We start from the raw sequence: 72,089 nt of genomic DNA, 5'->3' as shown, positions 1-72,089 counted from the left end.
TAGGTTATTTTAGGTCATGAGGAAAAATTGCTCAGCTAAAATATATATTGCAAATAAAATTTATAAAAATTCTAAGGATGTCAGTTCATTTGTGGGCATCAGCTAATGAAATGGCTGAAGCAAGACAACTGGATTTTTTAAATGATGTTTTGAGGAGGATGGCTTATTTGATTGCTGGAAATTAAATTTGTTAATAAAAGATAATGCCTGGCTTGAGACATGTATGCTGTTCTCTGTATAATTTTTTAAAAGATTTTAGTTGAGTTTTACATACTAATAGGGATTTTAAATAAAAATTAAATGTTCAACAATTGCATAGGAAGAGTTTTCTATTCAGTGTTGTTGCCTCTCATAGTCATTATCGTCCCTCCAGGACATTTATATCTGTGCAAGTTACAGTCCCAAGACAGGAGAGAAACTACAAGAGAAGACGGCCTTTCCTTCCACTTTGGTGGAGTTAAAAGTTGTTTATATAATGTGGTATGAGAGAAAATCTAGTCCCCAATATTTCACCTGCCCATTGGCTCCAATGCACCCAGATAGAAAATTGCTTGATAGAATTAGGCCTTGCCCTTCTAGGTATTTAGAAGCTTTAAAAATGCAATTCATGGGACTTCTCTGGTGGTGCAGTGGTTAAGAATACGCCTGCCAATGCAGGGGACTAGGGGTTTGATCCCTGGCCCAGGAAGATCCCACATGCCGCGAAGCAACCAAGCCCATGTGCCACAACTACTGAAGCCCGTGCGCCTAGAGCCCATGCTCCGCAACAAGGGAAGCCACCACAGTGAGAAGCCTGCACACTGCAACAAACAGTAGCCCCCGCTGACCACAACTAGAGAAAGCCCGCACGCAGCAACGAAGACCCAAAGCAGCCAAAAAAAAAAAAGATGCAGTTCACTAGGTGGGCAATGGAAATTGGCCAAATTATTTAAGAACAAGTACTATAGTGAGTATTGATTTAAGGGAACACTTTCCTTTTGACAAGTAGGGCTGGACAAGCATTGTGGATGAGAAGCCAACCCCAAAGGGGGAGAAAATAAAGAGCAACTGTATTTTGATCATGCACCCTGAATGAAGTTAAGACACGTATGTATTCCATTTCTGACTTTGACACTTCCTAGTTGTGTAAATGGCCTGGGGGAACTTAATTGAACAAACTAAGCTTCCTATTTTTCCATATGAAAAATGAAAATTTCAGTTTTTGTTGTGAGCATCATTAAATAAATTATTAGCAATCATCATTATTAAATAAATAAGCTACTAATAACATGGCTGACTTTGCAAGAAGTACTATAGACTATAATAGGTTGACAGTATGTAGGGCATGGATATAAATACATTGATAATGTGAACATAATGGAAAGGGCGTATAAATTCAAATTTCATAGCAGTAGTCAAATAATATCTATCATAGGAAGAAGTATAAGCAGTCCCCATCCAGACCTGTAGTTTTCTAGACTGACTTCATGCTGCTTAATGGTCTTGATTGGCTATATCTTGGCCCTGGTTAATGTGTGCTCAGCTTCCCCAGGCTATGTTGTAGCTTCACAAGATGCAGAGGACATGTGTGCTCGCATTAGTACCTAATTTTATATTTCTCCTAGAAATTTTTCTGAATTGATAATTTGGTGTCCAACAATTAAAAGGCAATTGGATTTCTTTCTCTTTATGTATTTGTTTCTGGTGAGGCCATGAATAAGCACATTTTAAGGCTTTTAAATATATATTTAAAAAGCAAAGAAAAAATTGTAGAAAGAGATTAAAAGTCTACTTTAATTTTCTTCTAATCTTCTTGCCTTTTGCTAGTCCTCTTCCTACTATTCCCCTCCCCTCTTCAGTTAACAAATCACTTATCAATTTACTTCTCAATATCTTGAACATTTTAAATGAACAAACATATTCTCTGAGTCACAGTACTTGGATAATCAAATGCCCTTTTTATAGTCACATTAGCCATAGCTTTGGATTTAATTGTACCAGAAAATTCCATCCCATTGAATTAAATACCACACTTCAATATCAACCCTGCACTGAAAGCTCTGACATTGAATTGGTGTAATTTTAACCTTCCAAGAGAACTGGTTGGAGTGGAGTTTCTAACCAGCCAGTACATGCTTTGACTTTAAGAAACCTTTAAAGAGCGTCTGATTACTTTCAGGGGTCAGGTCTGTCCTTTTGTCCTGACAAAGCTCACTTTTCCATTCTTGCTGCCCAAATTTTTTGCCATTGTGGGATTTTCCAAACTATTGCTTGGAATTTAAATTCAAGGTCTTAGGCAATTTCAGCTTTACAATGCCATGTAACAGACAGAATGGAGGCTGAGACTGAATTCTACCAGTGAGCAAGTTAGGTCAGATCCACACAGCCATGGGTGAATATGGATAAAACTAAAACCTTTGGGTTTTTTACTATTACTTTCTAAGTCTGCACAAAAAGCAGCATCTATCTTCCTATTGCTGGAAGAAAAAATATTCTAGAATTTTTTAATAGATTCACAGATCCTCAGAGTTTTTAGGAAACACAGTGCAAGTTTAATTAATTTGTGAGTCTAAAACTTGAATCACATTATTTCCTTCTTTATACGCTGAGTGGAAGTCATTCTCCTACAGGGCCCATTGAAACTTCCTTTATAATTCTTGTGTCCTCAGTGTCTCGTCTCAAAATGTCTTTTTACAATTCTTTTCTCCTGACTCAAAGGCTGAGTTGACTGATGACTAGGACAAGGTGGAAATAAGATTATGGATGGTTTAATTATTTTCCTCCTGCCCTGTCCCCACTCCCCACAGCCCTGTGTACCTACTCATGAAGAGAATTGCTAGAGTTCAACCTCTGAATTCTGAAAAGCTACAGAAGGACTAAGAGACCAGAATAGAGGAAAATTACAAGTCAGAGATCCCTACGAATGAAGAGAGGGAGGGGTAGAGCAAGGAAAGGGAGGCTCCGGAAAACCTAATAACTTGCAAAGAGGAGAGCGTTTTCTTCAAACAACTTCCAGACTGAGAGAATGAAACCTGCCTACCAGTTCAGTACAGATTTTCCTGGTCCCTCTTCCTACCCTCCAATCCTCCCTGCCCCAAACCTGGGAGGGCAGAGGTAGTAGCTACTGAGAAAGGAGGAGGGAGAGGGAGAAGGGAAGAGGCTGATCATTTCCCTTACCTTAGCTGATGACAGAGGAGAAAGAATATCTTCGAATGAAGATCAAACTGTTGATTATTTCATGGAACTAAACATTCTGACATTCTATTTTGTTAAAAATTTAGTTTGTTTTTTATGTTTTAAAAGTCACCATCGGACACTGTATTACCTAAGAATGTTCAGAAAATAATGGGACCGCTTTTTTTTTTTCTTTTTCTTAATCCAAAAGTAGGATAAAGTAGAGTTCTGGAAAACTTAATGAAAATAATAATTCAAATAAGTTTGCTTTGTGATAAGCATCTCACACATCAGGTTTGTTCACTGAACAAGTTACAGAGGACATCATGGAATTTGGAAACACCAAGAATCCTAGAAATCTAGTCTTTCCATGAAATACTGGAAAAGTATAGAAAATCTTTGGAATAGTTTGGAATTATTTGGAATAGTTGGAATAGTTTATGTTCAGGGATAAGTATTTGATCACCTGTAATGCATTGGTTAACAATCAATAACTGATGAGTAAGGCTTGAAAGAGAGTTAGAAAAAGTGCAGCATGCAGACTGAATCTTCACTAGTTTATGGTGTATCTCAAATGGTGTCACCTTTCATCTTTTGTCAGAAACACTTGTAAATCCTGATGGAGATACAAAAGGACTTTGTGGCATCTTGCTGCTGACTCTTGAATATGGTACAGCTTCTCAATGTTGTAGTCACCTGGACATTCAAGATCACTTGATGCACAAGGTAAAAGGTCATATTACAGTTCTTGAGCTTTGCTTTTAAATAACATGCTTCTTCTTACTGAGTCTGTATCTAACATCCTTAAATCAGGAAGAAGTACGTGGGTGATTATTTTCACACGTTAAAGCATCACAAGCCTTCCAGTGTGTGACTACAATTCTTTCCCAAGAAAAGTCCAATTCCAGCACAATTTAGAGAAAAGGTGGTTGTCACCATGCAGGAGGGTCAACAATTATTTCAAGCATGTGTCACATGGGGTATAGGTGCCACTGATCCAAACAGAAAGATAAGGAGTAAAAAGTACACTGACATTTAAGTTCATTTTTAAGTGAAAATAACACAACTTTTGAACTGTAATGTTGATTAGGCAGTTGGAGATATTTGGAGCTTGGAGGCAACAGCTGTGTTTGAAATTAAAATTTAGAATTGGTCAACATAAATATAATTTGAGTTGAAGGGCTAAGATGCTCACTTTGAGGCCAACCACAAGATGCCATTTCCAAAGCTGGAGTCACAGGAGAAAGACAGAAAACCTCAGAGTTAACAAAAGGAAAGAAAACCTTCCTTATTCTGATGACCCAAAATCTTAGGAACCCCCCCAAAAAATTCTTGTGAAAATTCATAGTTACTGAAGAACTTGATTATCATTAGCACAAATATTGGTCTTTATATTACTTCTTTTTAAGTTAAAGCTAAGTAAACATATTTGAAAATGGTGATGGAAGGGTTTCACATTTGGGGAAAATATGGATTAGTTAATTGTTTATAAACTGTAAATATACTTAAACATATTTAATTTAGAGAATACCAAACACCTTTGTAAAATATTAGGACGTTAAAACCAGGAAATATTTCTATTAACTTATCCCTGAGATAAAGTATTTACCATCATAGTCTCAACTTCTTCTAAAAGTAAATTTCATGCAGAGGGTTGAAATAATTTTAAAGATTCACTGCAAAAATCAGAACCTTTTCATGATACCCTTGCCCAGTTACAATTAAACTTATATTTAACTTTTGAAAATGTGTAAAATAATTAATACAAAAATCTAAAAGTGGGTATTCCCTCTCTCCTTTTGCTTCCTTCCCTTCCCCTCTTCCCTCCAACACTCCCTTCAACAAATATGTGTGTATGTATGTTCAGTGTACTAAACTAGGTGCTTTGGCTGATGAAAATGAGACAGAGTAATATAAAACATGTACAAAGATAATTATAATACAAGTGAGAATATTTTCTGGTTAATTAGATATGAATTATTGAAAGGTGGTTATAATTGTTGCATGAACAAATTCTCTGTGCATTTCTGATTGATTATGTTTTGGTAGTAATGAAAGACAAATTAGGATGGAATGATGGAATTTCATCATTCCACCAAATTAGGATGGAATTTCAAAAATCACAATGCTATAATTTAAAAATGGTAAATAGGTATATTATGAAGCAAATAAGCTTGCTGTGCACTTTTGAATTTCATATTGATTTAGCTTCCTGCAGAATATTTGCAGCAATGTAATTAGTTTTGAATGTTCAGATAATGTTATTGTCAGGCCATACAAATTTAATTCATAGCAAACTCTTAGAAGCAAAAAGTACATAAAATCCAAGCTGTTGACTGTTAGTTTCAGTGAGTGCATTAGGGTAATTTTTAACAAGTGCTCTTTAGGTAATTCAGATTTTCAGGCTTGATTATGAACCTTTCTAGAGCATTTCTAGCCAACTAAAATTTAAACACCAACATTTGTAGGCCAGTATGTCAATAAAGTCTAGTTCAGCATGTTAAGGAAAAAATTAAACATTTGTTGAGATTTTAAAAGCTAAAACATTGCTTACGATGCACTAGTCATAACTGAAAAGAATTTTCTAAAGATTATGAATTCACTTAGCAGTGCACACACATCTTAATTGCATAATTACTTGAAGCAACCACTCTAATCCATCTTGTTCGTTTTACACTGTATAAAGGAAACAAACTAATTATGGCTTTTCATTCAAGAAAAATACAAACCAGTACCACATTTACTGGGTTCATTCAGTCTCGTACACTCTGCTGCTTAGACAGGCAGGAAATAGAGAAGAAAAAAAAGAAAAGTGGTCATTAAGCTGCTGGCTATCAGCGTTCTTAAAAGTTGAACCAACCCTCATGGAAGGTGGAAGGCATGCTGGTTTTCTTCCATGTTGGAAACTGACAGCAATATGTTGATCAGGGAGCCACACTCGAGGAGAACAACTTGAAATGGGCTAATTTGAACGGGGTGAAGATTTACGTGCAGTGACAAAAGAATGAAGGAATTGTTAGCACAAGGCACAGGCCAGCCTGATGACAAGTGAAACATTAGTGTGTTAACATTCAGGCATGTGTGTGATATACAAACAAGGAGTACGACAGAGAGGAAGTATTTGAATATCTACTTATGCAGGCTCATTCTAAAGAAAGGCAACTTTGCCTCTACAAAGTCTTTCAATTGAACTGTAATGACCTGGTATATGGTCCCTTAAACATATGCCTGGAAAGGAACAGACAAATCGGGAGCACAGGAGCTAAAGGAAACTATTAGAGTTTGGAGTTTTTAGAGCCTTGAAACCATGGATACAGTCCTGGATAATAGCATGGAGCTCAGGTGGCCCGAAAGGTTCAATCCAGTCTGGCACCCACCAGATGTGGTCTTGGATCAAGTTCATGCCGGATTAGCGACTGGCATATCACTCAAATAATGTACAGCAATTATATGGCGGCTCCTAAAAATGCCTCTCTTGTTTAGGGTCCCTATGTAAGATGCCAACCTAGGGAAGATAAGACCTTGAAGTTATAGGGGAAGGCAGGGCTCAATTTGTGCCTGAAGTGAGAGGTGAGGGCCCTTCATGAGCAGAAGTAAGTTTGGAAGTGAGATCATCGCCTTTTCCACAGTGGTAAGCACAGCTTCTATGTGAGTCATGTGCGTGGTAATGGCATTTTACACACCTGACAAGTTTATAGTAAAAATATTGGAATTACTTCAATCACTTTATTAAGTGATTGATTGAAGGGGAGTGCGTGTCAAATTTTATTTCTAGTTAGCAATAGCATACTTTTAAACTACTACTGATTATAGATTTACATTATAAAATCTGAAGTGAGCTGTCATTTGAGGGCATAAATATATGATGCTTACTTTAGTCAGTTACATATTTTATCTAAAATAAAGCTGGCTTTCTGGGTCACACACAATTAATTTTCATATTTTTTACACATTTGTCACAAAGGCAAACCAATGTCCAATATGTACTACACCATCTTTAAATGGTTGATTTCAGATTGATGAAGCTGCTGCTCTAATTATAAAATTCTTCCCTGACTGTTTTCAATGTGCGTTCCACTCTTGGAATAAGATAGGGAGAAAATGGCCCCTATTTCCTTTTGAAATTTGATTTTCTGAATTTATACATTGACAGTATTTTTTACCATTACATGACAATAGTCAGTTAATATTACATTCAGAAATTCTCAATGAGAACATTTATCATGAAATCTATTGATCATTATTAATTTAATTGGACTTCTATGACTTTTAATATAATCAACCTATATTGACTTAACAAATAAGAATCTGTTGTACACGTCTGTTGAGAGATAATTTTCCATGTGTCTCATTTTTACATGTCTTGTGAGCAGAGGCACTGACTACTATTGTTCTTGTGCTATTTTTCTAAGGATTTTTAAAATATCAAACAGCCTTGGAAGATACAGATAGTGTCTCTAGAGCAAAAGGCAGATTTGCTTAATATAATAATAGTAATAATACTAAAGATACTATATATACCATACTATATTATACCATACCATACCATACTATATTCCTCTAGCACAAATGGGCAGACACGTTTACTGCCCATTATAAAAGACTTGAATTCCCTAAACCCAGTTTTCTTCTCCTCTAATACAACCCACTGCAGGTACAAATGTCACCTGAACCTCTTTGAGTTGCCCTTCGGGAATTAGGCTTGTGGAACTGGAGCAGGAAAATGCTGTTATTCTGGCGACTGTTATTTCTTGAATAACAAAGTCATTTGTCACTGACCTGTGAGTCTCATGACTTTTGACAGAATCCATGGAACTTTGGTGAGCTACCTAATTAGCTTCTAGTTAGGATAAAATCTCAGGCCCTTCATTGTTCTTGACAACATCGTGAAAAAGACAAAGAACAATGGGACTTCTTTAGGAGGGGAAAAAGGAGACAAGGTTTTCGCTCCATGCACACTTTCTGGATTTCCACTTTTGGTATAAATGTGTGTATGTGCCTTAAATTAAATTAGTATGATTTCCTTAGTTTGTCATAGTCCTGTGTGTGTGTGTGTGTGTGCGCGCGTGCGTGCGCGTGTGTGTGTGCACGTGTGTGCGCGTGCGTGTGTGCGTGTGCGTGCGTGTGTGTGTGTGTAAGAGAACAGGCTCCTGACAGTTGTTGCAAGGATTCAGGAGCTTAGCTTTTAGAAGCAGCTGGTTGATATCCCCCCACCCCTACCTTGGCTAAGAGAAATTAGAGAATCTACCAGGTAGAAAAAATATATATCATTTTTAACTTTAGGTCTATAGAATATTGAGGGATATTGAAATCAGATTTGACAGATTTCTGAACTATTCTATAAAATGAACTGCGGGCAGTTCATTTAATGAACCAGGTCAAACTTTCTCTCAAATTCTCTTTGTCTAGAGTGGGCCTGGTGGGTGGAATAGAGATGGTATGACTTCCGAAAAGGGGGGATTAGCCCCAAACACATGGTGGGCTTTCAGGAACTCTGGGAAAAAGTCCTCCTGAAATAACTCTTCCATTTGCTCTCAGATGCCTGAAATTCTTTATCACCAAAAGGAAATCCTTTCATCCAATGTTTGTAGTAAAGGATTAAAATGCACATACACTGGGAAAGGTGACCCCGTGCTTAAAATGACACTATGGCATACATGAGTAATAGATTCCTGAAAGCAGGCTTTATGTCTTAAACTGATAGTAAGGTTTAACTTTATAGAGAAGAGAGAAAAGGGGTCATAATGATTTTATTAAGATAATTATCACTAACCTAATCCAGGCTGGCAAGTAGATTTTATCTTGCCTGCAAACTCTACTTAATTGTCAGTGGCTTCCTAGAGGGCTGTTCATGAAGAATTCTAGGGCACATCCAGGTTTAGTAAAATTCTGTTGTCAGCTAGCCATGCCTGCCAAAAGTATGGAGGGAGAGTTGACACACATGCTAGATATTTGGAATCTCTGACCTACATTCTTAGTTGTAAATGACTTTCTAAGAGTAAATGTGTCCACTTAGGATATAATAACATCTATCGGCCAGGAACTGATGTTAAAAATTTATGAAACTTCTTCATTTCTTCCCTTTTCAGTTCCCCTTTCACAGCACACACGCATTGTTCTTGCTTCTGAGTTTAATATCCATGTTCTAGCCAAACCAGAAGGTCATAGATATCAGGTGGCTGATAAATTGTGGTGCATCAAATAAGCCAGCAAGTATCTACTAGTGACTGCTTAAACTGGCTAACTCTAGTACTGTTAGAAATATTTTGCCACAAGTGACAGAAATTCAACTTTAACCAGCTTCACCCAAAAGAGGAAATTAGGCTCCCATTACCAAGAGGGGCAGGGTGTGGCCTCGGAGAGTGCTAGAACCATTGATTTGAATACCATCAGGATGCCCCTGGTTTCTAACTGCTGCCAGTTTTTGCTTTTCTACTTAATTTCCGTAAACAGACATTCTCTATGACACTGGCACCAATAAAATCAGTGACTTTTGGATTACCTTTTCAGTTTTACCATCAAACAGAAAGGGGATCTCATTTCTTAGTCCCAATTAGAGAAAAAAAAAATGGTGACAAAGGACCAAAGACTTTGTACCGTGTCACGGTTACTATGATTGACTTTACTTGGCTCAAGAATATCCCTGGATATACCTGTGGCCAGGAAGGTTTGTCTGTAAGATTATATCAGCTCCCTCTTGAACCGTAAAGTTAAAAGAAGTCTTTCCCAGAAAGTGGAAGAGTTCTGCTCTTCCTACTTATTCAATTGATGAGCAGTCAAAATCAGTGTCTTATAATAAGTGTATTATTAATTCCTAGATTCCGTAGACAATTTTGATCAGAGACGGAAATCTTATCTAAAAGAGTTGTGTTTTATTTCTCTAAAACAAAAGGAGTATGCTGATTTTCTTAAGAAAAACTTTAATAGCGTTCTGTCAAATACAAAGAAATGTATCTCTTTTTTTTAGCATGGCCTAAAGGGCTTTAACGAGTCCTCTTCTCTACCTGTCTTTTGAGTCTATTTTCTACCATTCTTTATCACTCCAAATACCTTTCCTCCCATAAGTCTATCTATCCTCCCGCTACTCAATCATTCATCAAATAAACTATGGTTTTTCCTATGTTCATGCTTTAGCCTCTCTGTCTAACATGATAAATGTTCTCAACTTAGAGAATTTCTACTAATTCTTCAAGATCTAGCTTAAAAATTTTCTTACTTTTCTTTTTTTTTTTTTTTTTTAAGGTTAAGGACAACTTTTATTGCCACCAGAGGCTTTTATCATCAGTACATGGTTCTGACTGCAGTACCTTCTTCAGGCTGCACAGGGAGCTCAGGACCCAGAAGTCATGAAGAGAAATACAGGTAGGCTGGGGAGGCAAGGGGATTAACTTTTATCAAGAAAATCCTAATAGCTTAACATAAAACTAGGGTACTGAATTCAGTTATTACATGTTACAGACCCAAATCATAGAGCTGCCCCAACATCTAGACAGTCTCTCCTACTGATTATAAACGAGTAAACTGAACAGTTTTTTTAAAATCTAATTTTAGTTGTTACATGTTTCTTTGGTGAGCACCTGGATATATTAACTTTATCACAAATTCTATTTTACAAATGTCAAAAATGCTTCCAACAAATCTTAAGAGTGTCCTAATCACATGCCACTTTTAAGCTTCAATTTAAGATAAAAATGAAAATATTAATTTTGTTTCCAAACTCTAGAAATTGAAAGGAGACAAACAAAAATCAACATGGTAATGGGAGTTCTTCTGTTACCAACTCTGATTCATAGGCAATTCTGAAGTACCTTTTTCAGATTAAGCTGAATTTGAAAATTCAGACAGCCAATTAATTAACAAAAGAACAATAAATAAAAATCAAAGTGCTGTAAGAACTAAACAAGGTAATGTGGAAAAGGGAGTTTGGGGTGTTTCATGAAAGGCGATAGTTAAGAATGGCCATTCTCAGTAGATGGCATCTGAACTGAGCCCTCAAAAATGAGAAGCAAGAAAGCAGGCAAAGATCTTAGAAAATTTCCTTCCAGACAGAGGAAACAGCAAAGTAAAGATTCTGTGCCTGTGATTTACCATCATTTGCATTTACTTAGCTAAGGTTCTTTGCATAAACATTTTACTCATGCTAATAGAGCATAATTGTGTCTGTAATTATTAATTTTACTCAGAGGATTGTGTAGTTTGGAGGAAAGATTAATTGATGATCTTTATGTATATTTATTTGCAAGGATAACATGCTGTGTTTTACTGGTACAAATAGCAGGTAGGGTTGAACTTACCTGAGTTTTCAAACTAGATCCCCTGGAGATTTGTGGTGCTGAGAGTCATCAGATAGAAAGCAGTAGGAGAAAACGGCTTTGGGGGATGAGAAGAGAAACCGGAAGAAATGCCAGGCTCTGGTCTAAAACAAAAACAATAACAAAACTCTGTCATGTTTCAGTTTTTGTTTTGTGAGGAAAATCGAATCAAATCAAAATCACGAGTTTATTTTCTGAACTGTCACCTTTATCATGCTGAATTGTCATGTTGATTTCTGTCCTTAGAGGCATGCAGATGCATGAATGAATCCTTAAAAAATAGAAATTTCTGACTGCTTTTCCAAGGACTTTCAAATTAGCCTTTGTACTTGGTCAAAGTACAATAAACAATGTGCTTATTACATAGCTACCTTTTATAAAGCTACACACACATTATGTGTTATATATATACACTTACACATATACACACATAATACATATATAGATACATATTTATTTATATCAGAATTACTGAAATCATCTAACACCATCGAATAAAACAGAACAAAAGTTAAAGTGATACACCCCAAAGAAGTCAAAGCCAATCAGGTATCCGATTAGCCATACCCAGAAGTTTGAGCATATATACTCGACACAAGCAAACACACAAAACCAGTCTCCCCTCTGAAAAAGGAAGGGCCGGTGAGATCAAAGAGTTTGGCTGAGCTCACACGGAATCATAGTGGTTGGTCTGAGAGCAGAACCTAAGACTTCAGGCAGTCAGTTCAGTTCAGAGCTCCCTCCCAGGGAAAGTGACAGGCCAGCTTGGAAGGTACCTGCGCAGACAATGGCCTTGGGGGATGAATGGCTTTGGGGGATGAGAAGAGAAACCAGAAGAAATGCCAGGCTCTGGTCTAAAACAACAACATCTACTTTTTTTTTTTCCTTTACTCTCCTACTTTGATGATTTTTTCTTGCCATAGTAGTAAGTAGGATATTTTGACAGGCACTGAAAAAGAGCGGTGCCAGCTAAAAATGAGTGAGTCAGTGGGTGATTCTGCTGCGGGACTGATGAGGAAGCAGGTATTGACCACGTTTAGAGGAGGAAAGGGCCATGGCTTTGTGAGTGCCCAGGGCTGCTGATAACCCTGACCTTCTTGTTTCTCTGTTGGAAAAAAACTGTAGGGCTGAATTGCTCTCAACCGTGTTCTAAGGGGGAAAAAAGATAGTGTTTGAAGCATTGTACTTTTTTTTGCTTTATTTTATTTCTAAAATTCTCCTTATTGGTACAGCTTTTTACATCATGGTTGTGAAAATTGTTCCATAATGTCAGGCTTCTCTGTATGTTTTCTTATCTTGAAAAATAGTAACGAATAATGACAACTTTTTCCAGTTTCTTATCACTCTATTACAACCAATTATACCTAATGACAAACCACTCTTTTTAATGCATAATGCTTTTGAATAGTGTTAGTCTTAAACTAGATATCTTGTTCCATAGCTGGAATTGTAGGGACTGTTTTTGAATGTTCTCTGAAACATTTCTTACAATTCAAATAAGGCTAGCCACTACCACTGTTTCATCAAATCTTCCTTATATTGAGATTCCTTTGTCAGCCTCCTGAACTTCAGTATTGCTAGTAACTGGCAAATTCTAAGAGGTATAAAAATATATGTGTGCTCTGTATGAAGGACCTGAGAGGATTATGCATGCATTTTCAAAATTAATACTCTGTAAAGTATTTCTTTGTCATAGGGTTCCTTGCTCTAGGTGATTATTTATTAATCTGGGACAGTGTAAACTCCTGGAGAAAGGGTCTGTGGGTTATGCATCTTTCAATGCCCAATGGATAGCCCAGATTCTGGCTCAAAGGCAGATTCTTAATAAATGTTTATGTGATTCATAATCATACATGTTCTACCATCTTCTTATAGAACAACTTTCATCAACCAAAGTATATATATCTTTGTAAGTGAAGTATCTCATAAAATCAATTATCTGATGCATAGTTTTGCTGTGTATTCCTCTTTTTGTAACTGAATTGTTCCGAGTGATAAGCACTAAGGTCACTGAAATGACATTAGATAATGACTGCCTCATTGCTTCAGTTATATTCAGTCTCCAATACATGCATTTTATTTACAACACCATTCATAGGTCTTATAATAATTGGCAAAAGACCACAAATATGGTTCCCATTACCCTGAATATCTTTCAGAACTCACCTTGTGAGTGACTTCTTAAACCTGGATCCTCCTCTGCCTTTTCCCACCAGCCAGAGCCCTCTCAGTTTCACCCAGACTAATTTTACCACACACACAAAAAAAGACTCAATCAATTGGCAAGTGATTACAAGTCATTAGCTTCTTGCTGGGTTAATTAGAAGTCATTAACTTTAAGGGTTAAGACACACAGAATATCCTTGCCTTGAGTTTCTGAACTCAATTTGAAGCTATACATGGAAGAGAACTTTTAAATATCCTTATGAGAATATATTTAAAAAGTAATACAAGTTTAAATCCTGAAAAGTCCCAGTGGAGTTCCAAAATAAATAAATAAACATACAAAATTAAAAACTCACTTTTGAAAAATGTGACCTCCTATTGAGCTGGATGCTAGCCAAAAAGCCTGTTGGATCAATTCCTGTTAACCAAGGTAGTTTTCCCAGAGGCAACCAGGTACTAAAGTTCCAGCTCCTTTGCCCTAGAAATGTCTTGGCTATGGAGCACTTGTAGAATTACCCAGTATTACCTGCAGAACACACACCCAAACACACACACACACATTCACACTCACACAAATACCCATACACACCTAATTTCTTTACTTGAGAACATGAAAATAAAAGGCAGAATAGAGCTAAAGATGGAAAGACAATCTTTGGAAGGTATTTGCTTTATTCTACATACTTAAGTCTGTACTTAGCATTGGTAACTTATATACTCATTCCTAGTATAGTTAAACTAACTTTGTTAGGCATTCACTGGGCATTTAAATTATTAGATTTAATAGTTCTATAATAGTATTAATGTCTGTATGCTAAGAAATTTATTCATTCAAAGAAGAAGTTTGTATGAAAATTTGATAAAGAGATTTGAAACTGTAATGATTTTAGACATTAAAACCATGTTATGAAAATTTACAATTTTGGTTCAAAGCCTACCTACAATTAGAATTTGAATCTCACTCTCACTCATTGTATGTATCTACCTCAAAAAAAAGTATGTATTGAACACATGCTATGTTTTCATTAACTGAAAATAAAGATATTATAGATTATTGATTAAAATGATAAACTAGGGAATTGGACAATCCTGGTTTTGAAGAATCTCCCAACCAAGCATTGGATTTTCTACATATACAATCCTGACGTGATTTAAGTTTACTTTCTTTCCAATCTTTATAATTTCATTATTTTTCTTGCTTAAGTGAACTGGATAACACCTCTGGTACGATGCTGACTGGTAGTGGTGTTAGTGAACATCTTAGTCTTATTCCCAAATTCATGGAGAAAGTATTCAAATTTTCTCCAATAAAAATGATGTTGCCATAGTTTTTTGTAGATGATCTTTTTCAGATTGAGAAAGATAACTGAAAAGTACCTAGAATAGAAGTTACCAGAGTGTGTTGCTATTGGTGTGGTACTGTTTTGTAAAAGTTCTCTTTCATTTTCTATATATACCTAAGTAAGTATAAACACACACACACAATGTGAGTTTTTGGCTTTAGAAGAGTTTGAAAGCTATTAGCCTAGAAAAACTCAATTCAAAACAATTATCTTTGTAACCTTGCTGTGGTTGCTGTTTCTTGCCAATTCATCATTGTACCTACACCTTCTGTTCTACCAAGCTTCATGTTTCGTAAGATGCTTCTTGTATCAAAGCACAGTATGCTTATATACAAACATACAAACCAGAAAACAGGGCTCAAAGACTGTTCATGTTAAACACTTCTGTAACCTTTATTCGGGTAAAAAAAATTAGAACCTTAGACATTTCCTCTTTGTTCCTTCCCAGTCTCTGATTCTCTTTCCAAATAACCGCTATCCTGACCTCTAACATCACTGATTACTTTTGCCTGTTTCGATCTTCATATAAATTTATATACATAAGTGCTCTTGTATGCCTGATTCTGTCATCTTTTGCTCAATATTAGATTTATGAGATCCATCCATGTTACAGTGAGTAGCATGATTTTGTTCATTTTCATCGTTGGATGGTATTCTTTTGTGTAGCTATCTGTAAGTCTAATTATCTATTATACTATTGATGTGCATTTGGGTTGATTACATTTTGGTTATTATAAATAATGTTACTATAAATATTCTTATACATATCTTTTACCAAATGTAAGTGTACATTTTTCTTAGACATATATTAGAAATGGAATTTCTCAGTTTTAGATGTTTCACTAATATTAGCTTTAATAGACCCTGCCAAATTGTTCCTCAAAGTGGTGTCACTAATTTACTCTCCTATCAAAAAATGTGAGAGTCCTTGTTCCTACATAACCTTGACAACACTTACTACTATAATTTTTTATAATAAATTTAAATAAATTATATTTATTCTGATAGGTGTTTAGTCCTATCTCTATCCTTAACTGTGGCAAAACGAAACCAAAACAAAAACTAAACACAATTTTCACTCTGTAGTTTCACTGTTATTGGTGTTGTTTGATTTATTGGTGTTGAACAGAATATTATAATTTTAATGTAATTTAATTTTAAAATATTTTCCTTTATCTTTAATGCTTTTTGTGTTCAGTTTAAGTAGTCTTTGCCTAGACCAAGATCATTCAAATATCCTCCTGTGTTTACTTCAAAAAACTCTATTATTTTATAATTAACATTTAGATCTATAATTCATCTAAATTGATTCTTGCATATAATGTGAATTAGGTGTACAGATTATATATATATATATATATATATATATATATACATGTATATATATATTTCCAGTTTCAGTTTTTGAAAGGTCTGTACATTTTCCTCTGAGATCAAGTGCTATCTTTGTCATAAATTTAGTTCCATCTACGTGTGTCTATGCTGGACTCTATTATGTTCAATTTGTGTATTTTTTTTTCTCCTTACATGAAGCCATATTGTTTTAATTGCTGTAACTTTGTAATGTCTGGAAGTACAAAGTTAAGCTCTTTAGCTTTGGTTTCCTCCTTAAAGGTTGCTTGACTGACTTATTGTTTCAGCCATGACTGACTAGCTTGTAAGACTCTCTTGCTGACAACAAAGTGAAATCTTGACAAAATATAGAAAACAGCTCTTTGAATACATTGCAGAGCAAGGGCACAGAGAGTACTTGAGAAAAAGAAATCAGAGAATTACCTTGGTTTATTCCCTCAGGGCAATAGCCCAAGCAGATAATAAGAGCTTCACTGTGCTCTGGAGGCAAAGGTAGGTAACCGAAATTATTAAAACCTGAGGGTCAGAGACAGAAAACCACAACAGTGAGCCCCTGAATTTGAAGACAAATTTCTCTTAAATCTTTTCTATTTACCCACATATTTACCATTTCAGGTATTTGCTATCGTTTCAAGTTTTCCTTAGGTGTTATTTATCTTTATTCTGAAGAATTCCTTTACTATTTCTTGTAGTGAAGATTTACTGGCAATGGATTCTCTCAGGTTTTGTTTATTTGAATCTCTATTAACTCATATTTTGAAGGATACTTTTATTAGAAAAAAGAATATTATAACTCTGGTAGTTTTTTTTTTTCTTAAAACCTTTTAAAGATGCCATTCCATTGTCTTCCGGACTTTATTGTTTTTGATGAGAAGTAAGCTCTCAATTAAATCATTGTTCCTCTCTATAAAAATTATCTTTTTCTCTGGCTGCTTTTAAGATATTTTATTTTTGATTTTCAGCAGTTTGATTAAATGTGCCTAGATGTGGCTGTCTTTGCATTAATCTTGTTCTGGGTTTGCTGCAATTCTTGGATCTGTGTTGATGGTTTCTATCAAATATGAAGAAAATTTGAGATATTTTTTTCAAGAATTTTTTTGACTTCTCTCTGGCACAAAACATACATGAATATTATATTGCTTAATGTCATTCCACAAGTAACTGCACTTTAAAAAAAATACTCTATTCTCTGTTCTTCAAATTGGATAATTTCTAATTTTTTGTCTTTAATTACATTGTCCTTTCTTCTCTGATCTTGTCTACTGTAAAGTTCATCTGATGAATTTTTATTTCAGATAGTGTAATTTTCAGTTCTAGACTTTTCCACTTGATTCTTTATAACAGATTTAATTGCTGTGCTGAGATTCCTCATATATTTACTTATTATGCCACCTTTTCCTTTAAATTCTTAAAAATATTTATTATACTTGGTTTAAAATTATTGTCTGCTAATTTCAGTATTTCATATTAAATATTACACACCTTCTGTCTATGAAAGGATAGACTACTATTTACATTTATTTTGTGCATTCATGACATTTTTCTTAATTTTTTCAATATTTCGGGGCCACAAATCTCACCTGAGAGTTTTTTCAAATTGTCAGAAATCTCAAAAAAATTCCAATATATTTATTGAAAAAAGTCTGCATATAAGTGGACCGGCACAGTTCAAACCCATGTTGTTCAAGGATCAACTGTATACTAAAGTAAACATGTTGACTTTTTGGTATGCTTAGAATCCTTGCTTCTCACTGAAAATGTTCATAAAGGCACCCATATCATCAAATGAAAATGGAAAGCAATGTTCTAGAGCTTTGTTAAAAAATTCTAAGTGTCTTCCTCTTCATAAATAATGATAATTTAGAGAGCAGACAGACAATAAATTTCCAAAACAAAAAACTAATTTGGTGTCATAAAAATATAATTGAGCTCTGGATCAGAAGTTTTGAGTTCTACTAAAAATGAACTATAATCCTGTAGGCTTCAGTTTTGTTATCTATAAAGTGAATGGATTAGATTAAACCATTTTGAAGGTCTAATTTAGACTCAAAATACCATGATTCTATAATAATTATGTTTTCATTTTAAAGTTGGGTCCAAAGACAGGTGAAAAATAGGAAGGAATCACCAGAAGCAAGAATGGGGATCTCACAGTGAGTTTCATAAGCCAGAAGAGATCCTGCAACCCACAGATATTTTTTCTTGCCTAAAGGTATAAGACATGTGGATGAATCAGAACAGAGTATCTTAATTCCTAATTTATATTGAATATAGGATCTGTGAATGCAACCATATATACTGTTTTCTGGGTAGTTTCTGTGGTTGCCTCATGATTAGTAGCATGTGTGGATTAGCATAAAGGGATTTTGTTTTTTGAGAGCTTGGAGACATTATCTGATTATTTAACACTTCTCTGATTGATGCTGAAACCAGATAATAGTAACCTGGTATTTGTCACTATTCAAATCTTACTTCAAGTGCTCAGTGTAATCCTCGTAATCTTAGCAAAGAGTTACAATAAAGATCAAGCTAACACCTGACAACGGTTCAACATTTCATTTGTTTTTAAAATACAAAGCAAACATTCCGATTGAATTATTGCCTAATCCACGTGGATCACTCCAGTCACGGGCAAACTAGATGAAAATCAGCAAGACTCAACACTATAGCTCTAAAAAGATTTTGCCACTCTAATGTTTAACAATATAACTTCAGACTGCACACATTTTTTTTTTTTTAATTCACAAGGTTTAAAAAAAGCCACTGCCAACATGTGGACCCTTTAGTCATCCTGTAAAGGTAACTGGGCAGAATGTATCAGACAGAGATTAAGTATTTGTCCTGGAGTCTCTCATTGACTGAAAAGTGAAATTCCCAAGGAGTTATTTTGGCTCCAGGATAGGTTTTTTAGCAATTATCACAGAGCTGGCTGCACTTAGCCCCAAGTAGGCCAATTAATTATCATGACCCAGAAGGGAGCATGGAAATGGAAATATTAGAAAGCAAACCCCTCAATTTTCACATCCTAATCACAGCAGTCTGATCTCTAGAAAGACTTTTATAAAAGCAGTTTTGTATTTCTTCAGATCCTTTCAGGCAAATAACCCCAGGGCTCTGATTTCTGCATCCATTTTCTGTAGCCACTGTGGAATGTACAGTCTTTTAACAAGCCCAAGTAGAGCTGTACTGTTTTTTATGAAACAAACTTTCATTTGTAAAACAAAATATAATCTTAGAAATGGGGAGTTTGCAGGACACCCAGATCACAGCCTTCCAACTCTCCCCACATGGTGGAGATTTTTCCATAGTGGTGTTCAAGCACCTATCTGAAACAAAAAGTAACATTTCATTTTCCCCTGTGACACCAGGTCGTGGAGTTATTCTAACGTGCTCTGAGAATTAAAGGAGAGAAATTAGAGCCTCTTTCTTTTTTCTATCTACTCCTGTGGGCTGGACTCATGGTACAGTGAACTGGGCCTTGAAATACAGTTCAAATAACTTTAGGATCAAAAATATCATGGTATTAAGCACATCTATAAAAATGGCATATGGCAAAAAGGCATATAGGTTGGTTATAAGTGTCTATAAGTGTACTAAGTATTGTAGAAGTCAAATATTTCCAGAGACAATGGCCTAACTTGGTGACTTCCCCATTATTCTCTGGGTTTATCAGAACTGTATAAGCCCATGCTAGTGCATGAGATTATTTGTTGTATAGACGGACATTAATTTTTATTTTTAAAAATTAATTAATTAATTAATTAATTTTTTGGCCGCATTGGGTCTTCGTTGCTGCGCGTGGGCTTTCTCTAGTTGCGGTGAGAGGGGCTACTCTTTGTTGCGGTGCGTGGGCTTCTCATTGCAGTGGCTTCTCTTGTTGTGGAGCACGGGCTCTAGGCACGTGGGCTTCAGTAGTTGTGGCCTGTGGGCTCAGTAGTTGTCGCTCACGGGCTCTAGAGCATAGGCTCAGTAGTTGCGGTGCATGGGCTGAGTTGCTCCGTGGCATGTGGGATCTTCCTGGACCAGGACTCGAACCTGTGTCCCTGCATTGGCAGGCGGATTCTTAATCACTGAGCCACCAGGGAAGTCCCTAGACTGACATTAATTTTAGATACAGAAAAGTCTCTACAGTTATTCCAATCTGGTTAAAACTTTTCAGAGAGATTATTCTTAAGGCTCTATTCCTTTCCTTCTTTTGTTTGCTGGAACATTGCTAGATTTAGTTTTCTCCCAAAATATGGATTTATAATAATTAAAAGTGTATTTTATGTTATGTAGTGACTCACAGTGAATTAATGATTAAATTTATGGCAAGAGAAACAGTAAGTTGATCAGCATAGATTGGCATTTTTAATCAATTAAAGCATGTATATATTAGCCTGGGTTAGTCCACTATATAACAGAATTACTCACAAATTTATGAAGTACAAGGCTGTCAAAATTTACCCTCCCCCAGTAAATCAAGCTGGCCCTGAGCATGTGTTTTTCTTTTAATTATCACTTAATAGTAATTCTGGGCTTTGCTTTTAAAGAATATTGGCAACATAACTTGGCATAGAAGTTGGCTTTGTTTATTGGCAAGTTCCATCTAGCTTCTTTCCTGTATTGTTGTGTTTCTTTAAACAAATCTCTCAATATTCACAGAATTAGATCAATTAGAATTGGAAAAATTTTCATGGATGATTGAGACTTTCCTGTGACTCATGACAGATTACTGTCTACAGATTTTTTTCTTATTGTTTGGCCTGGTTTTACGACAACATTAAGAGTAATGTATGTGACATCACTTTCTTTTTTCAATACTCATGTCTATCCAGGATTCCCTAGTTAAGTAATGACTATTTTTAATATTTCTGTTTTGTTTCTCATTACATATTTTTCCAAATTGGAGTCTGTTAAAATTACATTTAATAACTGTTTCCTTTTTGGTTTCTAGGTTTTCACATTCCACCAAAGAAATTGCATATGGTAGTGTTGCTGGGGAGCCCATCCAACTTATGGGCTTATGAAAAGATCTACAGAATCATTTCATTGTAAATTATTAAGTTGCCAGAATTTCTTTCTAGAGCAAAGTGGAATAGAAGTGCATAAACAGATGAAACTTTTTTACCTCTAAGATGAACCAAAGTTTTAGGACTGATCTTTCCACTCTGCTGTCCTTTCCTTCCTCATGGGTCCTCCTCCCACACCTATACTGATGTCACATTGAAAGTTATGCTGACGGAGGGACCCAGAACTCCTCTCTCAAGCTTCCACGGCTTTGCACATTCCTTTCTCTCTTCCTGAGACGGTCTTCCTGTTATTTTTTAAAAATATTTTACTTATTCATTTTTAACAACTTTATTGAGGTATAATTGGCACACAATAAACTGCACATATTTAATGTATGCAATTTGATGAGTTTTTGTTTTCCAAGTTTATTGATATATAATTGACATATAACATTGTGTAAGTTTAAGATGTACAAACATAATGATTTGATATACGTATTTACTACAAACTGATTAGCACAATAAGGTTAGTTAACACATCCATAACCTCACGTAATTGCCACTGTTTTCTGATGAGGAATTTTGAGATTTACTCTTTACTCTCTCACAATTTTGAAATATACAATACAGTAGTGTTAACTATGGTCACCATGCTGTACATGACATCCCTAAAGTTTATCTAATAACTAGAAGTTGGTGCCCTTTGACCATCTTTACCCATTGTTCCCACCTCCCTCCCTGCCTCTGGTAACCACCAAACTGTTCTTTTTTTCTGTGAGTTTGGCTTTTTTAGATTCCGTATGTTAAGTGAGATCATACAATATTTATCTTTATGTCTGCCTTATTTCACTTAGCACAATGCCCCTTAGTTTCATCTGCGTTGTCTCAAATGGCAGGATTTCCTTTTTTATGGCTGAGTAATATTCCATTATATATATATATATATATATATATATATATATATATATATATATATATATATATCACATTTTCTTTATCAGTTTGTTCATCAGTGAACACAGGTTATTTCCATGTCTTGGCTATTGTAAATAATGTTGCAGTGAACATGGAGGTGCAGATACCTCTTCAAGATGGTGATTTCATTTCCTTCAAATATATACCCAGAAGTGAGATTGCTGGATCATATGTAGTTTTGATCCAGCAATCTCATACTGTTTTCCATAGTGACTGCACCAATTCACATTCCCACCAACAGTATATAAGTATATAAGGGTTCCCTCTTCTCCACATCCTCATCAGTACTTTTTCTCTCATCTTTTTGATCATAACCATTCTAACAGGTATAAAGTGCTATCTCATTGTGACTTTGATTTGCATTTCCCTGATGATTACTGGTATTGAGCATCTTTTCATATAGCTGTTGGTCATTCAGATATCTTCTTTGGAAAAATGTCTATTAAGGTCCTTTGTCCATCTTATTATTTGTGGACTTTTTGTTTTTTGCCACTGAGAAGTATGATTTCCTTATCTATTTTGGATATTAGCCTGTTATTAGATATATAGTCTGCAAATATTGATATTTTCTTCTCTTTTGTAGGTTCACTTAGTTGATTGTTTCTTTTGTTGTGTAACTTTTTCATTTGATGTAATCCCACTTGTTTATTTTTGCTTTTGGTGTCATATCCATTACATCTTCGCAAAGAGTAATGTCAAGGAGATTTCCCGTATGTTTTCTTCTAGGAGTTTTTTGGTTCCGGACCTTGCATTTAAGTCTTTGATCCATTTTGAGTTAATTTCTGTGAGTGGTGTAAGATAAGGGTCTAGTTTCATTCTTTTGCGTGTTAAGATGTAGTTTTCCCAGCATAATTTATTGAAGAGACTATCATTTTCCCATACAGTATTTTTGGCTTCCTTGTCAAATTAATTGACCATATATACATGGGTTTGTCTCTGGGCTCTCAACTCTGTTCTTTTGGTCTATGTGTCTGTTTTTATGCTAGTATTGTACTGTTTTGATTACTATAGCTTTGTAAATAGTTTGAAATGAGGGAGCGTGATACCTCCAGCTTTGTTCTTCTTTCTCAAGATTACTTTGACTACTCAAGATCTTATGTTTATCTCCATATAAATTTTAGGATTGTTTTTGCTTCTGTAAATAATACCATTGGATTCTTGATAGAGATTTTATTGAAACTATAGATAGCCGTGGGTAGTATGGGCATTTTAACAATATTAATTCTTCTAATACATGTACACAGAGTATCTTTCCATTTATTTGTGCCTTCTTCAATTTCTTTCATCAGTGTTTTATAGTTTTTTGTGTACAGATCTTTTATCTCCTTGTTTAAATTTATTCTTAATTATTTTACTGTTTTTGATGCTATTGTAAATGAGATTGTTTTCTTTATTTATTTTTCAGATAGTTGTTAGTGTACAGAAACACAACTGATTTTTGTATGTTGATTTGGTATCCTGCAACTTCACTGAATTCTTGTATTAGTTCTAAAAATTGTTGGTGGATTCTTTAGGTTTTCTATATTTAAGATCATGTCATCTGCAAACAGGGACAATTTCACTTTTTCCTTCTCAATTTGGGTACATTTTATTTCTTTTTCTTGCCTAATTGCTCTGACTAGTACTTCCATTTCTATGTTGAGTAGGAGTGGTGAGAGTGGGCTCCCTTGTCTTTTTCCTGATTTTAGAGGAAAAGCTTTTAATCTTTCACTGTTGAGTATGATGTTAGCTGTGGGCTTGTCTTACATGGCCTTTATTATGTTGAGGTACGTTTCTTCTATACCTAAATTGTTAAGAATTTTTATCATGAATTGATGTTGAATTTTGTCAGATGCTTTTTTTGCATCCATTGAGGTGATCATGTGATTTTTATTTCATTCTATTAATGTAGTATATACCACATTGGGTGATTTGCATCCTGACATCCCAGGGATAAATCCCACTTGATAACGGTGTATGATCTTTTAAATATGCTATTAAATTCAGTTTGCTACAGTTTTGTTGAGAATTTTTGCATCTGTATTAGGCAAATTGCTGCAATTTTATTTTCTTTTAGTGTGCTAATCTGACTTTAGTATAATAGTAATTCTGGCCTCATAAAATGTGTATGAAAATGTTTCTGTTCAATTTTTTGGAAGAGTTTGAGAAGAACAGACATTAACTCTTCTTTAAATGTTTTGTAGAATTGTATAGTGAATCTATCTGGTCCTGGGCTTTTCTTTATTAGCAGGCTTTTGGTTACTCCTTCACTCCTTACTCATTGATATTTTCAGATTTTCTATTTCATCACGATTCAGTCTTGGTAGGTTGTATATTTCTAGGAATTCATCCATTTCTTCTAGGTTGTCCAATTTGTTGGGGTAGAATTGTTCATAGTAGTCTCTTATGATCTTTTGTGTTTCTGTGGTATCAGTTGTCTCCTTTTCCATTTATAATTTTATATACTTGGATCATCTTTCTTTTTTTCTTGTCTACTCTAGCTAACAGTTTGTCAGTTTTGTTTATATTTTCAAAGAACCAACTCTTAGTTTTGTTAATCTTTTGTATTGTTTTTCTATTTTCTTTTCCATTAGTCTCTGGTCTAATCTTTACTATTTTCTTCCATCTGGTAACTTGGCACAATGACATTGACTCCTTCTTTTCTTCGTTTTTATTGTTATATTTTTTAGTGCTGCAGAATACAGTCACTTATCTTTCTCCTAGGTCTACATATATCAATCCGAACAGTTAATAACAAGTGCCACAAAACTCTTAAGTGAATATAAAATTTAGGGAAATACTGTATTCCCTATACAACAGTACAGATAAAAACAGGTTAAAATAAATTATAAGGGTTTATTTGATGGAGAATAGATGTTTTAAACAGGTGAAGTGTATCTTGATGGTTGTTTATAGAAAAAAATAAAACTGCTCCTGTACTCTCCTTTGTGATAATATATGGAGGTTTAAGAATAATAGTTTTATCAGTCTCGTATCCTACAAGTTAATGTCTCTACCTCCTTCTCCCTAACCAGCTACTCTTCTAAGAGACTTTCTATCAATAAATAAACTTTTAAGGTAATATTCTAAGTTTGTTGTAGTCTGGATAAACTCCACTAACAACACATACCAAATAAAGTTCTTATAATAAAACTTGAAAAGAAACATCAGTAATGGAATCTGCATGGTCCTTAGCTAATCTTTTATACTGTTCTTGTGACATGTGCCTTCCTGTACTTTGAATTATCATTAACTGTACATTTATCTCTCCCTACTAGATTATAAGCACCCTGTGAGCAGGGACTGCTGAATCTTTGATGCTTATCACAATGTTGGACAGTTAGCAAAGAATCAAGAAACATTTAGCTAAACTGAGAGATAGGCCCAGGGAAAAAGCATACAGATCATGCTGATGGCACTAGCTGAATGGAACTGAACTAAGGAAATAGTACTGATTCTAGAATTAGACTCACCTCTTCTCACTCTGCCATGGAGTTAGGTCTTAAATTAAGGGTATTTTGAAAATTTTTAAAAGGTGTTACTTCAGTTTATTAGGTAGTAGATTTTCTGGATTAGATCCATGTTTTTCACATTATTCCTGTACAAAAATATTTTCCAGTTGATAATGTAATTGGGCATAATCCAACTAAATTCTTCAGTGTTTCTAAAAATTTTTCGTGGTTGTTATTAGTTAATACTGCAGTGCTATTTTTCAGTGTTATTCTTAAACATTTAAGGTAATATCATATGAATGATTTTTTCATGAGACAACCACTATGATATTTTGAGAAAAAAATGTTTGTGGTTGAATACCTCATGCCTTCAAGAGCAGACTTTGCAGCTGTGTTCAACCGCCCTTATGGGAGGAGTGTTTCACAGTGGTGAGAATCCTGATACAAACTTCTAGAGAAGGACTGACATTGGCTGCTTTAGATTCCGCTACGATTTCTGATGTCGCCTGTGGTTAAAAGGATAATTCAGTTTCACCAAGTGCTTTCCTTTTTTGGACCTGACTGTAAAGCCACTCATTTGCTATATAATGAGAAAACATTTTTTTTGGCAAAGCCTTTTTTAGTTATCCAGCCTCTCTCTCTGCACCTTGTCCACCCTCAGGGCCTCTGGAAGGAAGCAGAACAAATGCACCGTGAGAAAGAAGAGGATGTGATATAGTGTGAATTCCTTCTAAACCAGAAGACAAAAAAGAGGAGAAATCTGCTCCTTAAATGATGGTGAAATGATGAAGAGGAAAAGGATAAGAAAAGAAAGTAGATATGTTTCTCTTTCAATTCACTCTTCTAGAATGAAAGGGAAGGTCGGGACTCTTAGATCATTTGAAGGGGAAACAAATCCAAGGGGCTTACGCTCCTTTTTCTAACTCGAACTTTGGGAGAAGGCTGCTCACAGGCAGGTCCCATATTAACAATGGAGACCGCAGAGGAACTGCCACCAGCATAATAAAAAGCGTGAAGCCCCAGGGCCCATCTGCCAAGGGACAGCCGGACCAGGGCCACTGAACTGTGGAAGCGGCACTGTTGACTGAGGCAGAAAGTGGGTCTGAGTTAGCATTTTCAAGCTTCTGTGTGTCACGGAAAGGATTCAGAAGCAGGAGGTCCCTGAGCTAAGGGCCAACAAGTCTGCCCGTGAACCACCACGGTGAGAGAGCCACTGCTGGGCGGAGGCCCATGAGGTGCCACGGCGTGGCTGAGGCTCAGACGCAGAGGCCTCAGCAGCACCCGTCACCAGGGAACGTCCTTCCAGAGTAATGAGAACGAGCCGCAGTTTCACCTGGGACTTTGGAACAAAGACAAGGGAAGCTGCAAATAGAAGCTTGCTGACTGAAGTCTCTCTCCCCCCTTTGCTAAAAAGGCATCCAATTTCCTCTTCATTCACCTGGACACCATCTTGTGGAGGAGCTATGTGTATGTATCTGTGTGCACATATAGTTCATATGTGTGTGCATGTATGTGTGCTGTGTACATGCTTGTGGGAGGGTGGCATGAGCTGCAATTGAAAAGACCGAGTCTTTATCTGAAGTAGGGGCAGTAAGTGCAGTTACTCTTTAAATACTAGAAGAATGACATGCACTCTTAATGAACAAGTGAAAGTATTCTTTTCTTCTACTTCCCAGTTGAATGGTGTGGAAGAAATATTAGCCTATTATAGAAAAAAAATTTTTTACTTCCAAACATGCATAACTGTGGTTGTCACCCTGCAACCCTGAGGTTAAATATACAATTTATTTTGGGAAATAAGAGTAAAATTATATTTAAAAATTTTTTTTAAATTTTAAATTAATTAATTTATTTATTGGCTGTGTTGGGTCTTCGTTGCTGTGTGCAGGCTTTCTCTAGTTGCGGTGAGCAGGGGCTACTCTTTGTTGCCGTGTGTGGGCTTCTAGTTGCAGTGTGTGGGCTTCTCATTGCGGTGCCTTCTCGTTGCAGAGCACAGGCTCTAGGCATGCAGGCTGCAGTAGTTGTGGCACACGGGCTCAGTAGTTGTGGCTCGCGGGCTCTGGAGCGTAGGCTCAGTAGTTGTGGCGCACGGGCTTAGTTGCTCCGTGGCATGTGGGATCTTTCAGGACCAGGGCTCGAACCCGTGTGCCCTGCATTGGCAGGTGGATTCTTAACCACTGCGCCACCAGGGAAGTCCCAATATATTAAAAATTTTATGTGTTTGTTTCTAAAAATGGAATCCATTACTATGGCCACATCCATCCAATTTTCTGTCAGGATATTCATGCTCTTTCTGTAGAAATAGTCATCAATGTCTGAGAAGGAGAAGATGAAGGGCATTTCTCTGTGACGTGATTTTGTTTTCTTCGGGCTGTGCTCTTGTGGATCCAGTTTATCTTGCCACCTCTGGTCCTCCTTTGGGATCTTTCACACTTTGAAGGAGACAAGTTGAATAAGACAGGATCCCTGTACTCAAGAATTTTATGCCTTATTAAGGGAAATAAGACAAATCTATAAAATCAGGAAGTAAGGCAGTGTGTGACAAGTGCCAGGTGAACGGAGCAAATGAAGTATATGCCTCAGGCAGGGGTGACCGAGTCTTCCTGAATTTATTTTCATTTAAGTTACATCCCAAGCACCCTACCTGTATATCGTGAAGAGAAAAGTAAATGATAAAGGAAGATTTCTAAGGCCAGATGATTTAACAGACCCTTTAAAAGAATTAGTAAAAGACATATTTTGGTTCACAGCAATAGCTGTATAGAGAAACTAGGTTTTCCCAGTTTTTCTATATTTGATTTTACATGTTCCAGAATAAATGGGTTTTCTTTTGACTTTCATTTTGATTTTCTTCTCTATTCTTTCCACTTCTGCTGACCTATGCAAACACCCCTTCGTTCTATCTGATCCACAAGGCCTCTGGGTCACCTCTGAAAAAGACTGGCCTTAGAGCTTCCCTCAAAGGAGAGGAAGCAAGCTGGCATGGGACTGTGGTCCCTGGTGGCGAAATTTTTGACCCTGGGATTCCCATAGTCATAAAATTCTTATTTTTGGAATACTACGTAGCTATTTCAAGAGCAGGCTGAGTTCTTTCTAGGAGTTGTAATACACGGCATTAATTTTTCCGTGAGAAAGTAAGCTAAGCCCCTCAGGGAAGCTGTGGGAATAATAGCCACAGTGTTATAACTAATCTACTTTAAAAGTCAAATTCTTAAAAGATGCATTTTACAATTTTAAAGTCATATTATTTTCACAGTTGAAGCACTCAGGGTAAAGGGGCATCCAGGGTATTTTGAAAAGATTATACACTGTATTTTGTCAGAACATTTTTTCCCTATGATTTCATAGCCTCTCCTTCATAGAAGGGTAAATTTTTTTTCCTTTTCTCCCCCTTTTCTTGCTCTTGTAACTGTACTCAGCGGTCTTGGGGAGAGGAAAGAGTTTAAACATGCTCCAGCAATTTGTTGGTCTATAGTTAGATTTTGTGTTTCCTATTTAAAGTGTGTAATACTTCGTAAACGCACTGATATCTGGGCTAGATGCCCAGTGGAAATTTCAGAAACAGAAGAGAGTGTGTCTCTGTACCTTGTTTCAAATAACTCTCCTCGCTTCTTTAGGGAGATATAATTAATAGGCATTCACATTAGGCCAGGAGGTTATTAGATCTCCACGAGGCTCCGTCCAGCTACATGCCATGAATATTATTCTGTCAACACAAATGTCATTAGAATCTGCTAAAACTGAATTACTCTTAGCAGTTTTACAGCTGTCTCACAACATTTGACAACTACCAAGAAACGCATCTTGGTATCAATAAGAATTCTTCACTGGGCTGATTTATATTTCAAAACCGTGGGAAATGAAGTGGAATAATGGTATCACTGTTTCAATGTATAATGTTTACAAAATAAGTATTGAGTTTTTTCTCTCCAAGTCTGGGATTGATTTTTATATGCCCCCCCCCACCCCTCTCCCAGCACCTTTATAGCCCTGGCGACTCTAAGTAAGTTGCAGGAAAATTACTTCTCTACTGTTTCACAATACTTTTCTTATCTGACTGCCACAGCTGTCACGTATCAAATGCTCTTATTTAAGATGTCTATGGCTGGAAACATTATTGCTTGTGTTCTTCAGCAGCTGAAGAACATTATCTTAGTATTTTGTGAATTTAATTCATTTCTTCTCTTTTGCTTCACTACGCTTTTAATGTCTAGTTCTCTCTCAAACAAACTATCATAGATGATCTTCAGTCTCCTCATATGATTCCTCTGTCTACTGTTAATATTAAATCCCAAAGAAAAATTGAATTTCGGATTTTAAAAGAATCTGAGCTTCACAACTTGCTCTTAGATTTCAATATTCCTAATGTGAACCCACAAATAATGCCAATCCTTTTCATTATTAGTAATGAATCTTCAAGGTCAGTGTTCCAGCTACCAAGATACTCAGCAGTAAACATCTCGACATATTCTTCTCCACGTAGTTCTGTTTGCTTTCTTCAAACTTAGATGCCCTTAAAATGCACATAGAAAGTGAAATATTGCATAGAATGAAACACAATGGTATCCATTTGAAAACACATAAGAGTAAAGACTGCATGCAGTTAAATTCTGTATACTTGTATTTCCTTTAAAAATTACTACAGTTCAGTTTTCCCTTTAGTTAATATTATTTATTCCGAGGGTTCTTTTTGTCTAAAGTATACATTCTGAGATTAAATAAAACAGAATGCAAACTATCGCATAGAAGACAGTAAATTAGTATTTTACAGTATGTTGTTCAAGATCTAGAAGGATATACACCAGTACAAATTTTATTAAATAGTCTTGTTTAGGGCTTCCCTGGTGGCGCACTGGTTGAGAGTCTGCCTGCTAATGCAGGGGACACGGGTTCGAGCCCTGGTCTGGGAAGATCCCACATGCCGCGGAGCAACTGGGCCCGTGAGCCACAACTACTGAGCCTGCGCGTCTGGAGCCTGTGCTCCGCAACAAGAGAGGCCGCGGTAGTGAGAGGCCCGCGCACCGCGATGAAGAGTGGCCCCCGCTTGCCACAACTAGAGAAAGCCCTCGCACAGAAACGAACCCAACACAGCCATAAATAAAATAAATAAATAAATAAAGTTTGGAAAAAAAAAAAAAAATAGTCTTGTTTAATATATGTAATCAATCAACTCTGTTCACATTATTTTTAAAATGTGACTCGGGTATCTAGCATACTTTGATAACATTCTCAGGTAAATTAAAATTATTTTTAACATCATTTTATCTTGTTACTGAGTCTTAGAATGAGGTAAAAGTTAGTTTATTTGTCACAAGAATCAGGGCAGACTATTAGTGAAGGTTACAGAAATAGCAGAACTTTACATGGAGCACTGCAAGTTTTCTGCTTCATAAAATTTCCCCCAAAATTATTTGTGTGAGAAATAGATCATCAATTAAGTAAATGATAAATATCAGGTGAGGGTCAGTTATTACAGAAAGAAAACACCCAAAGCCATGGTGGAAAACACTGCAAATCTTATAATGGACAAGAATGCATTACGAAATTATTTCCCACAATGCTTCAAAGACTGCAAAAAAGCCCATGGTGTCAGGTAGAAAGAAATAGAAAACCCAGCCATTATTTTGAGGATTTGATCAAACTAGACACTCAACTGGGATAACTTTAGCCAAATTTCTCCCACTTTCTCCACTGTAGAAGTATTCTTTAGTTAAGTTCCTTTTCCTGTCTGAGTTGTCAGAATAATTGGTTCAGCTCAAGGCTTTCCCTTTTCCAGCTCAACAGTGGATTATTCCTAACACCTAACTTCTGGGTATCTGGGTGTCATGTTGTGATTGGTTTAAAAAGACTTTCTATTCACAACACCTATGTCAAACAGCATAAAAATATGATCAAGTGTCTTTCAAAATATATAATTGCTGGTATTACTAGAGAAGATCCTGTTAATTTTGGAGGAAGATGTTGGATTAGTTCTGAAAGTGAGGAAGTAATTAAAGGAATTGGCATCGGGTTTGGAGTGTCAGAGAATGAAATTTTTCTTTATTTGGAGGGAGGAGTCTTGGTTTACAAGTAATAACAGAGATTATAGAAATGTAGAATAAAAGGTTGGGAGGACCAAATCAATTAGATTTCATACTACAGGTTAACTGGAAGCTACTAGAAGGTCTACACTAAAACAAGAGAAAGGAAATGTAAAGAGATGGTTTTTATAAAACAAATAAAAAATGTGTAGCACTTACAAGCTTTTCGAAATATGTGTTCACATCAGAATGACTTTAGAACATACTACATACTCTGTTTATTCTTAGAGATGTATTCTGAAGTTAAAAAATGCAGGGGAGGCTTCCCTGGTGGCGCAGTAGTTAAAGATCCGCCTGCCAATACAGGGGACACGGGTTCGAGCCCTGGTCCGGGAAGATCCCACATGCCATGGAGCGACTAAGCCCATGTGCCACAACTACTGAGCCTGTGCTCTAGAGCCCGAGAGCCACAACTACTGAAGCCCGCGCACCTAGAGCCCATGCTCTGCAGCAAGAGAAGCCACCGCACCACAACAAAGAGTAGCTCCCGCTCACCGCAATTAGAGAAAGTCTTCGTGCAGCAACAAAGATCCAGCTCAGCCAAAAACAAAAATAAATAAATTAATTTTTTTAAAATGCAGGGGAATCTTAAAATTATCTTGGTTGTTTTGTGTTCATAGTAATTGTATTATTTAAGACCCAAGAGTTGCAATAAAATAGAAAAGAGATAGATATATGTATAAAATTTTTTAAAAGTCAAATAAAACCATGTAATGTTAAAAGTTGAAAATACCAAATAAAAATATAATTTTACAAGATAAATTTTCTAGCTCTCTCCATTGGAAAAAATCCAGAAACAATAATATTCCTTGTGGAAATCAGCACTCCTCACACCCAGATTTCGTTTTCTAATTATTATTCACACTGAAGGAATCAGAGACCCTTAGAAAATGGCTGATTCTAAAGGAGGGAGTGGGAGGGAGGTGGCAGGGTGTGGGGACAGCCTGAGCCTTTAACACCATGAGTGTTTTACATATTCTGAGAGAGAAAGTATTCAAGGACAAATGGGTTGTGTTAAAAGGATGCAGTTGCCAGCCTGAAGTGACCCCTCCTGATCCAAACTGGGAGAGTTCAAACATCAATAATAATCATAATAACAATAACTATAATTCATTGGAATCTATTATATAAATACGTATCATTGAGTTAATAGTAATACTAAGAAAAGACACTATAAATCAAACAAACTAATTTATCACCACTGGAGATGAATAATATACCAATTCCTTACTTTGAAGATTGGTAATTAAAAGATGAGAACAAAACAGAATATCCCATTTTTTCAATAAGAACTGTAGATTCAAGGATTTTTTAAAAAGTGACCCTAGTTAATAAAAAAAAAGTTTTTACTTATTTGCAGAATAATAATAATAAATGTAAAAAAAAGTAGAATTAGAAAATCACCATTTGCTAATCTTAATGAAAAACCTAAGGGAAGAGAATTCAATGAATGCTAACACTTTTCGGGGAAATGTTGGTAAAAAAATATTCATATAATGCTAAGTATGTCTCCACAGATTACTTGTTAATTGCAAAGGAGAAAACATACATTTATGGTGGAAAGATCTGACCAATGACATTAATCCAGTGGCAGCACTTAATCCTGAACAACTCAGACATTCTGTAAATTAAATGCAACAAGAAAACCGATTTTCTCCATGAACTATTTTTCACAAAAGTATTTAACTTGTATCTAATCATGATGTGAGTTTTAAATTTCAGCTTATAGAAAATACAGGTGATAGAGAAACATAAATCATAAGCGAAAACACAGTCAGACAAACACAGGATGCTTAAGACATTCCATAGGACATTGGGTCTGATGTCTTTAAAAAGTTAATAGCTTGGGGAGAAAAAAAAAAAAGAGGGAGAAACTACTTGATTTAGAAAGACTTAAGAGACAAACAAATGTATTGAGTACTTTTTGATTGAATCCTGGTGGACAGACATTTGGAAAAACTGGAATACAGACCAGGTATTTGATGTTATTAGGGAATTATTGTTGATTTTGTTAGGTATATGATCATACTAGGAGAGCATTTCTTCTCATACTAGAGAATTTAGGGGAAAGAATCGTGATATCTGTAAATTATTTTAAATAATATAGCCAAAAAGATAAACATAAGTAATGATACAAGCATAGATTTGGATATAGAGTATAGATCTAGATTAACAGAAAAGACAAAATGTTAACAGGTGTTGAATCTGGATGGTAAGTATATGTCCTTTTTGCATTTTTTTTTCTGTTTTTCTGTATGTTTTAAAATTGTTATGATACAATAGTTTTTGTTTCTTTAAGAATGTGTCTAGAGTAATGAAAATAAAAACAAAAATAAACAAATGGGACCTAATTAAATTTAAAAGCGTTTGCACAGCAAAGTAAACCATCAACAAAACAAAAAGACAACCCTCAGAATGGGAGAAAATATTTGCAAATGAAGCAACTGACAAGGGATTAATCTCCAAAATATACAAGCAGCTCATGCAGCTCAATATCAAAAAAACAACTGAATCAAGAAATGGGCAGAAGACCTAAATAGACATTTCTCCAAAGAAGACATACAGGTGGCCAACAAACACATGAAAGGATGCTCAACATCACTAATTCTAGAGAAATGCAAATCAAAACTACAATGAGTCAGAATTCTCCCACCAGTCAGAATGGCCATCATCAAAAAATCTACAAACAACAAATGCTGGAGAGGGTGTGGAGAAAAGTGAACCCTGCTACACTGTTGGTGGGAATGTAAATTGATACAGCCACTATGGAGAACAGTATGGAGGTTCCTTAGAAAACTAAAAATAGAGCTACCATATAACCCAGCAATGCCACTACTGGGCATATACCCAGAGAAAACCATAATTCAAAAAGATACATGCACCCCAATGTTCATTGCAGCACTATTTACAATAGCCAGGACATGGTAGCAACCTAAATGTCCATCGACAGAGGAATGGATAAAGAAGATGTGGTACCTATATATAATGGAGTATTACTCAGTCATAAAAAGAACGAAATAGTACCATTTGCAGAGCCGTGGATGGAACCCAGAGACTGTCATACAGAGTGAAGTAAGTCAGAAAGAGAAAAACAAGTATCATATAATATCGCTTATATGTGGAATCTGGAAAATGGTAGAGATGAACTTATTTGCAAAACAGAAATGGAGTCACAGATGTAGAGAACAAACTTATGGTTACCAAGGGGGGAAGAGGGGGTGGGATGAACTGGGAGATTGGGATTGACATATATACACAACTATGTATAGAATAGATAGCTACTGAGAACCTACTGTATAGCACAGGGAACTCTACTCAGTGCTCTATAGTGATCTAAATGGGAAGGAAATCGAAAAAAGAGTAGATATATGTATACATATGACTGATTCATTTTGTTGTACAGCAAGAAACTAACACAACATTGTAAAGCACATATATGCCAATAAAAATTATTAAAAAATTAAAAAATAAAAAAGAAGTATAATTGATCTACAGCATGTTAGTTATGTTAGGTCCTGTTACACAACATAGTGATTCACTGTTCCTACACATTTCAAAATGATCTCCACAATAACTCTAATTACAATATGTCGCCATACAAAGATATTACATAGTTATTGACTATATTCCCCACAGGGTACATTTCATGCCCTTGACTCATTTATTTTGCAACTGGAAGTCTGTACTTCTTAATCTCTCTCATCTATTTCTTTCCTCCCCTCCGACTCCCCTCCAAAAAAAAAAAAATGTGTGTTATCATAAAGCCCCAGAAGTTACAATAAAATGTACCATAGCTCCATTCTCTCAAAGCCTTTGCATTAGAGATTTGAATAGTCTGCTTCTAGGATTGAAGTTCAAAGAGATAAACATTTGACTTGGGCAAATCAGTAGCTCTAAAGGGAGCTCTGTATTGGAAACACTGGAATGCATACCTGTAAAATGAACAGTATGTAATTGCTTCAACACTTATCTGTAGGACTTTAGAATATCCTGAAGGACTCTTGACTCTAGACGTTCTCTGGGTGTAGTTTAAACGTGGGGTGGCCCCAGATGAGTCTGCACTCTCTCCCTGAGCCTTCCTGGAGCCGTGCTGTCCCGGTGCAAGTCCTCCAGGCTAGCACATGCCTGGGATCCTACCTCCCAACCCAGATATTCCTAAACCAAAGGGAAAGCACTAACCGTCTTGGAATTTGCTTTTGCTTCCAAGAGAGTGGGAGGAGAGCTCCTAAAGGTCTCATAGCCAGGCTATCCAGTGCCCCACATCAAAATTCCCTGGGATGTCAGGTCAGTCAGATTCTTCATCTCAGTAACACTTGACTAGTCTGTAAATGCCCTGTCATTGGGAAAATACATGACAGAAAGTGTCTTGTCCATAAACTTCCACCTCAAGTCCAAGCACTATAAATCAGCTGTGCTTTCAGCAGCCTCTTTTTAACCATTCCAGACTTATGACTGATTCTCTGCTTCCTAGTTCTTTGAATAGTAATTTCAGTGAGGGTCAATTATTTTATTGGGAAACATGTTTTTTACTAGACAGGAAATTCTTTTTATCTTACTAAAGTTGGAACATCATAGTTTAGACATTTCCATTCTCTAAAACATAAAACACCTAGTGCATAGCTGTTACCCTAACTACTAAATCAAAATGCTCCTCTAACGTAGAATATATTAGTACTTACAAAACTCACTGGGTCAGAAAATATTCACTAACCTCCTACAGCCTGAAGAGTACAGTGGCGGTCACTTAGGGGACTGTCAGTATTAGCTTGATTCCATGTCCTCAGGGAGTTACAAACATCTGTGGGAGAGAAGGTAATCAATCTAATAAGTCTTTCTTGAATTTCTCCATAAAATATTAATTTTGCTCATATAGATTTTTTTAAATAAATGTATTTATTGATTTACTTATTTTTGGCTGCGTTGGGTCTGCATTGCTGTGTGCGGGTTTTCTCTAATTGCGGCGAGTGGGGGCTATTCTTCCTTGAGGTGTGCGGGCTTCTCATTGCGGTGGCTTCTCTTGTTGCAGAGCACAGGCTCTAGAGCGCAGGCTCAGTAGTTGTGGCGCACGGGCTCTAGAGCGCAGGCTCAGTAGTTGTGGCACATGGGCCTAGTTGCTCTGCGCCATGTGGGGTCTTCCCAGACCAGGGCTCGAACCTGCACTGGCTCATATAGATTTTGTTTGGTTTCTTCAAAACTTGAATTCTGAAAGTTTAAAAAAATGAACGTCATTTTTGATAATGGTATGTATACATACACTTTCTGTAATCTTTTATTCTTAAATATCATGAAAAAAAATCTTACAGGTGTCATATTTAGTCACTAAGAAAAAATATGAATAAACCATCAGTTTGGGGCATGCTGGTACATGTATTAAGAAGTAAAATCTGATTCTTCTAGGCCCAAGCAGTTGAATTTAGTTTGCAGTTTCAGAAAATGAATTGCCTAGTCATTACCTGTTGCTTTTCAAATTATATATATATATGTTTCAAATTGTATATATCAGTGTTTAGTAGTTCATATTTATCAAAGCTTCTAAGCAATCTCTATTCAGTATCCAGTGTAATAATTTCTGAAGAAAAACATTTGATCGTGCCACTCCCCCATTAAAGTGCTTTTATGGATTTATACTGATTGTAGGATAAAAAGAAATCTAACATAGTCCATGGATTTACCACCGTAGCTGCATCCCAAACCACACTTGCTCTCATTCCTCGCTCTAGCTACCCAGGCTCCCTTTGATCAAGACTTGCCGCAGGTTCTGCACACAATGCTTTATCTATTTGGAAGGTACTACTTTCCTTTCTCACCTACTTAGCTCCTTGCTCATTCTTTAGCTCTCAGCTGAACTATCTTTCCCTCCAAGATCCTCTCCCTGACCGCCCTTAGATCAATCCCCCTAATACATAGAGTAACTTTATCTTTTTGTCATACCACTTTCCATATTTGGAGTTGTACATATCTATCGTGTGGTCAGTATCTTTCTTCCCCACCAGAGCATAAGTACAGAGTCAAAGCCCGTGTCTGACTGGTTCACCGCTATACCCAGCATCCAGCATGGAGTGTCCCACACAGAAGATCTTCATAAATCCTTGTTGAATGAATGAATGATAAACCCTCCCATTTCCTTAAATGCACTGTGCTAATACGCTCTGCACACTTCCTCATGCCCTGGGCGTGTGCACTGCTCCCTTCTTTGAGGTCTGCAGCCATCTCCCCAAAAGGGAGTTGCAGCAGTGGTGGCAGTGGTGATGGCAGTGACAGTGATGGTTCATAGACTGGGTTTGTGCTTGGTGGAAAGTGACATCACACAATTCCCATGGGGTTGGAAGGAGAGACAACTCGGGGGCTCCTAAAAACCTCATATTGTTAGGAACAAACTTCCTAAGTCTGCTTCTTTTATGGTTTATGTCAATTCCAATTTCAATACAGTCAGATTCCCCTGTATCTCATTCAGGTTAAATTTAAAATTCCGTATCTGACCCAATCTACAACCTTGTTACAATGGACTGAATGCTTGTCCCCCACATAGTCTTAGGTTGAAATCCTAAACGTCCCCCTGCCAAGGTTATGGTTTTGTTAGGGTGGGGTCTTTGGGAGATGATGAGGTCATGAGGGTAGAGCCCTACGAATGGGATTAGTGCCCTTATAAAAAAGCCAGAGAGGGTTCCCCCGCCCTTTTACCACGTGAGGTTACAGCATGAAGACGGCCATCTATGATCTGGGAAAGGGGCCCTCACCAGATACTGAATCCATCAGTGCTTTCATCCTGCACTTCCCAGCTGCCAGAACTGTGAGAAACGTTTGTTGTTTAAAAGACACCCAGTTTATGGTATGTGGTCACAGCAATCCAAGTGAACTAAGACACTTGTACAATACATATAAAATCTTTCAACTATTCAAGTTATTATATTAAGCTCAGTGGCTTTGGAGTGGGCCCCTAGAAATCCTCTAAGGATTTTTTAAATATCATGTTTTTTGGCTTGTCCTGTATTTTTGGTGATAAGGGTTTTTGAGAAACTTTTCATTTCTAAGCACTAACCAAAAATCTTGAAATCTTTTAGTGAAGAGACTGTAAAAATCTCTTGATTGTACTAGAAATTTCCTCCCTGCATTTTTAATCAGAGCCATTGCAGTGAAAAAAATATTGACATCCAGACACTTTGTTTTCATGTTATTTATTTTGATGCTTATTTATGTGTATATGTGATGTCTGTCTCCCAGAATTTCTTATAATCTGAAATTGATTTACCATGTAGTTGCTAACTTTGTTCCAGATGCACCAATAATTAAAATTTAAAAAAACCAAAATTTCTGAGGGATTCTGTGATACACATGAAGCCATCGTACCACTTGGGAAAACTGTCAGTGGAAAGTTCATTGTGTGGGGGGCTGGGGCATAAGGTGTCTGCTTTTTAAAGAAATAGTTCTATTTTGGGAAAAATATTTCAGGCTGTAGAAAGGATGTTTCATAAGGCACTGCAGAGATAGGAGTTGATAGCTCCTTTGAGATTCTATCATTAGACAGAAGAACTTGTACTATCCACACCATAACTCCTAAATTCCTCACTGAGCCGTCTCCCCTTGAGTCTTACAGTGGCTGTTCATAGTAATTATGGCTGAGTGAGGGTCACCTCTTGCTTCAGGTGGAGGAACTAATGCTGATTTATGGGTCAGCTTCTCCTGTCTGTGCTGTTGTTGAAAGGCTTTTTGCCCCCCTTCACCTTCCACTATGATAAAATGAGGAATTTTAGGCCCAGTCCCTGAATGCAATTAATGATAAGGATGACTACTCTTTGGATTCAGAATTCCTAAAGTACCTCATGGGAACTTCACGAGAAACAGAATTGTTCTTGATTATAAATACAATTAAAGTCATATTGTGAGTATCTAATGGGAGAGTATTTAATAAGATACTCTCAAGATGATCTTAATTGTATCAAGAGAAGAGAAAGAAGGAAGAGGAGAGAGAGGTTACTTTTGACCCCTGATTATTATGGAACTAATGATAATATTAAACATTTAATTTTAAAATCTACATGTGCTTTTTTATAAGATGAAAGGAAAACTTCAGTGCCCATCAGAAAAGTTTCTCAAAGAAGAATTCAATGGAAAGATATAAGATGAATGCTCTGGACTAACTGGGTAAAATAAAATATGTGCAACAGCATGCTTCTCAAGAGTCTTAAAAGGTATTCCACACTTAAAAAGCAAATATTCAGTGCTCTGCATGCATTTAAAATATGAATAATTTCTTTACTGTGGAAGAATGTTTGATTTTTGTATCAGGAGATTTTATAAGTTAATATTTTACACTTTAAAAAATGTTTAAAGTATTAAATATTTTTTATTAGTTTGATTTTTGTATTAGTTTGATTATTTTAGTCACTAGAAAATAAACTGAAACAAAAATTGTATCTATGATTTGTAAATAATAGCATAAAATACTTTTTCCTACTGTGCCTTGACATTTAACTTTATTTCGTTCTTATAATTTGACTGTGAATTTCCTTGTGTGTTCTCTCCTAATTTGTCATTAAATATTGGAATCCTCCTTTAACCCATATAATCATAAATAAGAGGGAATTCTCCCTGAAATCAAAAGGATCTCCTTTGAATATCTCTATTATTTTATTGCTGGTTCTGATATGTTCACAACTGTAGACTATATAGCAGGATCTTAACAATGTAAAGCTTGTTTACGTATCAGCGTTCCCCATGTTAATCAGTCTGATAACTCTTTTAATACAACAGATTCTGCTTTTATAGTGATAAACTGATCAAAATATGTTTAAAAAAAAGCCTTCTGGCATATTTTTTTTCTTATTCATTATCTTCTCATTATGACTGATAAATATTCCAAGAAGTAAAGGTATTGTTTTACCATATATATGCTACCACATATTTTTAAGTCACTTTGTTGAGTGTCAGGTCCTATATTAAGGGACTGCCTTCAAAAACTGTATTCCTTCAAATAAAGCAGTTAATAATAAAATAATACAAAAAACTGGCAAGTATGAAAGGTACTTAATTATTCTTATCTATTTAAATAAGAAAATTTACATAATGTGTGCAGTATAGTACAGGCATACCTCCGAGATATTGTGGGCTCAGTTCCAGACCACCAAAATAAAGTGAATATTGAAATAAAGTGAGTCTCACAAATTTTTTGGTTTCCCAGTGCCTATAAAAGTTACGTTTACACTATACTGTAGTCTTGTGTGCAATAGCATTATGTCAAAAAAAAAAAAAGTACAACCTTAATTTAAAAATACTTCAGGGCTTCCCTGGTGGCGCAGTGGTTGAGAATCTGCCTGCCAATGCAGGGGACACGGGTTCGAGCCCTGGTCTGGGAAGATCCCACATGCCGCGGAGCAACTGGGCCCGTGAGCCACAACTACTGAGCCTGAGCGTCTGGAGCCTCTGCTCCGCAACAAGAGAGGCCGCGATAGTGACAGGCCCGCGCACTGCGATGAAGAGTGGCCCCCACTCGCCGCAACTGGAGAAAGCCCTCACACAGAAACGAAGACCCAACACTGCCAAAAATAAACATAATAAATAAATAATAAATAAAAATTAAAAAAAAAAAAAAAACTTCATTGCGGGGGCTTCCCTGGTGGTGCAGTGGTTAAGAATCTGCCTGCCAATGCAGGGGACACGGGTTCGAGCCCTGGTCTGGGAAGATCCCACATGCCGCGGAACAACTAAGCCCGTGCGCCACAACTACTGAGCCTGCGCGTCTGGAGCCTATGCTCCGCAACGGGAGAGGCCGCGACAGTCAGAGGCCCGCGCACCGTGATGAAGAGTGGCCCTCACTCGCTGCAGCTGGAGAAAGCCCTCGCACAGAAACGAAGACCCAACACAGCCAAAAATAAATAAAATAAATTAAAAAAAAAACAAAACACTTCATTGCTAAAAGATGCTACCATCATCTGAGCCTTCATCGAGTTGTCATCTTTTGCCACAGTAACATCAAAGATCACCAGTCACAGATCATAATAAAAAATATAATACTAATAACAGTTTGAAATATTTCAAGAATTACTGAAATGCGACACAGAGGCATGAAGTGAGCAAAAACTATTGGAAAAATGGCACCATTAGACTCTCAATGCAAGGTTATCATAAATCTTCAATTTGTAAAAAACGCAGTATCTTTGAAGCATAATAAGGCAAATTGCAATAAAACAAGGTATGCCTGTACCTAGCGTAATCATATAATTAAAACAATAAGTGTTGGGACTTCCCTGGTGGCACAGTGGTTAAGAATCCACATGTCAATGCAGGGGACACGGGTTCAAGCCCTGGTCTGGGAAGATCCCACATGCCGCAGAGCAACTAAGCCTGTGCGCCACAACTACTGAGCCTGCGCTTTAAAGCCTGCGAGCCACAACTACTGAGCCCGCGTGCCACAACTACTGAAGCCCGCGCACCTAGAGCCTGTGCTCCACAGCAACAGAAGCCACCGCAATGAGAAGCCTGTGCACCGCAACGAAGAGTAGCAGCCAAAAATAAATAAATTAATTAATTAAAAAAAAATAAAACAATAAGTGGTCACAACTTTTAACTAAATAGAAAAGTGGGGTTTTGCAGATGTATTAGTCAGGGAAAGCTAACTTCTATAAAGACACTGGTCCAAAAATCTCAGTTATTTAACAAAATAAAGGTTTAACTCTTGCATCCGTCAGAGTCCAATCAGCAGGGTCAAGATGAAGGATAGTGTCTCTGTTCCATGAAGTTACTCTGGGACATAGTTTCCTTCTTTGCTGTGGATCTGAAATCTTTGGACTCCTCCACTGGAGGCCTCCACCTTTGCCCAGCAGATGAGGAAACAGGATCCCGTAAGGTGTTACAGAAGTCAAACCTGCAAGTGGTGTAAATCACTTCTACGCACATGGGTCATATAGCCCCACCCTAACTGTAAGCAAGACTGGGAAACAGTCTCATGGTGTGCCCAAAAGGAAAATGAGTAAGGTTTGGTGGCCGTATAGCTTTGTCTCTGCCTCAGGAAAGCAAAATACATCATTGTCAAAATCATGAATGGGGATTGGAGTTTTGGCAATGAAGTTGAAACCCCAGTAAATAGGGATAATGTCAGAGGTGAGAATAAAATTCCTCCCTTCAAGAAGAAAACTAGCCTTGTTTCCAAAATTATAAAATGAGTTACCAAAGATTACTTATTTATTTTAGTATAAAAATATGTCTTACCAGTTTGTCCTCTTTTATGATGCCAGGGTAGGCTAAGCCCGAGTTTTTTAATTACAATAGTGATTTTGTTGCAAATTTAAATAAAACTGGAGGGTTTAATAAATGTCCAATTTATGACATCGTTTTAAGGGGCTATTAATTCACACCTTATTAAATGTGAATATTATAAAATTAGAGCTTATTTTTAGAAATAAAACGAGTTTTCTTAAATTGTAAATTGTGTCATTCTTGAAAGAAAAAGACTAATGATACTATCCTGTGCCCAAATATAATAGAAGCAGCAGTTGAAAAATTGTCTTCCTCCAACTTTGCCAATGTACACAATTTCTGAGATACATCACCACACTCTATTTACTGTCCTTGGCTTGGCTTCAACTGGAGAGAGCCAATTCCTTCTGAAACAGCCAGAAATTTGTGGCAACCTTATTACAAATGGTCTATTTTTTTCTCATGGAAATATTTTACTCCCTATATTTTTCCATACTATGACTTTAAGAAGAACTTTGTTCCAAGATGGTGGTTGTTGAACATCTCTACTGTTACACTTACCTACTAAGCTCTAAGAAAATAATTTCTAGAAGGGAATTTGTAATTTTAGTACTGTTGATATTTTAATTCAAATTCCAAATTTCATTCATCCATGCATTTATTTATTCACTCCAGAATATTTGTGGCTTATCATCTATGGGACAGGCACTGCGTTTAGGGAATCTAACTTGAACAGATCCTGACTCTGACTCATACTCTTCTCGGGGAGACAAACAAATAATCAAATAAAATAAAATCCAGACTGTGAAAAGTGTTACAAAGAACAAAGATGGTATTTCCGGGTCCTTATTTAATAATAATTAGGTCTTTAAAATAGAGGGAAAAACATCTAGATAATTTACTTTAAGATGGTTTGGAGTAGGGAGCCCTTTATGGAAGTAAGGTTTAAACAGACTCAGATAAGAAAGATGCAGTCATATGAAAAGACAAGAGAAGAGAAACTTTGAAGATCATGAGATTGGAAAGTTTGGTGTATGAATGGAACAGTGAGTTCAGTGGCTGGGGAAATGGGGTGACTAGAAAGAAAAGCAGGGGTCAGGCCATGTAGGGCCCTCTCAGTCATGGGAAGCCACTGAAAGACTTTAGTGGGAAGTGTCTTGCTCCTAGGATAGGATTTACATACATTCATTCATTCATTCATTCATTTATTTATTTTAACATTTTATTTTTGGCTGCGTTGGGTCTTTGTTGCTACGCACAGGTTTTCTCTGGTTGCACCGAGCAGGGACTACTCTTTGTTGCAGGGTGCGGCCTTCTCATTGTGGTGGCTTCTCTTGTTGCGGAGCATGGGCTCTAGGCATGCGGACTTCAGTAGTTGCAGCACATGGGCTCAGTAGTTGCAGCACGTGGGCCCTAGAATGCACGGGCTTCAGTAGTTGCAGCACGTGGGCTTCAGTAGTTGTGGCATGTGGGCTCAGTAGTTGTGGCACACGGGCTTAGGTGCTCTGCGGCATGTGGGATCTTCCTGGACCAGGGATCGAACCCGTGTCCCCTGCATTGGCAGGTGGATTCTTAACCACCACACCACCAGGGAAGTCCCAGGATTTACATTTTAAAAAATTATTTTTTCAGCTTCATGGTTGAGAAGGTTGAAAAGGGCAAGAGTAGACATCAGGAGAACAGTGAATGAATAATCCAGGAACAACATAACTGTGGGTTGGACCAGGGTGATGAAAGTGGAGGTGGAGGAAAGTAGGTGAGTATAAGATCGACATGGAAAGAAGCACCAAGAGAGGCTGAGGAGTGGTTGTGAGGGATGAGAGAAGGGAGGGGGTCAAAGGGGAATCTTGGGTTATTGGCTGGTAACTAAATGAATGACAGCACCATTCCCTGAAATGTAGATGACCATGACAGGATATGTCTGGGAAAGTCAGACAACATATTTGGGACAATCAAGCTATCTGGGATGCTTAAGAGGCATTCACTGTAGATTTCAAATGGATATAAGCCTAGATTTAGGAGGGCATTTTGGGTTACAGGTATAATTAGTATTTCTCAGCCTACAGATGGTATCTACATTCATGGGGATAGTTGAGATCAACTGGGGCAGAGTGTATATGAGTAAGAAAAGAATGCTTAGAACCTAGCTGTGAGATACTTCAATATTTAAAAGGTAAGCAGAGGAGGAGGTTCATGCATAGAGTCTGTATCCAAATGGCAGTGACTGAAAGAAAGTGGCATTAAAATCCATCACATTTTCTCTTTACCAGGAACTGTCTAAACTGTGGATGCTTGAGAAAATAGAAGAGGTGTGATCATGTGTACTCTCCAGATATCTGGGTCAGGTTCTTTATTGCAAAAGTCGTAAGATGCTGTTTTAATGTTCATAACAGACTTCCTACCTAATGTATCTTATAATGTTCACGTGTATTAAGATTTCCACAAAACCATTACCGTTTTTATTTTGTCTAGATGTAAAGCAGACAGCATGTCACATTACACGTATTGTTAAAATTCCTGCAGCCTAATGTATACAGATTTGTGAATTTTGAATGATTTGAAGTTCATGAATATCTCAAGGTTGGTTTGTTTTGTCTTGTTCAGACCCTGGATATCATGTTTTTGCAGTTTAATATATTTCTTGAGTGGAAAGAAATGTTTAGATTTCCAGCTAGATATAAGATCGTCAGAGAGAAAAAAAAGAAAGATTATCAGAGAGAATAGAAGTTAAACACATAGAGAAACAAAGGTAACACGTCTTGAAAAATATTTTAAAAAACCTTCAAATAGTCTAGACAAATGCATTCAAAGTGTTCTATTGTTATTCAAAACCCTAGAGAAAAAAAGGTTAGCTTTGGGGAAAATTAATGTATTTTGTGGGCTTCGACATAAAATGATTGCTTAGTACTCCATTTTTTAGAAAACATATAACTTTTTGAACAGTACTACAATAGAAATATAATATAGGGATAAAATGTATACGGAAATTGTAATTTGATAATTTTTACCTCATATGCCATTTCCATAAAAACCTGATTATCCACACCTGTCAAGTTGGCAGGCGAGAAAGTCAACTTGCTCTTGAATGCCAAAGACTATTTCAGACCCTTGCGTTGTCCCGTTAAACCAATCCGTTTTGCATGCTTCTTACATGCCTTTTAGAAGGCCAATTTGCTTATATCCCTTCCTTATAACCTATTTACTATAGTCCTCATTTACTAGCTGAGAGAACTGAATACCTTAGCCACTGGGACTACTGGGTGCTGACATCTCATAGCTGAGTCCCTATGTGAAAATCTCCCTTGGCAAAAGGGAATCCCTCGGTCCAACGTCACGTCTGCATCCCAGGGGAAGCCTGCCTCCAATGGTGATCAATGAGGGCATAAAAAGGACTGTTTCCCTTGCCTCAGTAGAGGACAGCTCTGTAGGGATCTCAGTTCTAAAACTCCCTGAAGAATCATTTGAGGTCCATGTTGCAACTGCATCATGGTTCAGCCTTGCCCTGTGCTAAATCCTGCTTCTTTTACTCCCTTGCATGTATAATTCCCAAGACCAATCCCCAGTAAATCTCAAGCACACAAGTCTCCAATTTAGAGTCTGTTTCCAGGGAACCAAGCTAAGACAGCATATATTCATAATCGACATTAACAGCCTGTTCTCACTCTTGCCCCTGCAAATGGGAGAGATTTGTATGCGTGATATTGTCTTTCAGAGCTCAGTTTCTTTTCTGTTTTCTACTATCTCCCTCAGATTTACTGAAATTAATCTCAGTATTTTAGGGATGTATTCAATGGTTTTTTATGTCTCTTGCACCTTTGAAGAAGTAGCTTGGCTTAAAAGAATAAGCATAGTACGAAGGACTCAGAAAACTTGGATTATACTTTATACATTATACTTTTTACTCTTAACTTTTCCATGTATCAGTGTTTGCACTTAAAAGTGAGCTTAATGGCATCTAGCCTGTGGATTTCTAATAATATTCCAAATGAGATTAGACACAAAAATAAATCTGTAAATTAGAAATAGGTTATCATCTATGAACATAATCATATTTTTAAAAGAAAAATACCACTATTAAAAATAATAGGTGAATTTTTCACAATCATGCACTTTTAACCTCTTCGGATATTTTTCAATCCGAATTTGTATATGACTTAAAAGTATATATAAATTAAGAGTCTCAGAAGACTCTAGAGATTGTCTATTCAAATTCTTTCTCCCAGATGAAATGGAGATAACATAATACTGAGAAATTGGTCTACTGTTATATGATTAGTTAGAAAAAGATTCACAGCTAGACATAGGGGGTCCCCACTTCCCTAGTTCTTCATAGTTATTTTTTAACTTATAATGATAAAAGAAATTTGGTCAATTATTTTTGACTTGTAATCCTTACTTACCAGCATTTATTGCTTTGCAAAAATTTTTCCATTTTGAATAATTTAGCTTTGTTTTCCTTTTCATTTCCATTTTTTCCTTTTGATTGAAATATAGCCTATCAAAATGAGCTTACATAGGACTGTACTGAATATTGTCTCCAAAAAGAGCATGTAAGCCCTTTAATATGAAACTGGGGCAGTACTAAATACAGACTTAATTCAGTAAACTGACATCTTAGCAAATGGTCTTTTTACCTCTGTGGACAAGTTGGGGTGTGTGTGTGTGTGTGTGTGTGTGTGTGTGTGTGTGTGTGTGTGTGTGTGTGTGTGTGTGTGTGTGTGTTTGCATTTTAAAGAATGGCATTTTCACACAGCCACAAAAGCACTCTATGTAAGAAAATAAGTCACATTTGCCACGTAGAAGCAGGAGCTATGGGACTGGTTATAGCTGACTTCTCTGATTTCTCCATTCCCATTATTCTGTTTGACATTTCTGAAGCCAGTTTTACATTTTAGTAGAGTCATAAATAATGGCAATAACCTAGAAAGGTTGGAATATACAAGAATGGAGAAAAGAGAGAAATAACATATGCATATCCTTACATTAAAAGGGCAAGGGGGCATCAAATGTTGGGTGAACCCAGTTCCAAGCAGAATACACTGAGAGACTCGGAAAAAATACATGTCAGTCTCTAGACCTCCAAATCAATAGGAGGGTGGGTTCTTCCCCATCTTGAGGCTGCTTTGAGGGTGTTCTACCAGGGCTCTTGCACTAACTGACAATTAGCACCATTCAGTCAAGTTTAAGCTAAGAAGGGATCTGTCCCCCACCTGCCTATTCCTCCAAAGCTGAGGCCACTGCACTGAACAACGCCAGGGAGAACCACTCCCAGCTCCACCTTTGCTATATGACCCACTCCTTCACCGTCACAGCCCACACAGCTATACTGCAGCCCCGCGTTAGGCCTTGTAGAAAAAAAAAAAAATTATTGCAACTTGCTCTCATTTTATTTTCTCTTGATTATCCCTTCTTGTGTTTATTTTTGAGGAGCAGATATTTAAAATTTAGATTTTCCTTTTCCACAACAATGGAAAACATACACAATTCATTCACAATTTATAAACTCAGCAAATGGAGGCATTTCTAGGCATTGCTTGTGTTTTTGTTTTCAAATCTAGTTAAGAAAATGGCTCTGTATGGCTTCTGTTGGAGCCTGAAGGGCGGCAGGGTCTTGCCTCTGTCCCCAAACAGTGTAGCTAAAGATTCTGAGGCTATTCAATACTCTATACCAAGAAGTGAGTGCTTTCTGTGCAAGTTGCCGTTTCCCTGTGAGAAATAATAGCCAGCATAGATATAGCTAAAGGAAGGCAGGAATGGAGCCTTGAATTTCCTTGGAATCTAAAAATCTCACCTGAAGGTTGTTTACAGAGGGACTGGAACTGAGATGAGGATAGATTTGAGAATGGCCTGAGGAAGCAAGACTACCAAGGTGACAGCGTTCAGCTGGGAAACCTAAGAGAAGCACTGTCTGATAAAGATGATGATCTGACTGGTGAAACTGAAGACTAAGTTTGCAGGATTGAGAGGAGATTAGAAGTAAATGATTATAAAGATTACAGAAAACACAGTGTCTGTCAATGCTTCAAAAACAAAACACTACTTTCCTGTCTGAGTAATGACAAGAATATGGAATCAGCAGCCTCAGTTGACATTCATGTCCTGCTGTGGGGGAGAGGACAGGGATTCGGGTTTGCACTAAGCAATCCAGTTCATCTCCACTCCACTGGACCCGAAACCGGATAATTATATTCCTCTTTTCTTTCCGATTCATCTTTCATCAAAAAGCTGTATGACCCATCGTGTCAATAAAACCAACAAAGATGGCTGGGAAGGAAGTGTCCAGATATTTCAAGCCTTCCCAAACCAAGGAAATCATATATTTCAACCACTTATTCTGATTTTTTTAAATGCCAAGCTATGCGGCTCAGCTGTCAGAGCTGTGGAGTGAAAATAAAATTAGGGGCCAAATGCCTAAACCCTCAAGAAATGTCATGGAGAAGAAGCAAAAACAAGTAAAAGGTTTTCCTTATTATTATTTTCTTAATGTTTAAATGTATGGATTTTGTTATCAGTGCTCTGAAAATGGAGCCATTGGACCAAATGCTTATGTTTAAGAAACGCTTTGGACTTAAATAAACACCATTTTCTTTTCTCTTGGATTAATTTACTTGCAGATGTGTGACATAGTTCGGGAATACATACCCAGCTGAAAAATACTGACGAGGACAGGGCAGAACCTAATTTCTTACTATTCAGACTTTATTTAACAGACAACATAGCTGTCAAAAGAAACATGAACTTCTCTTTCTTATTCACTTCAGGGACAGAGAGATGGAATTGAAAGCAGAAATCAGTTTCCTCCAGTGATCAAAAATAGCATTTTAAAATCTTGTAGTGTTTTGTATTTGCTGTTTTGATTTTTTTTTTCTTTTCCTTGGCAGGCTTGTGCATTACTAAGCAGTCCAGTCCTACTGCATCCTTGGTCCTGCACTTATTAACGGTAAGGATGCATTAACTGGCTATGCGGCAGTAGGGAATTCACATCACCTCTCCGGGCCATAGCTTTTCTCTGTAAATTGAGTGAGTTTGGCTAAATCAAACCCTGTTCCAGTGTTTTGGTCAATTTTCTAGGTCTTTGTAGGTTTATAGTTTGCATGTCCCCCTGTGGGAAGATGGAATCTCTTACTATAGCCCCAAATACTAGAAGATCAGCTAGTTAACGGGCTACAGCTGAAGAGAACATTCCCATCGAGTTGAGAAAGAGACCGTGGGTGGTGAGTCTAGTATAGAGCCCTAGGAATCTAATGCCTCTTTTCCCCTTTCCCATTAGATGGTTTTTTCCTGTTTTCAATATAGTATTCTATAGATTTGTACTTCATTTTGGTATCTAAAGAAAAAACGCATTATCATTCCCATGGATGATTAGAAAACAAAACTTTGAAAAATTAAATTCATGCCAGGATCTTCCCATCTTAGAATAGCTGGGAAAATATTTATATTGGATGTTGAGCTCATGTCAAATGGCCAAACAGAGCAACAGTCAGCTCTACCCACCACCAGAGCCTCCCATCAAGCCTCTTAGATAGCCTCAACCACCAGAGGGCAGACAGCAGAAGAAAAACTACAATCCTGCAGCCTGTGGAACAAAAACCACATTCACAGAAAGACAGACAAGATGAAAAGGCAGAGGGCTATATACCAGATGAAGGAACAAGATAAAACCCCAGAAAAACAACTAAATGAAGTGGAGGTAGGCAACCTTCCAGAAAAAGAATTCAGAATAATGATAGTGAAGATGATCCAGGACCTCGGAAAAAGAATGGAGGCAAAGATCAAGAAGATGCAAGAAATATTTAACAAAGACCTAGAAGAATTAAAGAACAAACAAACAGAGATGAACAATACAATAACTGAAATGAAAACTACACTAGAAGGAATCAATAGCAGAATAACTGAGGCAGAAGAACGGATAAGTGACCTGGAAGACAGAATGGTGGAATTCACTGCTGCGGAACAGACTAAAGAAAAAAGAGTGAAAAGAAATGAAGACAGCCTAAGAGACCTCTGGGACAACATTAAACGCAACAACATTCGCATTATAGGGGTCCCAGAAGGAGAAGAGAGAGAGAAAAGACCCGAGAAAATATTTGAAGAGATTATAGTCGAAAACTTCCCTAACATGGGAAAGGAAATAGCCACCCAAGTCCAGGAAGCGCAGAGAGTCCCATACAGGATAAACCCAAGGAGAAACACACTGAGACACATAGTAATCGAATTGGCAAAAATTAAAGACAAAGAAAAATTATTGAAAGCAGCAAGGGAAAAGCGACAAATAACATACAAGGGAACTCCCATAAGGTTAACAGCTGATTTCTCAGCAGAAACTCTACAAGCCAGAAGGGAGTGGCATGATATAGTTAAAGTGATGAAAGGGAAGAAACTACAACCAAGATTACTCTACCCAGCAAGGATCTCATTTAGATTCGATGGAGAAATCAAAAGCTTTACAGACAAGCAAAAGCTAAGAGAATTCAACACCACCAAACCAGCTCTACAACAAATGCTAAAGGAACTTCTCTAGGCGGGAAACACAAGAGAAGAAAAGGACCTACAAAAACCAACCCAAAACAATTAAGAAAATGGTCATAGGAACATACATATCGATAATTATCTTAAACATGAATGGATTAAATGCTCCAACCAAAAGACACACAGCCTTGCTGAATGGATACAAAAACAAGACCCATATATATGCTGTCTACAAGAGACCCACTTCAGACCTAGGGACACATACAGACTGAAAGTGAGGGGATAGAAAAAGATTTCCATGCAAATGGACATCAAAAGAAAGCTGGAGTAGCAATACTCATATCAGATAAAATAGACTTTAAAATAAAGAATGTTACAAGAGACAAGGAAGGACACTACATAGTGATCAAGGGATCAATCCAAGAAGAAGATATAACAATTATAAATATATATGCACCCAACATAGGAGCACCTCAATACATAAGGCAACTGCTAACAGCTATAAAAGAGGAAATCGACAGTAACACAATAATAGTGGGGGACTTTAACACCTCACTTACACCAATGGACAGATCATCCAAAATGAAAATAAATAAGGAAACAGAAGCTTTAAATGACACAATAGACCAGATAGATTTAATTGATATTTATAGGACATCCCATCCTAAAACAGCAGATTACACTTTCTTCTCAAGTGCGCACAGAACGTTCTCCAGGATAGATCACATCTTGGGTCACAAATCAAGCCTCAGTAAATTTAAGAAAATTGAAATCATATCAAACATCTTTTCTGACCACAATGCTATGAGATTAGAAATGAATTACAGGGAAAAAAACGTAAAAAACACAAACACATGGAGGCTAAACAATATGTTACTAAATAACCAAGAGATCACTGAAGAAATCAAAGAGGAAATCAAAAAATACCTAGAGACAAATGACAATGAAAACACGATGATCCAAAACCTATGGGATGCAGCAAAAGCAGTTCTAAGAGGGAATTTTATAGCTATACAAGCCTACCTAAAGAAACAAGAAAAATCTCAAGTAAACAATCTAACCTTACACCTAAAGGAATTAGAGAAAGAAGAACAAACAAAACCCAAAGTTAGCAGAAGGAAAGAAATCATAAAGATCAGAGCGGAAATAAATGAAATAGAAACAAAGAAAACAATAGCAAAGATCAATAAAACTAAAAGCTGGTTCTTTGAGAAGATAAACAAAATTGATAAGCCATTAGCCAGACTCACCAAGAAAAAGAGAGAGGGCTTCCCTGGTGGCGCAGTGGTTGAGAATCTGCCTGCCAATGCAGGGGACACGGGTTCGAGCCCTGGCCTGGGAAGATCCGTCATGCCGTGGAGCAACTAGGCCGGTGAGCCACAACTACTGAGCCTGCGCGTCTGGAGCCTGTGCTCCGCAACAAGAGAGGCTGCGACAGTGAGAGGCCCGTGCACCGCGATGAAGAGTGGCCCCCACTCGCTGCAACTAGAGAAAGCCCTCGCACAGAAACGAAGACCCAACACAGCCAAAAATAAATAAATTAATTAAAAATAATAATAAGGATTCTCTTTAAAAAAGAAAAAAGAAAAAAGAAAAAGAGGGAGAGGACTCAAATCAATAAAATTAGAAATGAAAAAGGGGAAGTTACAACAGACACCGCAGAAATACAAAGCATCCTAAGAGACTACTACAAGCAACTCTATGCCAATAAAATGGACAACCTGGAAGAAATGGAGAAATTCTTAGAAAGGTATAACCTTCCAAGACTGAATCAGGAAGAAATAGAAAATACGAACAGACCAATCACAAGTAATGAAATTGAAACTGTGATTAAAAATCTTCCAACAAACAAAAGTCCAGGATCAGATGGCTTCACAGGTGAATTCTATCAAACATTTAGAGAAGAGCTAACACCCATTCTTCTCAAGCTCTTCCAAAAAATTGCAGAGGAAGGAACACTCCCAAACTCATTCTATGAGGCCACCATCACCCTGATACCAAAACCAGACAAAGATACTACAAAAAAAGAAAATTACAGACCAATATCACTGATGAATATAGATGCAAAAATCCTCAACACAATACTAGCAAACAGAATCCAGTAACACATTAAAAGGATCATACACCACGATCAAGTAGGATTTATCCCAGGGATGCAAGGATTCTTCAATATACACAAATCAATCAATGTGATACACCATATTAACAAATTGAAGAATAAAAACCATATGACCATCTCAACAGATGCAGAAAAAGGTTTTGACAAAATTCAACACCCATTTATGATAAAAACTCTCCAGAAAGTGGGCATAGAGGGAACCTACCTCAACATAATAAAGGCCATATATGACAAGCCCACAGCAAACATCATTCTCAACGGTGAAAAACTGAAAGCATTTCCTCTAAGATCAGGAACGAGACAAGGATGTCCACTCTCACCACTATTATTCAACATAGTTCTGGAAGTCCTAGCCATGGCAATCAGAGAAGAAAAAGAAATAAAAGGCATACAAGTTGGAAAAGAAGAAGTAAAACTGTCACTGTTTGCAGATGACGTGATACTATACATAGAGAATCCTAAAACTGCCACCAGAAAACTGCTAGAGCTAATTAATGAACATGGTAAAGTTGCAGGATACAAAATTAATGCACAGAAATCTCCTGCATTCCTATACACTAACGATGAAAAATCTGAAACAGAAATTATGGAAACACTCCCATTTACCATTGCAACAAAAAGAATAAAATACCTAGGAATAAACCTACCTAGGGAGACAAAAGACCTGTATGCAGAAAACTAGAAGACACTGATGAAAGAACTTAAAGATGATACCAACAGATGGAGAGATATACCATGTTCTTGGATTGGAAGAATCAATATTGTGAAAATGACTATACTACCCAAAGCAATCTACAGATTCAATGCAATCCCTATCAAATTACCAATGGCATTTTTTACGGAACTAGAACAAATCATCTTAAAATTTGTATGTAGACACAAAAGACCCCGAATAGCCAAAGCAGTCTTGAGGGAAAAAAATGGAGCTGGAGGAATCAGACTCCCTGACTTCAGACTATACTACAAAGCTAAAGTAATCAAGACAATATGGTACTGGCACAAAAACAGAAACATAGATCAATGGAGCAAGATAGAAAGCCCAGAGATAAACCCATGCACCTATGGTCAACTAATCTATGACAAAGGAGGCAAAGACATACAATGGAGAAAAGACAGTCTCTTCAATAAGTGGTGCTGGGAAAACTGGACAGCTACATGTAAAAGAATGAAATTAGAATACTCCCTAACACCATACACAAAAATAAACTCAAAATGGATTCGAGACCTAAATGTAAGACCAGACACTATAAAACTCTTAGAGGAAAACATAGGAAGAACACTCTTTGACATAAATCACAGCAAGATCTTTTTTGATCCACCTCCTAGAGTAATGGAAATAAAAACAAAAATAAACAAATGGGACCTAATGAAACTTCAAAGCTTTTGCACAGCAAAGGAAACCATAAACAAGACGAAAAGACAACCCTCAGAATGGGAGAAAATATTTGCAAACGAATCAACAGACAAAGGATTAATCTCCAAAATATATAAACAGCTCATTCAGCTCAATATTAAAGAAACAAACAACCCAATCCAAAAATGGGCAGAAGACCTAAATAGACATTTCTCCAAAGAAGACATACAGATGGCCAAGAAGCACATGAAAAGCTGCTCAACATCACTAATTATTAGAGAAATGCAAATCAAAACTACAATGAGGTATCACCTCACGTCAGTTAGAATGGGCATCATCAGAAAATCTACAAACAACAAATGCTGGAGAGGGTATGGAGAAAAGGGAACCCTCTTGCACTGTTGGTGGGAATGTAAATTGATACAGCCACTATGGAAAACAACATGGAGGTTCCTTAAAACACTAAAAATAGAATTACCATATGATCCAGCAATCCCACTACTGGGCATATACCCAGAGAAAACCGTAATTCAAAAACACACATGCACCCGAATGTTCATTGCAGCACTATTTACAATAGCCAGGTCATGGAAGCAACCTAAATGCCCATCAACAGATGAATGGATAAAGAAGTTGTGGTACATATATACAATGGAATATTACTCAGCCATAAAAAGGAACGAAATTGAGTCATTTGTTGAGACGTGGATGGATCTAGAGACTGTCATACAGAGTGAAGTAAGTCAGAAAGAGAAAAACAAATATCGTATATTAACGCATGTATGTGGAACCTAGAAAAATGGTACAGATGAACTGGTTTGCAGGGCAGAAGTTGAGACATGGATGTAGAGAACAAACGTATGGACACCAAGGGGGGAAAACCGTGGTGGGGTGGGGATGGTGGTGTGCTGAATCGGGCGATTGGGATTGACATGTATACACTGATGTGTAAAAAACTGACGACTGATAAGAACCTGCAGTACAAAGAAACAAACAAAAAAACAAACAAAAAAATGGCCAAACAATGATTATAGGGAGGTTGTTGTCCTAATTATACATTATCTCCTCATTATGATTCAAGTTTGTTAAATAATTTTAATATTATTTAAAATATTTTGTTGTCCTATAATAACTATAATTTTAAATCGTGTTTGTGACGTAACTTCTATTTACAAATAACCTCTGTCTTAGTGAAATAATTTTGCTTATTAGTAAAACTAAATATTGCTCCTGTTAAACAGAATGAATTGTAAGATTTATGGGGTGTGTTAGTTTCCTAAGGCTGCTGTAACAAACTGCCACAAACCAGGTGACATAGAACAATAGAAATTTATTCTCTCATGGCTCTGGAGGCCAGAAGTCCAAAATCAAGTGTCAGCAGGGCCGCGCTGCCCCTGAAGACTCCAGGGGAGAATCCTCGCCTGGCTCTCATCGAGCTTCTGGTGGTTGCCCAACCGTCCTTGCCATTCCTTGGCTTGTCTAAGCATCAGTCCAAGCTCAGCCTCCATCTTTCACCATTATTTTTACATCATCTTCTCCTCTATGTCTCTGTCTTCTCCTTTTCAGTCTCTGAAAAGTACATCCATCATTGGATTTAAGGCGCACCTTAATCCAGGATGATTTCATCTTGAGATCTTTGCCTTACTTGTAACTACAAAGACCCTTATTCCAAATAAGGTCACCTTCTGAGGTTCTGGGTTGACATATCTTTTGGGGGTCACCATATATCTTAGTTTGGGCTGCTATAACAAGTTACAACAGATTGGGTGACTTAAATAAGAAACATTTATTTCTCACAGTTCTAGAGGCTGGGAAGTCCAAGGTCAAGGTGTTATCAGATCAAGTGTCTGGTGAAGGCTGCTTGCTCCCTGGTTTGCTGACAGCCTCTTCTTGCTGGGTCCGCACATGGTGAAGAGCAGAGACGGGAAGCAAGCTCTGTAACATCTCTCCTTATAAGGGCTCTAATCCCATTTATGAGGCTCCCTCTTCATGACTTAATTACCCCCCACCCTCCCACAAATACCATCGCATTGGAGACTAGGCTTTCAACATATAAATTGGGGAGGCAGAGCTGAACATTCAGACCATAACACCATTCAAACCACTATATAAGGGAAAGTCATGGAACTCAAGTGAAGAACTAGCAGCTGGGCCTCAGAAGCCACGGGAGATAGCAGTTGGGAGTTCCCCTGGAAACCAAGCTCATTCTCTCAGTCATCGTCTGTCTTCCTCTAGGGCTGCCTGGATCCTTATTCTGCTTCTCTCTGCTCGTCAGCTCCCATCATTTTTCTCTGTAGCTTGGCTCTCTTTACGGTGGAAAAGGACCCTGCAGATCTTAGACTTACATACCTTTAGCTCAAGAGGCCCATGGAGAGTGACCGGCCTCTCTCAATCCTACTTTCCTAAAACAAAGTGATCTCACGGGCCAGTGTAGATCCAGCCCCTCCCATGGGTTCCTTCAGCTATAGCTGGGGTGTGGTCAGGTGAGTGAGGTCCTGGAAGGGACAGGCATTAAATAAAGTCACAATACCATGGAGATTAATAATAAATAATAAGTTTGTATAATGTCTCCAATTTTTTTTTAAATTAATTTTTATTGGCGTGTAGTTGCTTTACAATGTTGTGTTAGTTTCTGCTGTACAGCAAAGTGAATCAGTTATACGTATACATATATCCTCTCTTTTTTAGATTTCCTTCCCATTTAGGTCACCATAGAGCACTGAGTAGAGTTCCCTGTGCTATATAGTAGGTTCTCATTAGTTATCTATTTTATACATAGTAGTGTATATTTGTCAATCCCAATCTCCCAATTCATCCCACCCTGTCTCCAATGTTGATTGAGAAACCATTTAAGTTTTTAAAACTATTCCCCAAATAACTCAAGGCCATCTAACACGGTTTCTAGATTTAGACTTCCCAGACACGTATAATCTACAACATAATTTAACTATGGAGTTTAGTGTTCTATTATCACAGTCAGGGCCTACAAGGACTGTCAAGGTAGTTTGCAGTGACTTTTAAGAAAACCCCAAGCTGGGAGTTTGGGGTTAGTAGATGCAAACTATTACATTTAGAATGGATAAACAACAATGTCCGACTCTATAGCACAGGGAACTATATTCAATACCCTGGGATAAACCATAATGACAAAGAATATAAAAAAGAATGTATATATGTGTATAACTGAGTCACTTTGCTGTACAGCAGAAATTAACACAACATTGTAAATCAACTATACTTCAATAAAAAGTAAATTAAAAAAAAGAAAAGAAAGAAAACCCTAAGCTGTATTGCCTGTAATTAGGAAACACGCTACGCTTTTGTCTGAAGGCTGCTTTGAATTCTATTAAATTTTCTGGGTACATATTTGGGAGGTGGTCTAAGGGGTGGATGAAATGTGATCTCTTTCTTCTGAAAAGAGGTCACTACTTGGCAGTAACGGAAGAACATACCCTGGAAAGGAGGGTGTATATGTCCTTGGAGGTGTGGTGGCCAGGATGCGTGTGTTAATTGGGGTGGCAGGAAGGGGAGTACTCAGAAGACATAATGGTGAGAGAGGAAAATCAGAAGTGATATACTGGTTGGAATCTGAAAAATCTCAGGGAGACAGAGTAAAATATGATGATCACAAATAAGTTCTCCTTTCCCTTGACAAATCAGTGAGCTTGCAGAAGTATGTGAAGCTTGGGTTTCAGACATGAGATGCAAACACATATGGGTGTGAGGTGGCCAGCACTTATGGTACAGCTTCCAGATCTCAGAAGGGTGGGAGGATAAACAACTTTAGGAATCTTAGTGTGAAATTCAGCTACTGGAGAAGTCTGCAGAATAAAAGCACCACAAGTTCAAATCTCATAAAATAGAACTGGCATGTACAAGGTAGGAAATTGGCCTGCATGGGAAAAGCGGGGTTGTTGATTTCATATATCAACTGCTGAAATAATGCTGTGTGTGTTAACTGAACTCACCAGGAGAAAAATGTGATAAGAAAAGCTATCTTGTTATTGAGATAGGACCAGAAATGAAAGAGAGTGTTTGGTAAGAGCTACAAAGTAAGTTGGAAGACCTACAATTAATTATAATAGATGTTACTTTTCTGAATAAATTTGTATGAGAGTGGTGTTAATATGGTTGTTATATAGTATGGACTGTTATATAGTATGGACTGAATTTTACCCCTCCCCCACAATTTCTATACTGAAGCTCTAACCTCCAGTGTGACTGTATTTGGAGATCGGGGTTTTAGGAAGTAATTAAGGTTAAACAAGGTCATAAGTGTGGGGCCCTAATCTGATAGGATTGGTGGCTTTTAAAAAATTTTATTTATTTATTTATTTATTTTTGGCTACATCAGGTCTTCATTGCTGCACGCAGGCTCTCTGAAGTTGCAGCGAGAGGGGGCTACTCTTTGTTGTGGTTCGCGGGCTTCCCATTGTAGTGGCTTCTCTTGTTGTGGAGCATGGGCTCTAGGCACATGGGCTTCAGTAGTTGTGGCTCACGGCCTCAGTAGTTGTGGCTTGGAGGCTCTAGAGCGCAGGCTCAGTAGTTGTGGCACACGGGCTTAGTTGCTCCGCGGCATGAGGGATCTTCCTGGACCAGGGATCAAACCTGTGTCCCCTGCATTGGCAGGCGGATTCTTAACCACTGCACCACCAGGGAAGTCCCAGATTGGTGGCTTTGTAAGAGGAATTTTTTTCTTTCTCTCTCCCTCTCTCTCTCTCTCCACTCACCAAGGAAAGGTCATGTTAGGACACAGTGAGGAGCCAGCCGTACAGGCCAATAAGGCAGCTCTCACCAGAAATTGACCCTGTGGGACCTTGATCTGGGACTTCTAGCCTCTAGAACTATGAGAAAACAAATTTCTGTTGTTGAGCTTACCAAGTCCCCAGTGTTTTGTTATAGCAACTCAAGAAGACTAATACACAGAGCCATAAACATCATCATAATTGTATACATGTGTAACTTATGTTTATATATTTTTTTCTTTATGCTATGAAATTACTCTGACATAAGGCTTATATTTGGAGTAAAGAAATCAACTTTTGCTATTTTATTTTTTGGATGGGTATAGCATTTTGTGGGTAATTGGATTTTGGTCAACAAAATTCAGAATCAAATTGCCAATACAATGGCAGAGTAAGTGATAAAGAAAAGCTGGAGGTGGAAACGGCACTGCTGTGGGGTTAGAGATACAGATCAGGAATGTCATTCTAACAACTCTTTGCTCTTCTCCTAACTGAAGGTGTAGCCTTGTTGATCATTGGTTTCCGTCAAGAATCCAGAGGGGCACTGATGTCTGCCCATAAGTGTGTAAATTTTCAGCATGTCTTTCCTGAATGGGCATGAAAAAGCTGTGAAACACCAGGAAACTGAGATGCTCTATTCTAGCAAGACCCCACCTGGCAAGAACCACGTCTACACCTGTAGCTAAATATCAGGGACTTCGTCTCATTTTGTAGTGGTTGTGCATGTGTGGTTTCTTCCAGCCTACCTTAAATAATAAACTTTCCAATTCCTTTGTCCATTCTGGGTTCTGTGCTGAGGCTGAGTGCCATTTTAATACAGATAATGTGGGCATTTTACTGAGGATTGTGAAATATTTGTTTTGAAGTTTTGGGAGATATTAGTTTCCAAACCCCTGTCTTAGTAAAGATGTAGGAAGAAAGTAAGGACAGCACTGACAGATCAAAGCTGGGTTGGTAGGCATTATAGGTTTGGTAAAAATGGGAAGTTTGAGAGTAAGAGACAGAAGAACAAGTTTGTAAAACCAGCTTCAGAGGCTTAACAAATGAAGCCACTTAAAAGGGAATGTTTAAATCACTCAGATACTAGAAGCTGGGTAGAACACAATTTATTGAACAAATGTATTTGGAATGTATTGAATTTGCATTTTCTATCTGTGATTTGTACATTAAACATATTTGCCATATCCTTATTTGTTATGAAGGTAGAGTGAATGTGCTTTTCTTTGAACATGTGCTTCACTTGCCTTTCACTGAGTCAAAGTTATTTTGCAAACAGGGCTCCATTCAAACGTTATTGCCTGATCCGATGACAGTAACAGGAGGACTTCTTGAGGCTTTTCTAACCATGTAATAATTCACTAAGTTCTCACAACAATCACAGGAGAGAGTCAACATTACCATTTCACAGTTGGGGACACTGAGGCTTGGAGAAGTTCAGAAACTCTTCCAAACCTCACACAAGTCGTAGAAGTCGTAGAACCAGGATGTGAACCTAGTTAGCCCTGTTCCTGCCCTCCATTTATCAACCCAACTAGCATGGCACATTGTTTTATTGAAACAGCACATGTTATTCTAGAGTTTGCAACCTAAATCCAAGACAGCACTTTCTTTCCCTTATATTCTCAGGTTTTAGTCATCTAACTCATTTCTACAGATCAGTATATTTCTATCATAAAGATACTGATGTGTAAGTATGCTGACGCCAACGTAGCATCTAGCAATGTATTACCTTGAACCACCCAAATCTGGTCAGTGGGTTAAAGAGTAGTAGGCTACTTCTTGCCCTCTTGACACTCTGGCACAGCCCTTTTAAGGTATGAGAGAATATCAGTATTGATGTATAGCCAAGTCACAGATGCCTTACCTTTTCTTGAATGCTCTCCAGCGCCTCAGAAGCAACGTGATGCTGAAGATAAACCATAAGAAGAGGGCTCGAAGCGTGAGAGGGCTACACGTATGGGAGATGTGGACCAGAACGAGAAGGCTGGAGTCACAGTGCATGTCTGGTTTGGGAACTCGCTGCAGCTCCTAGAGATTACCAGGTGGCATGTTAGAACTGAAGTCTGCTGAGCCTGTTACATGAACTGCAAACACAGTTTGGAGTCAGAAGGTCCGGCGTGTGGGCCAGCCACGGGGACACTCTTGGGAAAGGGCAGTCTTACCAAATCAGTCCCTGCAACAGGGAGCAAGGAGTCTTCTCAGTTCATCCAAGTCTCATCTCTAGCCATCAGGCGTGGGTTCCAGAGAGTTTGTGTGGTACCCTGATTTAGAACCCTGAGTTCCCAGTAATAAAAACAGGATGAAATGATTGAGGGACTTGACTTTTCCCTAGCAGGCAGACTTCCCTGTATCCACCAGCTCCTTCCTCTCCTCCAACATGTTACGAAAGCTAAAGGATCTGTGTTCATAGCAATGTCTTCTGTGCCTGACCTTCAGATGACATACCATAGGCTTCCTTTTGAAGCATCAATACTGTTTGACATACTAAGTAATGTGGACATAATATGTAAAGATGTACAGTGGAAGTTTTGATTTGAAGCCTGGTAATAGGCTTCACAGTTTTGTTTCCTGGTTAGGAGTATTTTCATGGTTGCCACCAGAATGCCTATGTAGGGAAAAAAAAGGGGGGGTGTTGAGGAAGAAATGACAGGGGCAAATCTTGATAAAAGTTTAATTCACTGACTGTCAATAGGAGAAAAGACATTACCAGCTGCATATATTAGCACATTATTAACACACCCACTCAGGTTTTGAAATATCCATTTAAAATAACTTAATTAAAACCCAGTTATAGAAACTTTCCACACTGACAATGAAACATCTATTTTATGATCATTCTACATGTCAGTGGACTTTAATTTTTAAAGATGAACTGCAGTGCCTTTTAAAAAGAGCACTAAAAGGGAAAACCTACATAATAATCATACTGTTTCAAAGATATTTTTGCCTTGATTTGAGAACATGAATTCTAGTCGTCCTCTCTAATACGGGGAAAACAGAAAGCATTCTAAGCAGAGGCTGGCTGTTAGTATTTGTCCTGTTTAAAGAAATTTTCATCTTAGGCACATTAAGCAACTAAACTACAAAATTTGTGTTTTGACAACTGTGTAAGAAATTAATTTAAAAAATATATACGTATTATGCATGATGTTTTTATGACATGCCATCCAATTATAACTTTTTAAAAGTATTTGTTCAGAAAAAAATTAATTTATTAAGCATTTTAGAAACCCTGATAAATGTAGTAATATGAATAGAAAGCAAGCTTTCCAGAAAATCACTTCCCATTTTCTATTTTTGGCCAGAGTCCTCTTTCAGCCAATAGAGGGGTGAGCCAGACCTCACAACGTGAAGATGGCGCCTTTTGCTCCTGGCTCACAAAGAACTTGGTGCCTCATATTCCTCTGCTTGTCACAGACCTGAATCTGCTTCAGCATCCATGTGTGTGCTCCGCCCGGCATCCCTTCTTGGGAGCCAGCATCCGTCACAGCTCCCATGAATAGCAAATTATCCTAAACTGTCTACTGGATCCCATTAGATTGTAGGCTCCTTTAGATTTCTTTAGATTGTGCATTTTAAGACTTTGGAAATAAGAATATAATTCCAAACCAAAAATAAAGCAGTACCAGTGTCTATTTTACCTAAATGCTCACAGATACAGTAGCTCCTGTGCTCTTTACCTTTGTTGTTTTCATGATGTAGATGGAGCTGTCATAGCCGTTGGCAGAACTAACACATGACTGGATTACAAGCAAACTTTGAAAAGAAGGGTTTATGCTTTTAACGTTAATGCAAAATTGAAAGATTTGAGTTTCTCACTTAAGAATGTCAGTAACACATTTATTTCCTACCTCCCTCAAACAAATTTTTCCTTGCACAATATATTTGTAATATATGAGCGCGCAAACACGTCAGTGTTTACACATTGGAAAACTCAGATTTTAGTATTAATATTGCCATTCAGCTTTTCGTCAGGCTTTTCCTGCTCAGAAACATTTGAGTTTTCCCTATTTTCTACATCATCAATCCCAAACTCCTCTATCTGGTCGTCAATCCATCCCCTCTCCAATCAGGCTCCACCCGTCCCATCAAACAATATATTCTTTGAGTTCCCAATGAGCACACACTTATCAAGCCCTCCTCCTCCTCACCTATGCTCACCTGCACCAATCTCCAGGCAACTCTCTCAATTCAAAGATCAAATGTTCTCTAGAATACCTCAGTCCTTACATAATCAATTTCCTAATTTAGCACTTAATTTGATATTTAGTTATACATTGTATCAATTTGTAATATGACGCTATTCTTTAATTATTTTCTATATGTCACACTATTTTCCTCAACTGTTCTGGAAGCATAAACAACTAAATCATGAAGGGGTAAATATGAAGTTCAGAAATAACCAAACTGTTAGCAATGCCATTTCCCGGGTTGGAGGCGCAGCGGGTTGGTATGACTGAAGGCAGAGGGCAACTCCGGAACCTGCTGATTTCCAGCGAGGACGGCAACAGTAACTCCTCCTCCTAGCAGCAGTCCCATCCTATACATACGCAAGCCCTCACCCTACCAAGGGGTCGCTTGCTGCCCTGGCTGGGTCCTGAGAAATCAGGGCTGGGGAAGTAAAGAGAGGAACAACAGTCTCTGATCAATTTACGACTTTCCATTGTTATAATCTCATTGCTCCAAGAGTTGTTTAAAGACATGGTTGAATGGAATTAAGTCTGCCCTTATTTTTCAACCCAGATGGAAAGAAAAAAAAAGTGAAGCATTCATGAAATACAAATCTAAGATGACTTTCTTGAAATTGTATTTTCTTCCTGGAAATGGCATAGCAAAAGCTATAATAAAATGTTTATAGAATTTTAATATATTAAGTTGTAAGTAAAATGCATGCATTTGAAATACATTTATCATAATTTTATATAGTTTTATAGAGTTAAGCATATATATATATACACCTCTATATTTATAAAGATTTCTTTGCATAGATCTATCCAGACACCACCCTTTAAACTTTTATATATTTTAATCTCCAGTGAGAAATACCGAAGTGAAATAGGTCATTTCTTTCCATGGTGGAGCTGATGGCTGACTCCAAGCTGTTACCAAATGATCTCTTTTTGAAGCCAGATGAGAAATATAAACATGGGCTTATTTTTCCTTATGTGTATCTTCAAGAGTCCGTTAATAATTCTGCTTTCATAATGATGAGAGTTAACTTTTAGAACAATTTATTTTATGCAAAAAAAAAAAAAAAGAATAAGAGAAGAGGTCTTTGTCTCTTCAAGATGACATAACTTTGGCTGTGGAATTTTTTTAAATCTTAGAGGACAATTGAGTGTTTGGGAGGAAAAATGGGGACTGACTTGGAATGCTGTAGTTAAAACATCTCCAGTTACCTTTATAAAGTGTACACTCTGAAGACATGAAATACGTTCCAACTGTTGGAAACCTTCAGTTAAAACCAATTTGAGTTTTTCTGCTCAAAGTCATTAATTCAGTTTGTTAGACCCAGATTCTCTCTTTCTTAACAAAGTGGAACATAAACAACTCAGACTTCCCTAAGAAAATTAAAGAGTGGCAGATAAGGTCCTTATACATAATTTCTAATATTTATTTATGCTTACTCTGTATCCTGCACTGTGCCAAATTCTTTGCATGCATCATCTCATTTAATCTTCACAGCAATCCTATGAGGTAAATACAATTAACAGGACCATTTTCTGAGGAGAGGACTAAAGTTTAGAGGGTTTTAGATGCATAATGTCATAGAATTTTGGCAGATCTAAAATTCATACCTGGACATTCTGACTCAGAAGTTAAAGCCTTTAATCACTATTCTATTTTGCCTCCCAGACAAAAATAAGCCTTAACTTTCAGCTTATTTTCAGCTGAAGATGAGAATCTCCTTGAGAGCACAGTTCTATAATGATAGCCCAGAAAGAAGCTTAAGACTTTGCACCTAATTCCAATGTGTGGGTCTCTGCCCCACACCTAGCAGTTTCCTGACACCAGCTGGGTGTCCTACAATTCAACTCAATTCTGACACCATCTACCTGGAGATAGTGTCGGATCCCCAGGTTAAGGGCTCAGTCCTACAAGGTTGCCCTCCACTCGAGATGCCAGTCGCAAATCCAAGTTTTCACCTGTGCTTCTGACCAATGGGCTATAGATGGGAAGTTCCAACAACCCCCTCCTTAGGTTCAATTAATTTGCTAGAGGGGTTCACAGAACTCAGAGAAACATTTTACCTACCAGATTACTGCTTATAAAATGATATAACTCAGGAACAGTCAAATTGAAGAAATGCATAGAGCAAGTGTGGGAAAATGTCACGGAGCTTCTATCCTCTCTCCGAGAGTGCCACTGTCCCCAAATCTCCATGTGTTCACCAACCTAAAAGCCCTCCAAACTCCATCCTTTTTTTTTTTTTTTAAGGAGGCTTCATTACATAGACATGATTGATTAAATTAATGGTCATCAGCTATTGGTCCAACCTCCAGCCCCTCTCCTTTCTCTGGAAGTCAGGGGGTGAGACTGAAAGTTCCAACCTTCCAATCACAAGGTTGGTTCTCCTGGCAACCAGCCCCCTTCCTTAGTGTATCCAAAAGTCACCTCATTCACATAACAAAAAGACACATTTACTGCTCTCAACACTTAGGAAATTTCAAAGATTTTAGGACCCCTGTGCTAGAAACTGGGTCTAAGACCAAATATGTATTTTTTACTATAAATCACATCACAAAGCCCCATGTGATGTATTTTTGAGCACAAGGAAAGAAATTTTCCCCTTAAAGATAAGGGGCAGATGGTGGATAGACTTTACCTCACCCCTTTCCCCAGTACACAGTCCTAATGGTTTGCTTGCTTGGGGACTAGAATCTCTTGGGGGATGGAGACGCCTCTCATTGAGCTAGCTGATCTCTGGGGTATAAGAGTGTGCCCCAGCTTGTTCATTTCTTTTCATCTTTAACTTCATGGGGGCAACTTGGACTATTTTACAGGCTTCCTGTATCTTCAGTATCCTCAAGCAGTAATCTCTGTGTGCTTCCCAGAGTTGATGTGGTATGTGTTTGAGGACCTTTTGAAACCAACAAAGAAACCAACAAAACCAAATACTATCCAAACATTGGTTTTCTTCTATATCCTATTAAACATGAGGTCTAAGGTTAAGAAGGTTGCACTGGATTTCCAAGTATGGCCTATGAGAAGTATTTCTTAAAATGAGGAGACTTCACAGATATATGCTTTCCTCTTTGAATGGCTTAAATATGGATCATGGCAACATCTCAGTGTGATCACATGCTTTTGTGTAACAGCTCCTGGGATGACCTAAGTGGAAATATTTTAGATAAGAATTACCAATCTCCCTTGACTTCTGATGGGGTTACACCCGATAAATCCATCTTGAGTTGAAAATAATTGTTAAGCTGAAAATGCATTTAATACACCTAACCTACCGAACATCATGGCTCAGCCTTGCCTACCTTAACTGTGCTCAGAAGCCTATAGTTGGGCAAAATCATCTAACACAAAGCCTATTTTATAATAAAGGGTTGAATATCTCGTGTAATGTATGGAACACTGGAGTGAAGGTGAGAAACAATGGTTTTAAGTGTACCAGTTGTTCACCCTCGTGCTTGTGGGTCCCTGGGCACTGCGGCTGCTGCTGCCCAGCATCACAAGAGAGGATCGTACCTCATGTGGCTCGCTAGCCCTAGAAAAGATCAAAATTCAGAATGAAGGTGTTGCTTTTACAACATCGTGAAGTGGAAAAATCATAAGTCAAACCATCGTAAGTTGGGTTCCATCAGTCTCTTCTTCTGCCAAATAAAGTATCAGGAATTTTATCAACTATACTCCAATGAAAATTAATTTTAAAAAAAGTAATAGGAGTTTGGCAGTGTGCCTGGAGGTGCACATGTAGGAGGGAGGACTTTGGAATAGTAGAGAGGAGAACGGGAAGAGGGACTTGGCGGCATGGCAGGCTTTCTAGACCGCTTGGGGGGCACGGGCAATGAAATTCCCTTTAGCAGAGAAAGGTTGTGCTACATTTCTAGGAAAAGTAACCTTCTGCTATTTGTTCTAAACATTCTCAGTAAAACACATGAAGAAAACACACTTGCCTTGTGCTACTGGAATTTTGGGGCATGCAGACAGGAGGCAGGACTCCTTGTGTGCAAGCTGTGATCCACAGCAAAACAAGTAGACCCCCAAGGCTGAGCTAGAGCAGCGGTCACGGCCCAGGAGAGGGTGGAAAGGCAGGCTGAAGGCAGACCGATTCTCAAGCAGACGAGACAAAGCCAATCTTATTTTCAAGTCCTAGAGGAAGATGGTCCACCAAGGAGGAGTGAGAAAGAAAAATTCTATTCTTGCAGAGGATGGAGTTTTGAGTCACTTCACTTGGATATTGAAGGGAAGGGGCCCCCATCCATACAGACGACCTCACATTGCACTTATTTCAGAGCCTTTATCGTGCCTGTGTGGCATTTCCAGCCTCCCTGTCTGAAGTACTCAAAAGTTAAGCACAGATGCTTCAACTGTATCTCAGTTGCTTCCTAGTAACCACTGCTGATTCATCCTATAAATAGTGTCTTAAAGAGGCCTTTTTCCAATGTGCACCTGCAAACCCGGAGCACAGCTTGTTACCCTGGAGGTGATGTCTTTCTCTCTCTTACCCGGGAAGAGTCTGCTGACCTTGGTCCTCTGCTCTGAACATCTTCACTCTTCAGTGTCACCAGGAGTGACTTTATAAACAGCCTTAGCTGTTTGGGGCAGAAAGACGCAACCTTCAGGCTGAGCGCAACCTGAAAAAGGTTTTTATCTTTGTTGCTTGCTGTGGCACACTGGCAAACTCCCCCAACGTCATCTTTACTGATCTATTGCTATTTGAGGTCAGGGACCTCATTCCTCTTGTTTACCACTACATCCCCATTCAGCAGCGCTCGGCATGCTGTAAATGCTTAGTCAATACCTACGAAGCTCATGAGCGAGTAAACATACTCCCTGTTGTCAGTTTCCTCAGATTTTCCTGCTTTGTGATCGCATTCCTAAAATATCCTCATTTGGGGAACCTGCTCAAAATGAGACAAAATTGTTAAATATTAGTCACAAAAGAATAAAATTCACAAAACTGAGGAGGATCATGCAGTGGATAGACGAGGGTTTTGAAAACATGTATTACATATAGTTCTGTTTTCTCTTTCTTGAAGAAAAGTTGGTTAAACATATATTACATATAGTTCTGTTTTCTCTTTCTTGAAGAAAAGTTGGTTAAACATATATTACATATAGTTGTTTTCTCTTTCTTGAAGAACAGTTGGTTAAACATATCTTACATATAGTTCTGTTTTCTCTTTCTTGAAGAAAAGTTGGTTAAACACATATTACATATAGTTGTTTTCTCTTTCTTGAAGAAAAGTTGGTTAAACATATATTACATATAGTTCTGTTTTCTCTTTCTTGAAGAAAAGTTGGTTAACGAAAATCGAAAACTTACTCCTGGAGTAGATGAAGCTGGACTAGCAAATGCATTTTTCACAAGCTTACTACGTGGCTTCAAGATGAGCATCATCAATAATTAATCAAAGACCTGACATTACTTGGTAGTAGACAGAGAGAGGTCACTGTCTTTTCCTGGTCCAGAAAGTTCTTCCACATATTTCCCTTCTATTTTTTAAAAACTTGTTTTGACTCCCAGTGATCAATAAAAATTCAGCTTGAATATATACAGTAATAAGGATGCCACTGTGCCTCTTCCTTTCTATTCTGGCCTTTCTTTGGACCAAATAACTTGGCCTTTCTTTGGACCAAGTTACTCAGTAAGTTAAAGTCAAATGGTTACAACCTAAAAACATTTTTTTAAAAAAGTTCCTGAATCATAACAAGCACAAACAAAACATGGAAATAAGTTTGGAAGGCTTGATGAGTTTTCTTTCAGATTCAGTGCATCTATTTGGGGACACTGGTTTATGTGAAAACTAGATAATCACAATTATTAATGATTAAATAAAAAGAGAATGTTTTTAAAGCTAAATCTCATGTCTTTGAGTTATCATGAATCATTCATCACCGTAGCAAGCCCCATAGGGATTTACGTTCCATAGCTGGATGGCTGGAGCATTCCATAACAATGAACATATATAGATGGAGGCGACAGTAAAAATGGGCACATCTCACGCTGGAGATATAATCTTCCACATCCTGGCTATTGTAAATAGTGCTGCAGTGAACATTGTGGTACATGACTCTTTTTGAATGATGGTTTTCTCAGGGTATATGCCCAGTAGTGGGATTGCTGGGTCATATGGTAATTCTATTTTTAGTTTTTTAAGGAACCTCTATACTGTTCTCCATAGTGGCTTTATCAATTTACATTCCCACCAACAGTGCAAGAGGGTTCCCTTTTCTTCACACCCTCTCCAGCATTTATTGTTTCTAGATTTTTTGATAATGGCCATTCTGACGGGTGTGAGGTGATAGATCATTGTAGTTTTGATTTGCATTTGTCTAATAATTAGTGATGCTGAGCATCTTTTCATGTGCCTCTTGGCCATCTGTATGTCTTCTTTGGTATGCATATGGTTGATTCACTTTGTTGTACAACAGAAACTAACAACAGCATTGTGAAGCAATTATACTCCAATAAAGATCTATTAAAAAAAAAAGATATAATCTTGTCAGCTGAGGGTGTCAGGGAAGCAGCGATCTTCACTCCTTATTACACAATGACAATGACTATTTGCATAACAACTCTTTTTGCCTGTTCCTTAAACTTTAGGCACTGCTTATAGTTAGTTATCAGACTTCTCAAAACTGTCAATAATATCGATACTTAAGAGTATTTAATTAGCTAAATTACCTTACTAAAATTAATTAATTTGTAAAAAGGTGACATCAATACTTTGTATTTAGAAAAAAGTAGTTTTTTATAAATACAAAGCAATTTGAAGCCCACATGTGGACAATAAAATTAAGCTGAATGTGAAGTCTTTGATAAAAGACACAATGAGATTTATTTGGATGATATTAAATTAAGTTTTTCCTGAAAAAACAAAAAACCTTTTTTGATATATAAATAAAATGAAATACCTTAATACATTTTTTAACTGTGTGGCCCGACATAAATATTAATTACATTTCTTAATGCTTGAAGTGATAAGTAAGCAAAAGTAAATGAGTGATCTTAGAATATATTTTATTCCATTAAAATAGTGTAATATGAGCATTTTTGATAAATCACAATAATGTACAAAGTTTTAGCTATTTGAACTAAAAGGCAATACTTTGAATAATAGAAAAAAGTAAATTTCCCTGCATTATAAGGGTGTCTGGAGCCCTTTCAACTAATTTTGTGAGTTAATGAGCCATGATATTTTTCCTTAAAGAACCATTTTTTGAAGCATCAAGTGAATTTAGGGGATGAGTTATTTTCAAGCAGTACAAAGAGTTCTAAGAGCTAAGTGACTTTTTGGATGGTCCTAATAAGAAAGTAGAAATAAAACTGATATCCAATGAGAATCTTCTAGTCCTTGCTTTGTATATATACTTCATAAGCTTCCTATATCTTTGTACCGGCTGTCAAAACCCCAACTAGGATTCGGTGGTTTCTAGTTGGTTTAGGGTTAGGATGAGCAACTATCCTTGTTTTAGCACTAAACATCCCACATCCAAGGACACTCTTCAGTGCCAGATAAATGGAGATGGTTGGTCACCTTATCTTGGCCTCAGAGGCATTCAACTCTATGTCTCTTCCACTGTGGTCTTGGCAAGCTCATCTTACTGACACCTTTTCTTCCCTTTTCTTACCACGTACCATCTTCTTCCCTGCATACAGCATCTCTCATATGCTTTTGGTATTCTTTATTTAACCAAAATCCCTCCATGTGGTACCCCACGCAGGAAGCAATCTGTGTCTAGTAAAAGCCCTATTTCCAACAGTCACATCAAAACCTACTCTTTGCTGTAGGACCTCACTCTCTGTGAGGGACTGCAAAGTGATAAATTAAACTGTGCTAGTTAAAGATACTGCATGGTGATCATTTGTATTTCTGGAGAAACTAGCTTAGCACAAAGAAGTACTAACACCATAGTAGACATATTTTAAAAAATTTTCTGTAAATGAATGTAGGAAGAAATAAAAGACTGAATTGAATGAGTGCTAGGATTTTAAAGCACAACATAAGAGGTGCAAAACAGAAGCTATTTTGATATAAGTAGATATATACATAGGCATAAATTACTAATAGTACTCTTCTTGGAACTTGAAGTTATTTGCAAAGTGGGATATCACCTTTTTTGACTGCATGACTGTAGAGAAATAAAGGGTTGTTTTGCATTGTGTTTATCAATTTTCTTAATCAGCTGGGCTTGGCATTTGGCGTTACGGTTGATATGTGACCCTAG

At 37.3% G+C, this 72,089-nt stretch overlaps 1 long non-coding RNA gene across 1 annotated transcript; it reads left to right on the top strand.

Annotated features, from left to right (window-relative positions):
- The first annotated feature begins 22,275 nt into the window (after positions 1-22,275).
- On the top strand, positions 22,276-63,306 carry LOC309651657. The gene is made up of 3 exons (XR_014258281.1): positions 22,276-27,191; positions 49,879-49,937; positions 61,570-63,306. It is a non-coding gene; the product is annotated as an uncharacterized lncRNA (long non-coding RNA).
- Positions 63,307-72,089: the final 8,783 nt, after the last annotated feature.

This window comes from Balaenoptera physalus (genome assembly GCF_965194825.1).
Source record: "Balaenoptera physalus genome assembly, chromosome: 21".
Taxonomy (NCBI): Eukaryota; Metazoa; Chordata; class Mammalia; order Artiodactyla; family Balaenopteridae; genus Balaenoptera; species Balaenoptera physalus.
The sequence above is the reverse complement of the archived record's forward strand: the minus strand, read 5'-3'. Positions and strand labels throughout refer to the sequence as shown.